Source organism: Malania oleifera, chromosome 1 (assembly GCF_029873635.1).
Source record: "Malania oleifera isolate guangnan ecotype guangnan chromosome 1, ASM2987363v1, whole genome shotgun sequence".
NCBI classification, from domain to species: domain Eukaryota; kingdom Viridiplantae; phylum Streptophyta; class Magnoliopsida; order Santalales; family Ximeniaceae; genus Malania; species Malania oleifera.
In genome coordinates, this window is record NC_080417.1 from 153,227,765 (window position 1) to 153,299,853 (window position 72,089).

General features: G+C 36.6%; 1 protein-coding gene and 1 long non-coding RNA gene across 3 annotated transcripts; both read right to left on the bottom strand.

The window, feature by feature from the left end:
- Window positions 1-17,060: 17,060 nt before the first annotated feature.
- LOC131143880 (uncharacterized) lies at window positions 17,061-36,084 on the bottom strand. 2 transcript variants are annotated; one of them, XR_009133679.1, is made up of 3 exons: window positions 35,633-36,084; window positions 35,333-35,512; window positions 17,061-17,307 (listed from the first exon to the last, which is right to left on the bottom strand). It is a non-coding gene; the product is annotated as an uncharacterized LOC131143880 (long non-coding RNA). The 2 variants fall into 2 exon arrangements; XR_009133678.1 differs by lacking the exon at window positions 17,061-17,307 and adding an exon at window positions 31,232-31,423 and having other exon boundaries at window positions 35,633-35,992.
- Window positions 36,085-48,440: 12,356 nt separating this feature from the next.
- LOC131152255 (serine acetyltransferase 1, chloroplastic-like) lies at window positions 48,441-50,778 on the bottom strand. The gene has a single exon (XM_058104026.1). The coding sequence runs from the start codon at window positions 50,437-50,439 to the stop codon at window positions 49,240-49,242; it is 1,200 nt and encodes a 399-aa protein (XP_057960009.1). The 5' UTR covers window positions 50,440-50,778; the 3' UTR covers window positions 48,441-49,239.
- Between the last annotated feature and the right edge of the window lie 21,311 nt (window positions 50,779-72,089).

A 72,089-nucleotide genomic window follows, 5' to 3' on the forward strand; every position in this document is an offset into this window, starting at 1 on the left:
CTTCGAAGTGGATAAGTCAAATCCTCGCGCCATAAAATGTGTTTTTTGAGCTTCTCATATGCTCAAAGGAATATCAAAACTTCTCATACACTCAGAGGGATATCATTTTGATATCATTGTTACAGTGCTAGGCTGCATCATTTTTGTTTCTTTGATGACGTTACCTTCTTTAAAGTCAACACATTATTATTCTACGTCCTTGCACACTTCGAACCTTGTTGAGTCCTTTCCCTCTGCCTAACCTTCCTAATTCTAACTTATTAATTCTGCCTAGTCATCTACTTGCATCTTCATCTAGTTTGAGTCCTTCTCTTTGCCTCAATCATCCTAATTTGCCAGTGTATACACGATGATGACTTAAGAGAGGAGAGCCTCCTCCAACATTTCCTACTATTCCTTTGCCTAATCTTCCCATTTACAAAAGATGTTTATCTTCCATTGTTGTCTAGAAACACAAACACACTAACACGCAACATCCAATCTCTAATTTCATTGTCTTGCTCTTCCAAAATCAATTTATGAAGCCTTAACCTGTTTTGGATAGAGGATTGCAATGGTTGAAGAAACGCAAGCATTATTGGATAATGATACGTGGGAATTAGTGCATATTCCTCTTAATAAGCCTGTGGTCAGTTGTCACAAGGTATATACCATGAAATTCAATTTTGATGGTTTTGTGTCTTGTTTGAAGGCCCACCTTCTTGCTACAGAACATACTATGTTATATCACTTGGATTATTCACACACATTCTCTTTGGTCATTAAACTTTCCTGAGTTCATTAGTTCATTTCCTTAGCCACCACGTGTCACTGGTCTTTGCATCAGTGAGAAGTGAAAAATGCCTTCCTATATATTGAGCTTGAGGAGGAGATCTATATAAAGTAACCTCTGAAGACTATTGCTCAGTCGGAGTCAGGCTTACTGTGTTAGATAAAGAAATCATTGTATGGTATAAAGCATGCTCCTAGAGCATGGTTTGGCTGATTCAATGCTATAGTACTTGATTTTCAATGGTGTATGATAGATCACTCTATCCTTATCATCATATTGCATCCAATAGGATTTTGCTCATTGTCTATGCGAATGATATTGTGATTACTAATGATGACATTAGGGCTTAAAGCATTTTGTTACAAAAAGAACTTTGTTTGTGACTGCTGTTGGAATCCAAACCTAATACACCCATGGATGTTAACAAGTAGTTAGTGCCAAATGTGGGTAACTTGTTTTGATAATCTTGCCAATACTGAAGACTTGTTAGGAAGTTGAAGGATCTCATAGTTTCTTAACCGATATATCTTCCGAAACAAGTGTAGTGAGCCATTTTCTTGAATTTCTATATAAATCATTGGAATGTAGTGATTCGCATCATGAGATACATCAAGATACACCTAGGAGAGGTATCTTATATCAAAATCAAAGTCACAGTTATATGCTAAAGGAGATAGTTGCAGACGAGATTGGGTCACTCATCCACAATTAGGTATTGTATTTTTTATAGTAACTTGGTATCCTGGAAGAGTGAAAAACAAACTATGGTGGCTAGTGCAAGTGCTCAGTCAGAACAGCAAAGTGCTGCATAGGGTGATTCTAGTTCTTTACTAAACAACCGCAAATGTTATGTGGTTCAAGTGATCGTAGTAGTAGACACAAACAAGGCAAAGGTACTCCAAGCAAGGGCACTTATTGTGGATGGAATAATCATACTATTGAGCAGTGTTGGGATCTTCACAGCAGACCTTCACATGTTGCCAATGCAACCACCACTGACTCTTCACCTTTGGGATCGAGTGGGGGGCAACGTACTATATCTATGTCAAAGGAAGAGTATTCCAAGTTCCAGCAGTATCAAGCGTCACAACAAGCTTCACTTCCCGCAATCTCTCTTGCCCAAATAGGTAATCACACAATATGCCTATTATCGCAACATCCCGGAGAAGAATCTGGAATAGTGAGAAATAATAATATTAAAGGTTCAATGAAGTCACCACTAACCTGTTATTTTCCTAGGTGTGGTTGATTCACCTATTACTACTTGTTGATTGGTCTCTAAACTAATCCTAAGCCAAGGAACCAATAGTCTCAATCTGCATTTAGCATAATTGGGATCGGATTTTTAATTATAAGAGAGGAAGGTATTAGCACTTCCTACACATCCGTTCTATGAACGGTACCTAATTAACCATGAATTATCCCTAAACTAAATCCATTGGTCTTTAATTAATTCCTTAAAAAGCAAATAAATATTAAAACTTAAAAAAAAATGTGAAAAAAGGTGTGATTTAGGAATGTCTAATAAGCTCTCCAAATGAGGGGATTTTATTATATAAACCCTCCTTAAAACTAATATAGGTGAGGTCTGAAATACCTCTTTACCCTTTGTTTAATCATTGGAACGTACATACATAAAATAGAATATATACAAATATTTAAATATGAAATAATTAAACAAATTCATCAAAATCAATAATAATTAGAACATTCTCAAATTATTTCAAAATTTTTTCAAGACTTTTTCTGAATTTTTTTAGCATTTTCCTACAATTTTCTGGGATTTTTTTTTCTAAATTTCGTTTTATTTTTTTATTTTTCTATTTTTTTATAATTTGAGTTAAAAATAACTCAAATAATTTTTATTTTATTTTTTAAAACTTTTCTTTATTTTTTTACAATTTTTCCTAATTTTTTAAAATTTAAAAATTTAAAAATAATTTTTAAATAGAAAATAGAACCAAACAGCTCAAAATAGGTCAGACCGATTCAATCAGTTTGAATTGGGTCAATAGATTGATCCAAGTCAAACTGGGTTGACTCGATTCAGGAGCACAGCTGCCACGTGTCAACCGATGACGGCAACACATGGCGCAAGTATTTTTTTTTTTTTTTTCTTTTCTTATTTTTTTGAAATTATTACAACAGGGTTACGTCATCGTGACGTCATCTGCCACGTGGCAGGCTACGACAAGCGATGGGCTTTTGACGCAAATTGCTAACGTGGCAACAATCTGGCCACCCAGAGAAAACGGACATTAAACGGCCAAGATCACGCCACATCACCTCCCAAACGAGCAGTCCTGGTTGTGCCACGTGTCACTTTTCGCACAATGACACTTGCCCTATTATGTTTTTATTTTTCTTTCTTTTTTCCTCTATTCTTCTCCCGAACCTTCTCCACCTTCTCTCTCTCGCAGACCTTCGAGATAACTAAAACAACTTGGAAGCTACTACTCATATTTGAGAACTACTGCCACATGCCCTTAAGATAGCCAAAACAACTTGGAAGCGACTACTCGGATTTGGGAACTACTATCACATGCTTCTGAGATAACCAAAACAACTTGAAAACAGACTACTTGGATTTGGGAACTAATGTCACATGCCTCCGAAAATAGCCAAAACAACTTGGGAACGACTACTCAGATTTGGGAACTAATGTAGCACGCCTCTGAGGTAGCCAAAATATCTCAACTTTGAGTGACTACTTGGATTTGGGAACTAAGTCACGTGCCTCCGAAGTAGACAACACAACTTAGAAGTGATTACTTAGATTTAGGAACTAGTGTCCTAAGTATCCGAAGTAAACAGAACAACTTGTAAGGAACTACTTGAATTTGGGAACTAATGCCCTCATATCCTAAGTAGAAAGCAAACCATTCCAATTTACAGAAGACAATGAATTGAAGATGTGAGAAGTGAAAAGAAAACTATTCAAAAAATTTATGAAAGAAATTTGTATGATATGAACATTATGCTGCATGAAGTGAAGACACATCCTAACTCTACTCATGCAATGATTACAAAATGCATGTGGATTGCTTCCTATCACTATTGATGCTATGCATGCAATGCATGAGAATGTACAAATTTCCTTTTAAAGTATGCTCATCAACCAATGCCTATCCAATCAACAGACAAGATTTTGAAACCAATCTTTGCCATATCTCAATTTGGCTCATCATTTTTAAAATTCCAATCCGTGGAGAAGAAAGTTCATGTTCTGCCAATGATACCCCTATTCAAGAAACTATGATATTGAGTAGAAAATACCACTCGCGTTGCCTAGTATGAGTTCCTTAGGATTTTGTCTTTTCACAACTTGGCATGTCATCTACCCTAGGCTACTTGTGACCAAGTCATTCAACTTGACATGTTTATCTCAAGAATGTTCATTAACCAATGCTTCACTGAATTTTCCTGACAATGACACCCCCTTAAGGATTGCACTTTTAATGATTAAATCATTTTGAAGTTAAATGAATAAGTATGCAATCAGATAACACAATCTCGTTAAGGATATAAATGAAATGTGTTGTGTAAAAGCACTCAAACAATGCACAGCGGAATAACAATTTGTGTGAAGGATCAAACATAAACAATGCAACAATCTAAATGATGAATATAGAGAATAATTCCACAACCACAGCAATTAAAGAAACAAATAACAAGATCAATGACACCATGAATTACGTGGTTCGACAAAGCCTATATCCACAGGAGCAAACGGCAAGAATTCACTATCTCCTTGTCCAAATTACATGAACAATAGATGAATCCTCTCAAGAATACTCTCAATCAACCATTTGGTACCCTTGGCACACAAAAGCACACCATGGCACAAAGGCACACCATATACAACATATTCTGCGTATATATAAGCCTCCTCAGAAGTTTTCCCCTGAAAGCCAACCAAAAATAACATCCAGATTATTCAAAATTCAAAATCTGCACAGACTGCTCCAAGCCAAACCGTCAACGGTATCAGACAAAATGGAGATACCAAGAGCTTGCACTTTGAAAATCAGCCAAACCGTCCACTATTTTCCTAAAAACGTCAATGGTTTCCCTCTACTTTACTACACCTTAATTTCTTTCATGTTTTTCCTTAGTATGTGAGACACAATTCACAATAAACTCCACCTTAACGAACATACGCCCCTTAGGAGAAACTGAAAAACATGAACCCGCTGCTCCACTTTGAACTTTAGGACGTTAGGTTGGGACCGCCTCCCGTCTAGCCAATGGAGACAAACACCAAGTCCAAGCAACGCAGCTTGAACTTGCCGATGACAACTTTGGCTTCTACCATCAACCTCAATACAGCTGTAGATGCAACACCCGAAGACCTCACCCTAGGCTTCCAACAAGGCCTTCCCACAACAATAAATACAAATGTTGCTGCAAGCCATCTATCACCAAAGCCCCTTGCATAGTCTTCAACAAATGTCACAACTGACGGTCCACTCTGTTACCTACTGAAACACCCCATTACATCATCATGAGAGACCTTTGACATATCCCGAACATCATAACCTGTCCTTGGGTACTAAGCGGTAGACATTCCATATAGATTCTCCACAAAACCCCTTTGAGACGGCAAACGAAGTCTCCCTGCAGTTCCGTCCACAAAGCTACCCTGAGATAACACCAATCTTTTTGTAGCCTTCTCCACAAAGCCACCCAGAGATAACACCAATCTCCCTACAACTCTATCCATGCGAATCAGCAAACAAAGACCCATCTTGGTCATACCCTACACATTCATGTCAAAACCTTTCAATGGAGTTCCCAACTGATAAGCCTCAGTCAAAGCCTTCTCAGCCAATAACATGTCATTCACACACAACAGATACATCACTCCCTTGCCTACTATCACCCTCTTCGTAATTGGAAGCCTCACCAACTCACACATATGGTACGTATGCAATACTTCCATTTCCTCTACCATAGCACTCATCCACCTATTTTTCCCTTTGCCATGCATTGCAACTTGAAAAATAGTAGGAACCTTGCTACTGATAGTAATGAATGCATAAAACTCCAAAATGTCAAATTTATACCTGAGTGGTGGTCTGATAGTGCACATTGGGCCTACCATAATCCTGCTGGTCTCCCGAGCTGAAACTCCCCGCAATATGAACAATATCATCTCTGCCCTGAGTCTGTAGCTCCACTTGCATCACATGTCCATCCATACCGTGATACTGTTGACTCGAGATAAAACTTCCTGCATTTCTGTCTTGAGTATCTAACTCCACCTAAATAACATGTTTGTTGCTGCCACTGTTTTCTGGCATTTGCTTCTCTTCCTTTACCTAAGTACGCTGCCCCATGGTTTTATCACCAAAAATCATGTCCTCAATGACCCCTTTGTTTGCCATAGGATCACCCAGCTTACACTCACCATTCTTTTGCCCCAGAAAGATGTATTGTCTAGACATAACACCAAGCCTAGATCCTCCATCACTAGAATAGTGCACCAGTGGACATCCACCCACGACTGCGTAGTCTATCGCAAAACCTTCCCACAATTCACCTGCTACTTTCCCATCTAGGGATACCTTTAACGATCAGTCACACGAGAAACACGTCATACTCACTAACTTCACCAAGAAGTACCCTGCAAGCCCTACATATAACCTGCCCTACTCACCAAACTTCTTGAACAAAATCAGCATACTCAGTCTCAATGTTTGACCTAAGGATCTCTCTTATGGTTTGGTTCTCCACCTCAACCACAAGTTAAACCTAAGAAACACATCAACTTGTGCCACGTGAGATGAACTACGACCTTTCGTGCTAAACCCACGAAAAACATATGTATGCCCTGTGATGCTATTCTCACCAGTCTCCAAACATCTGAATACATGTAGTCACTCATATGCTCTAACCACATATGTCACAAAATATCTGACTCGGATTCTACAGCTACAGCTCCATATACAACCATAACACCCTGCAGTGCATAGATATTTCCTACTACCTTTTCTCATTTCATCACTATCAAGTCGCCTTCACACACTTTCATTTCTCCACTTTCGGACTTGTAACTGTATCTGTTACAGTCTAAAGTACCCAATGAAACAACATTCTTCCTTAGACCCGGTACATGCCTTACATCACATACGGTTCTTACAATACCATCATATATTTTGATTTTGACATTTCCAATACCCAGTATTTTGCATGAAATATCATTTCCCATCAAAATACAACCAGCATTAACTGACTTGTAGGTGCCAAACCATTTTCTAGGATAAGAGCATCCGATATCTAGGATCCAAGAATCATTCATGAGGCACTCCAAACCCAATGAAATACATAGCATATCCCTATCACTGCATTTTGAATTTTCCTCCACTACACTTGCAGATTTTGACGAACCCTTAGACATATATCGACTTTTCAGTTTTCGCCAAACTAATGCCGAAGAATCCTCATCCATGACGTGATACAACACGTCATCAGCCAAACATAGACGGATGGTTGATAGTGTCATTGCCCCCAATTTATTCCAACTTGCTTGATCCATACCATTCGATTGAATTCTGTATAAGATCTTCCTATGCCTTGCTACACCAAAAGATCCTTCACCCTTCTCTGCCACAAACCGAAATTCTCGACTCAACAAACTTGACAACGTCAAATCTCGCAATGACAAGAACAATGACACTAGGAATTAGGTGGTTTGACAAAGTCTACACCCACGGGAGCAAACGGCAAGAATTCACTATCTCTGTACTGACCTGTTGCCAATAAATTTTTCGGCCTCATATGAGAATGGAAAACTAGAGCATTTTCTGCATCGATGGATGAAGAATAGTGAAAATAATAATTTTTGGTTGGTCATTGTCCAAATTACATGAACAACACATGAATCCTCTCAAGAACACTTTCAATCAACCATTTGGTACCCTTGGCACATAAAAGGCACAAAAGCACACCAAGGGTACCCTTCCCTCTATCTTATGATTCCTCTATTCCTGCCAACTACGACATCTTTGGAAGAAACATGGTTCTAAAAGTGTTAACTATTACCTAGCCTCCAACTTAACCGTTTTCTTTTCTTTCTTTTTTCTAGTCTTTATCAAAGGTTGGCACCACCCTTTCAAGTTTTGAAATCCCAAATCAATTAGGCTTTCACTGTAAATTTGATGCCCAATTCCATTAATACCTTTTTTTTTTTTAGCTTATTTTCTGAAGATCATCCTGGCCTTTCACCCTCAATTGTGATCAATGTTTTTTTAGGTGTTTTGATCAATATTCCATCCTCAAGGTGGACCTTCAGACATGGACGAAACGTAGGTTAAGGATATAGGTTCCCAGAATAATAGGACATTTATGCCCCGAATAGTGCAAAAAGTTGACCGAACTTATTCATCTAAACAAACTACCTACATACCTTATTAGAATCAGGTCATAACGTAGTTTAAGCTCTAGTGAGCATGACAATTCATTTGACATGCCGGTACATACCAATCAGGTCAGGACTTTCTTTTCGGATCGTAATGTAGGCTGAGGGTATGGGCTAAAGAAGAAAAAGATTTAATAAGGCTCAAAGTCATCAATTTTATTAGGATAACATTAGTCAAGGATCACCTATGAAGTATGCCCCTGATCATTTTTCCTTATTGTTTTTTCTTTTTGTTGTATTTCCCTTCTTTTACTATATCTTTTATTTTTCCTTTTAAGAAGGGATCTTGGTTCTCCTTTTTATTTGGAATTCTCTTGAGGTTTTATGTTAATCTTCTTGAAATTGCCCCAGTGTAGGGGGTAATCCTCTGACGAGGTATTCAAAAAATAATTTTTTATAGGCTCAACAGGGCCAGCAAGAATTTTTTTTTTTTTTTTTTTTTGGTAGCAAAAAGATGGCCTGCCATCCTTTTGGTGGTAATCACTGCGTCAAATGAATTGTCAAACACTAGGGGTCCCAAGCACAAGGTTAATTTTTTTGACAAACTGACTTTAAGAAAAATAGGTTAAAAATTAAGGCACAAATAGGTTACCAAGTGGTAAATCAATGCTTTGCTTGGTTCTTTTGGGTATATTGGTCGGCCAAAGATGACCACCCATCATTTGATCAAAATATAGTCATTACACCCATAAGACACTAACCACAATTAAAAATAAAAAGGCAAGAAAACTTGTTCATTGATCTCATCAAAAAGGCACACACGTTAGCAAACAAAATATTAAAAAAAAAAAAAAAAAAACCTTGTTCATTGATCTCATTAAAAAGGCACACATGTCACCTAGCAAAATATTTTTTTTACAACATCTGAGTTGATAGAGTAAGTTGTATCCATCTATATCGGCTAACAATAGAGTTCGTCCTGATAAGACACTTAATAGTTTAAAAGTTATTTCCCATGGGATCCTTATGGGTTGTCAAAATCTTCTTCCGAACTAGTTCATCTTCTTAAATTATCAAGGACGCACTATTGGAGTAGGCTTCCTACTAAACACCAATGAGGAGGTCTTTTTTTTTTACTTTCTCCATTTTTTTCCACTTTTCATTTTTTTCTCTTTTATTATGGTTTTTTTTTTTTTTTTTTGGCCCCATTGACCGGATCCTCAAAGACGAATTATCAGCTCCATGTCTTCCGTACTAGTAAAACCATTTTCCGTATCCCTGCATGAAACAAAAAATTTGGAAAAAGGTAACAAGCAAAGGATAAAATAATAAGATGAGACTCAAATGCATTTTATTTCATTTAAATCAAAATAATTTATGGGATGTTGTCCTCTTATTGACAAGAGTGAAGGAATTCATAAACATCCCTAGGATTTCATTGATTTTATCACCATTGGGTACTCAAGCACATGTCATTTATTTAATTCAGTTTTTCACCATCACTTCTCTATTGGATTGATCCATCACCGAAGTTGACAACCAGCCAACCTAACATGGAATTCTACTAAGTGAACATCTTTTCCTTCCTATCCTTACTGCTTTCCCCTTATTGTGATCCACCATGGTTAGGCAATGGATTACTATACACATTAGGATTCTCATAGAAAGACAACCGCCCTACGTCCCTCAAACCTTGCACCTTGAATTTAAAAGGCCAACACTTTTCAATTGAGTGGCCTGGCACCCCAGCATGATATTCACATTGAGAATTTGGGTCATACCATTTTGGGTAAGGGGGTTGTACTAGCACTCCTGGTATTGGGCCAACTAGTTGACTTTTCATTAATTGCGGGAACAATTCTGCGTAAATCATTGGGATAGGCTGAATTTCTATTCTCTTTGTCTCCCTTTTGGAAATCTTCTTTCTGAGGCTTGAACATTCTACTGTCATCTAACATTACTTCCTCTATAAAGGTGATCTTGTATTGCTTGTACCTCCCCATCTTTCTTTTTGTCCATTCCTTTCTTCACAACCCCTTGCCCAGTACAAGAGTTGTCAATCCTTCCCATTTTAAATGCTCCTTCAATTTTTTCTCCGGTGGTTACCAAATCTGCAAAACTCTAGGAAGTACTTCCAATAAGATGACTAAAGTATGGGTCTTTGAGAGTGTTGACAAAAAAGGAAATTGCCTCTTTATCCTCAACTGGAGGATGCACTTGTGCTACCATTTCTCTCCATCAATAAACATATTCTTTGAATAACTCGTTCGGCCTCTTTTCTATATTTTGTAAAGTCAGCCTACCTGGAGCCATTTCAATTACATGTCTATACTATGCAATGAAGGCATGAGCTAAATCCTTCCAAGTGCGAATCCTTGCACGGTCTAACTGGATATACCATCTCATGGCTGCTCCAGTCAAACTATCCTGCAAAAAATGGATAAGCAGCTTGTCATCATTAAAATAAGCAGCCATCTTTTGGCAATACATTTTCAAATGAATGACCGAACATCTCGACAAGCTAAATTTTTCAAAATCTAGAACTTTAAATTTTGACTGTAAAACTAAAACCACATTAGGCACCAGACACAAATCAAATGCATCCACTGATCCAAACACATTTGTACCCTCTACAGCTCGTAGGCGCTCCTTTAACACCTCATATGTACAATTCACCTCGAGGCTAGGGTCATGTTCATTAGATGTTTCCCTAGCTATTCCCCTTTCTTCAATATCATATATTATGATTTGCTTGTGTATTCCCAGTTGATTGAAACCCTGGGACTAATGTCATTGGAATGAATTTATACGATCTTGGTCCCGAGCATATTGTCACATTCACTGATTATGATTAAGGATGTCCACTGAGTGGTGTGAACCCTGGTAGAAATAAAGGATCATCTTTAATTGCAAATTCTAGAGGTTGCACAATTTTCCCCTTACTCATAGTATTAAGCATCTCCATCAACTTATTCATTTGATCCTTAATCTCACGAACATACTAACTAACGTCCTCGTGGCATGCGGTTTTCCAAATGCTCTCCCATGATTCTAACCTTTCGTCTAGTTTATAAGGATGTAGGGATATTGCCTTATTCTGCTCAATGTTGGAACCCCGAAATTTTAATCAAACTCAGTTATATTTTTGACTCTACCACTTTGACACATTGATTTTGCAGGCAATTAAAATGTGAGCAAGGATCCATTGACAATGCTTATGTATGCATGCAATAAAAAGCATGAATGCTTATGCAATGCAACCTAAAACAAACACTTTGCCAAAATTCTTAGAAAAACCCCATCACTCCATTTTTTTTAAAATCAGGTCTAAAGAAAATACAAAGACAAATTCAAAAAGAAAGCTTACTCTTTTTATTTTTCGTTTTTCTTTTTCAATTTTTCCAACGAATTTTAGTACAACAAAAAATAAAAAAAACAAAAAAACAAACACATGTATAATCTTCGCAGTTTCAAAATCGAACTATCCTCCCAACTTGTAGGTACATTTCTTTCCTTTACTAGCACTTAAGAATTATCCCATACACTTCATCTGCTAAGCATTTAATTCAGCTCCTCACGAATCCTTTTTCACCTAAGAGAAATTTTTCTTGCAGCCCTTCCTTTTCTCATAGCCATACTGTTTCTTTGTACTTCCATTCCTGTCTGAAACTGAGGCGAGACCTGGCAACCGAAGGTTGAAGAATGGGAACTCCTGAGTACACAATCGTTGGAAATATGTAAGTATTAATTCGATAGACGTACCAACTTGACCAGATTGCTCATCAACTCCTTCAATCACATCAATTCTTTCAATCCAACTACTTTTTTGATGACTTTGCCAGACTCCAAAATACTGTTAAACCTCTATTTCTTCTTCAATGTATACCATTAGTAAGTTGTCCATGGGGTGATTTGGGGCTAATTTGAAATTTTGGCAAAATAGTGTGCATGCCTAAATGAATGCAACAAAATGCGGTAAGATATTTAATAATACAAAGATATTTAATAGTACTAAATTTACAACAAAAGGGACTCAAAATAAGATAAAACAAAAGAACGAACAAAGTATGTGGAGAAGGATGAAGCTCCTATCCCAACTCGAGTGGAATTATTGCTTACAGGTTTACTCTGAGGCTCTATCTAAAGAAAGGAAACTAAAGCCAGATATGTGTGGTTCAAGCTCTATTCCCTTTCAACAATAGGTTCCTAGAATGTCCCTTATACTTACCCAATGGGCTTGGATAAAGTACAAACTAAATGTAGTGATTCACACGCTCCCGAAGACCTTTTTCTCATAGAAGCTAACACTACTACACCTATATCTATTCATAAAAAAGGTAAAGTCGGGTTACAAGGCTCATGAAAGTGTGTGTGCTCACATAAATTTAAAAGTCTATCCCCTTATTCCAACACATCATCACACCTTGTACATACTTATCCATTCATCTACAACATACATATAATATACATAAGTAAAATATTCACAAGTACACAACAATTATTCATATTTACAGGTAAAATATCATGGAGTAATCAAAATGACCATTAAATTCATATTTGGGATAATTCATAATTAATTAATGGTTCGACTCTCTAAGTCCCCAGTGGAGTCCTCAAGCTATCGCAACATCCTGGAGAATGATCCAAAATGGCAAGGAATAATAATATGGTTCAATGGAGTCGCCACTAACCTGTTATTTTTCAAAGTATGGTTAGTTCACCTAATTACTACTTGTTGATTGATTTCTAGACTAACCCTAAGCCAAGGAACCAGTAGTCTCAGTCTGCATTTATCAGAGTTGGATCGAAAGTTTAGTTATGCGATGCGAGGGAAATGTACTAGCACCCCCTACACACCCGTTCTACGAACGGTATCTAATTAACAATATATTATCCCTAAACTGAATCCATCTTTAATTAACTCCTTAAAAAGCAAATAAATATTAAAACTTCAAAAGAAAATGTGAAATAAGTTGGAATTTAAGAATGTCTAATAAGGCCTCCAAAGAAGGGGACTTTATTAAATCAATCCCCTTAGTAATATATGTGAGGTTTGAAATACCTCTTTACCCATTGTTTAATCATTGGAACACACACACATAAAATAGAATATATACAAATATTTAAACATGAAATAACTAAATGAATTCAAAAAAAATCAAAAAAAAAATATTCAGAACATTCCTAAATTATTTCAAATTTTTTCAAGAATTTTTCTAAATTTTTTTAGCACTTTCTTGCAATTTTCTGGGATTTTTTTTAAAAAAAATCTCATTTATTTTTTTTCTATTATTTGAGTCAAAAATAACTCAAATAATTTATATTTTATTTTTCTAATTTTTTAACAATTTTTTCCTAATTTTTTACTATTTTTCCTAATTTCTAAAAAACAAAACAATGAAGAAAATTTTAATAAAAAAATTAACCAAATGGTTCGGAATGGGTTGGACTAGTTCAATCGATTTGAACCAAGTCAACTCATTGACCCGAGTCAAACCAGACTGACCCAGTTCAATCGGTTTGAACCGAGTCAACATATTGACCTAGTTCAAACCAGGTTGACCCAGTTAAGGAACACGGCTACCATGTGTCAGTCGATCGTGGTAACATGTGGCGCAAGTATTTTTATTATTATTTTTTTCATTTTGAATTTATTGCTGCAGGGTGACACCATGCCACATGACAAGCTACAATGGGCGCTGAGTTTTTGAGGCGGATTGCTAGTGTAGCAACGATCCGATCATAAAAAATTTTAAAAAAACACACACACACACACACAAGCCAAGATTGCGCCACGTCACTCCCCAGATGATGGGTTCTGGTCGCGCCACGTGTCACCATCTGCACATTGACACGTGTCCCATAATGTTTTTTTAAAACCATATATAAAAACCTTTTTTCCTTTTTCTTTATTTTTAACTTTGCTCTTCTCCCGAACCTTCTCCACCTTCTCTCTCGTTTCTCTCTCTCACAAACCTCTCTCTCTTTTTATTTTACTCTTCTCCTCACTAATCTTTCTCATCTCTCTTCAATCTCACCTTCTTAGCTCACAAATCTCTCTCTCTTCATCTCCGGACCCATGCCTCTTTCTCTTTGTCTTTATCTCCGGAGCTGTGTTTCACATATCTCTCTCTTTTCCATTTTCGATCATTTTCTTCTTTTCGATTTCCCCATTTTTCACTCTCTTTTCATTTTCAGAGTCAACCAATGGAAGAAGCAAAAAAAGGCAAATTGATCGCTATTTTCCCAACCTAAATTCGGATCCTTAGGGAAACCCTTTCCTTATTTTATCCGTTTAATTTCTTCCATTTTTCTAAGAAAAAAACAAAGGTAGACCCACCCATTTTTTACTAACTAAGCTAGGGCGGGATTTGGTAACACTTAATTAATAACTAGTTGGGTTTAAACTAGTTGGGCAAGGATGAAGTTGGGCTAAGCCAGACCCAAATGGGGCCTCGAGCTCTAGATTAATTAATTGGGCTCTTTGGGTTTCAAGTCAAATGGGCTCAAGTTAACAGATCAACGAATCCAGGTCAAAGTTGACCTAGATCCTGGGTCTTCGGGTCCATGGTTTCATGGGTATAATTAACTCAGGTCCCCAAGTCAAATCAAGGGGTACTCAGATTTGGACTTTTCTTCTAGATCCAATTCCCAGGTCTACTTAGGGAGCTTCAGAGAAATTTTTGGGTTTATTGAGCTTTGTTTGACTATTTGTTCAAACTAAAACTCAAATTACAAAATCTTGACTTTGAAATTAAACAATTTAAAACATGCCAAAAAATGTGACAAAAATTAAACTAATTAATTTAATTAAGAATTTAAGAACCAATCTTTGTTTCAAAATTCTCCAATTTGCCAACTTGCTTTTCCTTCGCCCGAACCCTTCTAAATTCCACTGCCAAGCTTTCCCCACTTTCTGCCATTCAAGCCTTTTAGTCTTCAATCTTTCTTCTCCTCCTCACTCTCAATCACTCAAATTTTCCTCACAATTCTCTCTCCAATTTTTTCTATGAGTAATTTCTCTCTTCAATTGCGCCCCGCCCGCCCCCTCCCCCCCCCCCCCCCCCCCCACACCATAACTCTCTAAATCTCTCAATTTATAGGCTAAGGAAAGAACCCTGATTTAAATTTGATTGACCAATTAGTTTTAAATTGATCAATCAAACTTAAAACTAAATTGTTAATTAAATTGATTAATCAATTTTAAATTGTTCAATCAACTTTCAAAACCAATTAGTTTTTAATTCTGATTTCCTAACTAAAATTCTCGTGTATGTGTGTGCATGTGCAATCATGGAGAAGCTAGCCCACTGGATCCCTTTTTAAATTTTCCATTTAGTTTACTTTTTTTTTTATTTTCCATGTAAACAAATTTTTTATTTCCATGTATTCATTTTTTTTCATGTATTTTTCAATTTTCACTGTATTGGACACCTATGTACAAATTCAAAATTGGACTAGGAAAACACCCCAATGGGCACTGAAATTAAACCTTAAAATCCAAATTTTGTTCTATAAGTCTAGAACAAAATAGGGTGTCTACACCTGTCATCCAAGACTTCTCGTCCTAGTCCTTGGATCATAAACTCCGCTACTACTAATCATATCACAAGTATACTTAGTTTTTTCTCCACTCTTCAATATCTTGCAAATTTACCTCGTGTTACTCTTGTTGATGAATCCACTACTACAGTTAAGGGAATTGGGACTTTAAATCTCACTTCCTCAATTTCTCTTCCTTCTATTTTATATATTCCCAAATTTCCTTCCAATATTATGTGTGTAGCAAAATTACTAAATCCATGAATTGTCCAGTGACATTCTTCCCTAATTATGTGGTTGGTCAGGATTTAAAGACAAGGAAGATGATTGGCGGAGGGCATGAAGCTAGTGGACTTTATCACTATCTCCATTCACTGTCTGCACTGCTACTACCACACATTTCCAAATTCATTGTCACCTGGGTCATCCTTCATTGAAAAAGTTAAAATGTTTTATTCCTAGTTTGAATTCTATGTCTAGCCTCAATTGTGAGTTTTGTCAGTTGGGAAAGTACCATCGTGTTTCTTTTGCTTCCCGAGTCAATAAACGGGCTGCAAACCCTTTTATGTTAGTTCATTCAAATGTCTAGGATCCTAGTAGGGTCATGTCCAAGTTAGATTTCTGGTACTTTGTAACCTTTGTGGATGTTTATTCAAGAATGACTTGATCATATTTAACAAAAGATCATTCTGGAATTATTTCATGTATTTTGTGCCTTTTGTTATGAAATAAAGACTCAATTTGGTTTGCCAATTTGAATACTTTGAAGTGATAATACTAAAAAGTTTTCAAGTGCACAATTCACTACTTAAATGACTCAATTTGGTATTGTTGATCAATTATCTTGTGCCCACACTCCTCAACAAAATGGGGTTGTAGAGCTAAAAAATAAACATCTTCTTGAAATCACTCGCACCTTAGTTGATCAAATACATGTACCTAAAGTGTTTTGGAGTAATGCTGTACTTACTGCTTGTTATCTAATCGACAGTATGTCATCCTCTGTTCTTAGTGGTAAAATTCCCTGCTCCATTCTCTTTCCTAATTCACCTTTATTTTCTCTTCCACCTCATATATTTCGGTGTGTGTCCTCTGTTCATCAACTAACTCCTAGGGTGGATAAGTTCGACTCATGATACAAAATGTGTCTTTCTGGGCTACTCATATACTCAAAAGGGATATCATTGTTATAGTCCTTTGCAGCATCGCTTCTTTGTTTCTGCTAATGTTACCTTCTTTAAGTCTATACCTTACTACACCCAGTGTAACGACCTACCTAATTTCCATATATATATATATATATATATATATTTCCCCATAATATTATAAAACCAATATAACACATCCAGCAGATCATGATCAACCAAAACTCGTGGATACTAGGGATACATCAGAGATATAATACGGAAGCCTAAGCAACAGGAAACATAAAATCATATACATCTCTACGTATTATCTAACACAATACCAGAGTTACTATATTCATTATATACATCTCAAAACAGTCAAAAACCAGTCCTAGGGTTGTTTCTCACAAAACCATCCAACCCTACCAAGATACATACCCTTCAGAAAGGGCAGACTAGCTGTAACTATCTCAGCGGAGCTTTATCTGTTCTCCTATCAGGGGCTCCTGAAATGATCATATAATGAAGAGTGAGACACCTCTCAGTAAGTGAAATAAACTAATACCAGTGTGTGGCAACATAAGTTTTCCGTGTTATACACAAAAGCATATATAAGCATATCTAGTAAATATGTTTGTATCATTTTTGGGAAAAACATGAATAATCATAACATGGCAGAACATAATAGATTTTCATAACATAATTCATCTCATATAATAATAATAATAATAATAATAATAATACGAAAGCAACCCTGGTAGCTTAGCTGGTCGTTGTCATGTATTAACCCCACATAACTGGATTGTGTGGCCCGAAGGCGGGACCTGACAATGGTTGGCCGACCATTGTCAAGTCAAAAGTACAGTTTATAAGTCCGATGAATCTGCCAGACCTGGTCTGTGCACTAGAGGCGTCCACACTTCTTAAAACCACATTGACTATCCGTCCTCACGCTACTCCATACAGCAGCGTTAACACAATATCATGATGATCATGAACACATAACAGCGGTACCATGCAAGTGCTAGCCTAAACCAAACCAACCAGGTTCTGATAACATATAACATATAATCAAATTGTGATACACGGATATTTCATAATATTAATTGTCAAATCAATATCATCACATCATTTTGCATATATATATACATCATGAAAATCATCGGCCCGTATGCCAGCATTTCATATTTTTACCATAGCTCGGCCCATACGCCGGCAAATCATATCCATAGCTCGACTCGTACGCCGAAAAATCATATACATAGCTCGGCCCATATGCCGGCAAAACATATCCATAGTTCGACCCGTACGCCAGCAAAACATATCCATAACTCGGCCCATACGCCGACAAAACATATCCATAGCTCAACCCATACGCCGGAAAAACATATAAAACTCTCGGCATGTATGCCGGTTTTTCACTATAAAAATTCATAATATTATCATGTTCCTAGAAAACAGTAATTCATCATAAAATTTACTCATGCCACACAAAATGGGTATTATGTATATCCAAAACATATCATCATTTTTAGCAGTATTTCCCAACATAATACTCATATATATATTTATATACATATATTTTCCTGAAATCAAATGCTATACAATTTTATTTATAATTTTCATAAAACAACTAGTTTAGTTTATCCCTTTACCTGATTCCTAAAAAGCCTCTAAGAAAATCAGTCCTGCACCCGCAGGGTTCCCCGTTCAACACCCTGAAAATGATATTCTCCAGAACTAAACTTCAGTATTTCTACGCGTACTACGCTTTTTACAACTTTCAATAAGTCAAATATTGAATAGAAAGTCTTACCCTAAATCTGGGATGGATTCTGAACCAGCCCCACCAACGATCCACTCCTGCAGATATGCGGAGAACTTCCCCAAGAGTGTCGTGGTGGCTTCAGATCGTCGAACCGGCAGGAGATCGACCCAATATCTTAAAGAGAAGTAAGGAGAACCAAAGGGAGGAAGAGAGAGAAGTTCTGCAGCAAAAATCAGCCAAGAAATGGCATTTAGGGCTACTTATACACTGGCCTTCGTCGACGAGCCACCTCACCTTATCGACGAGGTCAAGAAGACAATTCGTCAACGAACTCTTCCCTCGTCGACGAAATTCAGAGATGCCAAAAACATCTTCTCGATATTTTCTCGTCGACATAATATTTCCTCGTCGACGAGCACCTCATGCTCTCTTGTCAATGAACCCCCTGAATTCATCGATGAGGCCCTATTTTCCTTTTTCCCTTTCCCCCTTTTTTAATACTTAAATATTATATATTCCCTGGGTCACTACATTCTCCCCTTCTTATAAAATTTCGTCCTCAAAATTTACAATTCGTGTAACTCATTATCCCTTAAAAAAAAAGTGTCTACTTATCTTATTACTTACTCTCACTTATGGCGGAGGAATACCGTGGTTACATTCCGAGTTCTGGGAGATTACATACAAAAGAAAATTCTCCCAAAACTTAAATGTTACTAACTATTACATGTACCTGCAAAAGAAATATTACATAACTACTTAAGCTTCTTGAAATAATTGCGGATACTTCTGCTTTATCTGCTCCTCGGATTCCCAAGAAACCTTTTCCACTGCATGATTCCTCCACAAAACTTTTTTCCAGAGGAATCTCTTTGTTACGTAACTCATGCACTTTCCTATCCAGAATCTGTATTGGTACCTCCTCATACACCAGTGAATCACTGAACTCTAACTCACCATAGCTGATAATATGAGAAGGGTTTGGGACGTACTTCCTCAACATGGAAACATGGAAATGTGGAATACGTCGTGCATCCTGGATAATACAAGTGGCAAAGCTAACCTATAGGCAACCGGCCCCACTTTATCTAGAATCTCAAATGGACCGATAAACCTAGGGCTAAGTTTACCTTTCCTCCCGAATCTCATAACTCCTTTCAACGGAACTATCTTCAAAAATACATGATCACCGATGTCAAACTCCAATTTCCTGCAGCAAGTATCGGCGTAACTTTTCTGTCAGCTTTGAACTGCACTGATTTTGTCTTTGATAAACCAAACCTTATCACGTGCTTGCTGAACAAGCTCCGGTCCCACAACTCGCCGCTCACCCAGTTCATCCCAAAATAAAGGAGAACGACATCTCCTGCCATACAATGCTTCAAACAGTGCCATGTCAATGCCGGTCTGATAACTGTTATTATACGCAAACTCCACCAGTGGCATAAACTGAGTCCAACTATCCCCAAAATCTAATACGCACGCTCGGAGCATATCCTCTAATATCTGTATCGTCCTCTTAGTCTACCCATCTGACTAAGGATGGAATGCCGTACTAAACGATAACTGAGACCCTAGAGCTTCCTGCAAGCTCCCCCAAAAATGTGATGTAAACTGTGGGTCTCAATTTGACACAATATACTGACACCCCATGTAAATGAACTATCTCCTGAATGTAAATCTCCGCCAACCTGTTGAGGAAGTAGCTGATCTTGATAGGTAAAAAGTGGACAGTCTTAGTCAAGCAGTCAACAATTACCCAAATGGCATTCTGGCCGTGCCATGCCGTTGGCAATCCTGACACAAAATCCATAGATATATATGATCTCACTTCCATTCTGGGATAAATAACGGCTACAACTGCCCTGCCGGCCTCCGGTGCTCAACTTTTACCTGCTGGCACGTCAAAGATTGGGCTACATATTCAGCAATCTCTTTCTTCATACCACTCCACCAGTATGACTCTCGCAGATCCCTATACATCTTCTGTCACGCCCCAAACCCGGAAATGGGACCCAGGGGTGAAAATATAATCTAATTTGTCTCTGTATCTAACAAATCATCCAAAGATACAGTACAATGAATAAGGGTCCAACCCCGTGGGGTTCTCAGGCACCCTATACACATTCATACACAAACAGAATATACGCAGCGAAAAAAGGTCATTCTATACATAATCTGTACCATACCAGAGTCTATACACACACAGAGTCAAGGCTCCATCATACAACGTACAATCGGGTGCCCAACATATCTCAAAACGGCAACCCGTGAAACAAAAATCCTAGCATTTACCCAAGCGCTACCCGCAGTACACCGGTCACTACGCTCCCAACACAAGGATGCTAGTTCCAATTACTCGAAAGACCTAAAAAATATGTATGTACAGCAGGGGTGAGACACCTCTCAGTAAGGAAGACTACAGGTTATATCGGTGTGTGGCATTCAAGTGTTATCATGACACACAACACATACACAGTTAAAATGCAGTTCCAGTACTAATTTCACAACAGTGCATACACGCACGCACACATGATCAAGCAATCCTGGTGTCATAACACCCTTCGGCCCAAAGCCGGTATGCGATATCCGACGCTGGCCGTAGCCGACCCGCGATGCAAGGCGCCACAGGCACATGACTAGTCCCCGACTCCTATGGCATCTCACCAGCGCAAACTGGTGGATCCACATCCTTCGGTGTTCAGCCGGTAAGGCTCACGCCCTTGGATATAGAGTCGGATACTCTTGCCAAACATGGCCTAGCGATTTCATACGCCCACAAATATAGAGCCGGACACTCTTAGTACCTGGAACAACTCAAAACCCAGTTCCAATTGCATTCCACAAAACGCTACTATGCATGCTCATATAACCAAGCATATCATACCCATTTGGTAATCTAAAATCATGGTTTTTTAAACATATACAGTTTAAATAAAGTCAAGGCACGGTCATCCCTATTACACAGTATAAATCAGCATATACATACGGTTTTCAACAAAACTAGGGATGCAACCCAATATCTCCTTTTTCCCAAAACTATAATCATGAAAAACTCATAGTTTTACCTGTTAGTTCCCTCCAAATGAGTAACCAAAACGCACACAGGACCATGGACCACAGTTCACTGAGTCCGATTTCAAAAATAACCGACATAACCGAATCCCCTTACCTTTCCCCAAATGACAAATCCCGAACTCCAAGGTCCCTAAACAGCGAACCGAGTTCCAAAACCTACATACCACAATACAAAATATGCTCACAAACCTATTCTCTACACAACTACCAGATCAGATTTGAAAACCGAGTCTTACCTCAATTCCGAGCCAAAACCCGAAGATACCTGAATCAACAATCTGATCCGTAGAACTTGTAGAGAATCCTCCCTGATCCTTGCAGAAACATCGGATCAACGATTCCCGCTACACACGGCGAAGAAATCTAGAGAGATGGAGAGTAGGTTGAGTTTTCTTAGCTGAGAAGTAATGAAAATATCTATTTATAACTAAATTTGAGTTTTCTTAGCTGATAAGTAATGAAAATATCTATTTATAACCCTTTGACCTGGCCACTCGTCGACGAGACTCTGCACTTCATCACCGAGAACTGCAAAGACTTCGTCGACTAACTCTAGCTTTGTCAACGAAGCTTGCTTAATTACCAATTTACCTCTCTCTTAATTAATTAATTCTCGTGGTTTCGCCACAATACCTTCACTAACGGTTTTTCTTTAGTACGAAACTTCTGAACTTACGGTCCAAAACTTAAACAAGTATCTCCTCATACGCTAAAGTATCCCCAATCTCCACATCCTCGTAGCTAATAACATGTAAAGGATCCAACACGTACCTTCTCAACATGGATACATGAAACACGTCATGGATCCTCGAGAGTGTTGGGGGTAGTGCAATCCTGTAGACTACCGAGCCCACTCGCTCAAGAATCTCGAATGATCCGATGTACCTCGGGCTCAGCTTGCCCTTCTATTTATAACCCTTTGACCCGGCCACTCCTAGTCGACGAGACTCTACACTTCGTCGCTGAGAACTATAAAGACTTCGTCGACGAACTCTGACTTTGTCAACGAAGTTTGCTTAATTACCAATTTACCCCTCTCTTAATTAATTAATTCCCTAATCACAGTTCAGGTTCTTACAATTTCGTACTTCTAGGGTGAACCGTATACAAAGATTTGTGGGCCTCCTCTAAAATAGTCTTCCTGATCTCAGTATCAGCGGGAACGCATAATCTGGAACGAAACCGTAAAGCTTCGTCATCTACAATACTGAATTCCTCCCCCTAACCACTCTGCACTCTGTCCATCACCTCTACTAATTCTGGGTCTTTCTAAGCAGCTTTAATTCATTCCTACAAAATAGGTTGCACTACTAAACTGGCGATACATACCTGAGATTCACTTCTAACTAATTCGATGCCAAGTCTCTCCAGATCTATCATAATCGGATACTAGATCTCCATAGCCGCCAACACTGATTCCCTAGATTTCCTACTCAATGCATCAACTACCACGTTAGCCTTCCCTGGGTGATAACTGATAGTGCAGTCAAAATACTTAATAAGCTCCAACCACCTTCTCTGCCTCATATTCAGTTCCCTTTAAACTCTTGTGGTCGGAAAAAATCTCACACCGCTCACCATATAGGTAATGCCTCCAAATCTTCAATGCGTGTACCACTATGACCAATTCAAGATCATGAGTAGGATAGTTCTTCTCATACTCTTTCAACTGTCTGGAAGCATATGCCACCACCCTGCCATGCTGCATTAATACACAGTCAAGTCCTTTCAAGGACACACCACTGTAAAAAACATAACCCTCACCCCCTGACAGGATGATCAGTACTGGTGTTGTAACTAGCATATGCTTCAATTCCTAAAAACTCTGCTCACAGCTGTCGTCCCACTCAAATCTGACATTCTTCCTAGTTGGTCGTGTCAGAGACCCTGATAATGCTGAGAATCCCTCAACGAAACGACGGTAATATCCAGCTAACCCCAAGAAACTCCTAATCTCATAGACGTTCCTCGGTCTAGCCCAATTCATTACCGCCTCAATCTTATTGGAATCCACAAAAATATCATCTCCAGATATAACATGCCCCAAAAACACGACTTTCTCAAGCCAGAAATCACATTTACTGAACTTAGCATACAACTTATTTTCTCGTAGCGACTGCAAAACCTGTCTCAAGTGTGTCTCATGTTCCTCATAACTTCTCAAATAGACTAGTACATCATCAATAAAAACAACAACAAACTGATCTAAATATGGATGAAAGATCTTATTCATCAAATTCATAAATATTGCAGGAGCATTCGTCAGAGCAAACAGCATAACAAGAAACTCGTAATGCCCATACCTGATCTTGAAGGCCGTCTTCAAGACATCTTCTGCTTTCACTTTCACTTTCACTTGATGGTAGCCAAATCTAAGGTCAATCTTCGAATACACCCGTGTATCCTGAAGCTGGTCAAACAAATCATCTATACGGGGTAGAGGATACTTATTCTTGATTGTTACCTTATTAATCTCCCTATAATCAATACACATCCTCATAGTCCCATCTTTTTTCTTTACAAATAGAACTAGAGCTCCCCACGGAGATACACTAAGTCGTATAAAGCCCTTATCAACCAAATCCTTTAGCTGATTCTTCAATTCTTCCAACTCTACTAGCGCCATACGATAAGATACTTTAGAAATCGGCGTTATACCTGGAAGTAGATCTATCAAAAAATCCACCTCACGATCACACGGCAAGCCTGGTAATTCATCTGGAAAAACGTCTATAAACTCTTTTACTACAGGCGTGCTAACAAATTTCAATTCATTTTCTAACATCTCCTTCACAAAAGCCACAAACCCTTGACAACCGCTCAACAATAGTCTCCTCACCTGAACAACTGAAACTAATTGGGGTGAAGATTGCACTTGCGACCCTACGAACTTGAATTCTGCCCTTTCTAGAGGTCTGAATATCACTTCTCGTGCATGATAGTCTATGCTGGCAAAATTAGCTGCTAGCCAATCCATACCAAATATTACATCGAACCCATGCATGTCTAGCACTATTAAATCAGCAGACAGGATTTTCCCTGAATTTCAACTGAACAACCCCGGAGTACCCTACTACACCTTACTGCTGACCTGATTGGTCTAGATACCATCAGCTCAACATCTAATGACTGTGTGTCTGCCCCACATAATTAAACGCATCCCGAAAACACAAACAAGTATGTGAATCCTGAATCAAACAATGTAATAACTTTAAAAGAAAGCATTTTAACCATACCTGTCACCACGTAACCGGTTGTCTCAACATCACACGGCATCAGAGCGAACACTCTGGCTGGAGCCATATTCCTCTTTTAGCCCCCACGTAGCGCTTGGTAGCCTCCCCAGTACGGTCTAGGAGCAGGAGCTGCATCTGGTGGCGTAGAGCAGTCTTGCACCATATGCCCCAATCTACCGTAGCGATAGCAAACGACTCCACCTACTCGACACTCTCCCCAATGTCTCCTTCCACAAGCCTGACAAACAGGAGGACCCTGCACTGCCTGCACCTCGCATCCTGCAGTCTCCGGCCTCCGTCCTCTGCCATAGTTTCCTCCCCTCCATTGATTCTGTCTAGGACCCTTCTGGTAGCTCGAAAATGTAGATCTTTTCCTATGTCCCTACTCCTCTGCATCCAAATGCTCACTAACCTCTGCCAAGGCTGCTCTATCAACTAACTCAGCAAAATCCTCAATCCACAGCACTACCACCTATTTAAATATGCTTCGCCTCATACCTCTTTCAAACTGTCTCGCCTTCTTCACCTCATCAGGGACAATATCTGGAGCAAAGCGAGAGAGCTCTATAAAACGCGCCGCATACTGCTGGACTGATAATTGTTCCTACTTCAGACTCAGGAACTCTTCCACCTTAGCCTCCCTGATAGTAGCTGGAAAATATATATCGAAGAACAATTCCTTAAACCAATCCCAAGTCATGGCTATCGGTGTAGTCCTCTACTGCTCTAGAAGTCTCACAGCAGTCCACCACCTCTCGGCCTCTCCTGTCAGTTTATAGGTGGCGAAGAGGACCCTCTATTCTTCTGTATACTATAGCACCGTCAAAACTTTCTCGGTCTCCTGCATCCAATTCTCTGTGGCAGCAGGATCGACCCCTTCTGAGAATGTTAGAGGATTCATCTTCATAAACTTCTCTATAGTGCACCCATACCCCGCAGATGGACCACCCTGTTCCCTGGAACTCCTAGCGATCTCAGCCATAACCTGCTGAGCCATGCTACATAATATTGCGTCAGAGTCTATCCCGCCTACACTCGAGGGCCATGCCCCATCACTGCCACTCGCATGGGCACTACCTCCTCCTAGATCCATCCTGAAACAAACATAACTTATAAATCTTATCCTTATAATTTATCCACTTAACTTAGCCTATTATCTCAACACTCTCAGCTTATTTCTAACCCCAGTCCTACATTCTAAAAACAAAACCCAACAATAGTTTACTATGGTTTTCCTGAAATCGTCACCCCCGAAAAAACACAAAAACCATCACAGAAGTCCTGCCTCTAGACTATAGAACAAAACCTCTAATCATTTTCCTATACTCTGGTATCGTTTCTACTGCATTCTAAAGTTTACAGAACCTAGCAACCTAGGTTCTGACACCAAACTATAACGACCTGCTTAATTTCCATATATATATATTTTTTTTCCCATAATATAATAAAACCAGTATAACACATCCAGCAGATCATGATCAACCTGAACCTGTGGGTACCAGGGATACATTAGAGATATAATATGGAAGCCTAAGCAGCAGGAAACATAAAATCATATATATCTCCACATATTATCTAACACAATACAAGAGTTACTATATTCATTATATACATCTCAAAACAGTCAAAAATCAGTCCTAGGGTTGTTTCCCACAAGACCATCCAACCCTACCAAAATACATACCCTTCAGAAAGGGCAGACTAGCTATAACTATGTCAGCGGAGCTTTATCCGCTCTCCTATAAGGGGCTCCTGAAATGATCATATAATTAGGGGTGAGACACCTCTCAGTAAGGGAAATAAACTAATACCAGTGTGTGGCAACATAAGTTTTCCGTGTTATATATAAAAGCATATATAAGCATATCTAGTAAATATGTCTATATCATTTCTAGGAAAAACATGTATAATCACAACATCGCAGAACATAATGGATTTTCAGAGCATAATTCATCTCATATAATAATAATAACAATAATACAAAAGCAACCCTGGTAAGTTAGCTAGCTATTGTCATGTATTACCTTCACATGACTGGATTGTGTGGCCCAAAGGCGAGACCTGACAATGGTTAGCCGACCACTGCCAAATCAAAAGTACAGTCTGTAAGTCCGATGGGTCTGCCAGACCTGGTCCGTACATCAGGGGCGTCTACACTTCTTAAAACCACATTGACTATCCATCCTCATGCTACTCCGTACAGCAGTGTTAACTCAATATCATGATGATCATGAACACATAGCAGCGACACCATGCAAGTGCTAACCTAAATCAAGCCAACCAGGTTCTAATAACATATAGCATATAATCAAATTGTGATACACGGATATTTCATACTATTAATTGTCAAATCAATATCATCACATCATTTTGCATATATATATATATACATTATGAAAATCATCGGCCTATACGCCAGCATTTCATATTTTTACCATAACTTGGCCTGTACGCCGGCAAAGCATATCCATAGTTCGGCCCGTACACCGGCAAATCATATCCATAACTTGGCCCGTACGCCGAAAAAACATATCCATAGCTCGGCCCGTACGTTGGCAAAACATATCCATAGCTCGGCCCATACACCGGCAAAACATATAAAACTCTCGGCCCGTACGCCGGTTTTCCATTATAAAAATCCATAATATTATCATGTTCCCAAAAACCAAATAATTCATCATAAAATCTACTCATACCACACAAAATGGGTATTATGTATATCCAGAACATATCATCATTTTTAGCAGTATTTCCCAACATAATACTCATATATATTTATATACATATATTTTCCTGAAATCAAATGCTATACAATTTTACTTATAATTTTCATAAAACAACTAGTTTAGTTTATCCCCTTACCTGATTCTTGAAAAACCCCTAAGAAAACCAGTCGTACACCCGCAAGGTTCCCCGTTCAACACCCTGAAAATGATATTCCCCAAAACTAAACTTCAGTATTTCTACGCGTACTACGCTTTCTACAACTGTCAAGAAATCAAATATTGAGTCGAAAGTCTTACCCTAAATCTAGGATGGATTCCGAACTAACCCCACCAACGATCCACTCTGGCAAATATGTGGAGAACTTCCCCAGGAGTGTCGTGGTGGCTTCAGATCGTCGAACCGGCAGGAGATCGGCCCAATATCTTAGAGAGAAGTAAAAAGAACCGAAGGGAGGAAGAGAGAGAAGTTCTGCAGCAAAAAGCAGCCAAGAAATGGCGTTTAAGGCTACTTATACACTGGCCTTCATCGACGAGCCACGTCACCTCGTCAACGATCTCAAGAAGACAATTCGTCAACGAACTCTTCCCTCGTCGACGAAATTCAGAGATGCCCAAAACATCCTCTCGGTATTTTCTCGTTGACGAAATGCTTCCTCGTCGACGAGCCCCTCATGCTCTCTCGTCGACGAACCCCTTGAATTCGTCGATGAGGCCCTATTTTCCTTTTTCCCTTTCCCCCTTCTTTTATTATTTAAATATTATATATTCCCTAGGTCACTACACCCAGTCATTAAGAACTTCAGAGCTTAATGAGTCTCTTCATTGCCCAATCAATCATTTGAGTCTCCATGTAGTTCAAATCCTTCTCATCATCTTGATCATCCTAATTTGCAGGTGTATTCACGACGGCGGCTCCAAGGAAGAGAGTCCCCTCTAGCTTCAACTACCACGCCTTTGGTTTCCTTATACCTCCCATGATGTTGATCCTCCTATTATTGTTCGAAAAGGTAAATGTGCATGTACTTAACACCCCATTTCCAACTATGTTTCTTATGACTCCTTATCACCCTTCTATTATTGTTTTGTTACTGCTTTATCATCTAGTCCCTTCCTAAATTTATTTAGGAAGCTTTAACCCATTTTGGGTGGAGGGATGCTATGGTTGAATAGATGAACACTTTACATGACAATGGTACTTGGGACTTGATACCTCTCCCTCCTAAAAAGTCTATGATTGGTTGTCTCTAGGTTTACACTGTGAAATTCAACCCTTATGGTTCTGTGACTCGTCTAAAGGCCCGTCTTGTTGCTAAAAGATACATTATGGTTTGGATTATTCTGATATTTTTTTTCTCCAATTGTCAAACTTACATCAACATGTTTATCCATCTCCTTGGCAAGTATTTGTCATTGGCCTCTGCATCACCTAGATGTGAGAAATGCCTTCTTGCATGGTGACCTTGAGGAGGAGGTTTATATGGAGCAACCATCTGGGTTTGTTGCTCAGGGTGAGTCAGACTTAGTGTGTCAGCTCAAGAAGGCTTTATATGGTTTAAAACAATCTCCAAAAGCATAGTTTGGTCATTTTAGTGTTGTGGTACTTGAATTTGGTCTTCGACGGTGTGCTATGGATCATTATGTGTTTTATCATCATACTTCATCGGGTAGGATCCTTCTTATTGTTATGTGGATGATACTATTATTACAGGTGATGATGATAAAGGTATTCAGAGTCTCAAACTTTTTCCACAAACTAAGTTTCAAACCAAATATTATGGATCACTGAAATACTTCTTGGGTATAGAAGTATTTAGATATCGTATTGAAACTGTTGTATCACAGAGAAAGTATGCTCTTGATTTGTTGGATGAAACTGGCTTGTTAGGATCTAAACTGGTTGATACACTCATGGATCCTAACAATAAGTTAATGTCGGATAGGGGTTATTTGCTACCTAATCTTGGACAATACTAGAGACTTGTTGAAAAATTGAATTATCTCATAGTTACTCAACCGGATATATCTTTTGCAACAAGTGTTGTGAGTCAATTCCTAGATTCTCCGAGGGCAAGTCATTGGGACACAGTAATTCGCATCTTGAGATATCTCAAAGGTGCACCTGTGAGAGATCTTTTATATAGTGATCACGGTCACACTCATATCCATGGATATACAAATGTAGATTGGGTTAGATCGCCTTCTGATCAGAGATCCACAGCGGGGTATTGTATCTTGGTTGGTGGTAATTAGGTTTCTTAGAAGAGTAAGAAACAAGTTGTGATGACAAGGTCAAGTGTTGAATCAGAATATAGAGTTATGGCTCACACGGCTTGTGAACTCGTCGGGTTGAAGAACATGCTAAAAGAATTGGGTTTTTCGCATTCTCAACCTATGAAATTGATGTATGATAATCAAGCTGCTCTTCGTATTGCCTCCAACCTGATCTTTCATAAGCATACAAAGCACATTGAAGTTGATTGCCACTTTGTTCGGGAGAAACTTGCACAGAAGCTCATTATAACCGCATATGTGAAGTTGGACATGCAACTTGCTTATTTGTTTACCAAAACGCTGGAAGGTGCTCGTGTTAAATTCATTTGTAACAAGCTAGGAGCATATGACATTTATGCTCCAGATTGAACGGGAATGTTAAAGGTTATATATGTTTTTAAGTATTATTATTATTGAATGTATTAGTATGTCAATTAGTGAAAGTTAGTAAGGATATTATTGTCATTAGAATGTATTTAATTTGTATTATAAATAGAGGAAGAGACCTATCATCAAGTTAGTTCATTCATTTTAATCAAATCTTAACAATTATAACTAGAGGGAGAGATCTATAATTGTGATTAAGTCTTCCAATTTACCCAATATTTCATCATCAACTTAGCTAAGGCATGCAAAAATCAAAAGCTATCCCACTTCACTCTTTTCTAAACCCAGAAAAATTTCCAATTAATGATTAATGTTGGATCATCGTATTCAGCTCTAAAAAACACACCATGCATGTTGGATATGCTTATATGCGCAATTTCACACCATGCATGTTGAAAGTTAAAAGTTAAAACAAAGCACTTTTGCTTTTTTAAATGAATAAAAACACTCCAACATGCCATAAGTGTGATTGGATTAGCCCTAGAGGTCACTATGTGGGTCTCCACCAAAATTCAAAAAGGAAAAGGGGTTTATGCCACTGGATGCCACCTCCAGCCCTACTGACATCTGCCCTTGCATAGCATCTACCATTGTATATCTATGTCCTCCATGTATCCTCTCATTACTTTTATTTTATTTTCAATTGTATATATGTCCTCCATGTATCCACTTAGTTTCATGAAGGTGGATTATGTTCATTTTTCTTCTAACCATTGTGTCAACTATCTCCAAGCTTCTATCGGTAATCATCTTTATATCCCAACTTGTTAATCTAACCCTAGTCTCCTGAACTTCTTTATCCAACAACGTCAAAAATGCGGGAACCCTTGCCTATTTGACGATATATATACTAGGTGTACATGAAGGGACTTGTGGAATAGCCCTAAGATCCGGCTGTAGTGCAAACAGATAAGCAAGAAAAAATCTAATCATGCAAACCCTAATTACATAATTAGGAGTATACCTACGAGATCTGTCTGGTTTGATCCCGAATCTGCAAGTACGAAAACGAGCTGTTGAAGACGACCAGGAATCTTCTACTGTATTCCTTGAACACGCCTTACTCCTGAGAGACTGGGCTCGTAAGCGGCTGCTAGGGTTTTCTTCTCTCACGAAAAATGTCTGCCTCTGTGAGTGTTTGCTTGTCTCTCCCTAACTGCTGAATGGAGCACGTGTATATAAGCTACAGCAGGGACCTCTAGGCAAATATGACTAGGGCTTCCCACATAATTAAGAATTCATAATCCGACCCGAATTCATCCTTAATTAAATTAATTATAATACATACCACTAAAGAATTATAATTGCACTCCTTGTCATATTTGAAATTAAATTTCGAGCTCCTATTATTAAATGTTTATTTATTTCCCCGCGTAAAGATTACAAATACCCGTCTATTAAATTAAATTACTGACGATTTAATTAATTGACATATTAATTCCCTGAGACCTTCCGCTTAACTTATTTGATGTGTTGGATTCAAAATTCACCTGCAGGGTTTGACACAATCAAAACTTATAAGTTTTATCAATGGGGTATCATCAATCTAGATACCGGGATGTGGATTTTATCAATAATTAATGTTCACCATACACATAATGTCATCACCCAACTCACTGAGTTTTTTGACCCATAAAAAATCTCACTCTTCTATGAATCAAAGTAATAAACACTATATGCACGTGTCCAATAATCATATCAGGATTAAGAGCATAAGCACTCATAATAACCATGAGGTATTAATTGTTTTATATAGTCAGTATAAAAACAATTACCCCAAGACGATCATGTTCAATACACACAATGTGTACTAGCACAAGGAGTTGGAACTATAAAATTCTCAATAGTCAAGACAGACTTATTAAAACCTTGTGCTACAGTCCTACCAATGGTGTGTCCAATTTCATTTAAGACTATGAACAATAAAATTATATTCTATAAAAACTGATGATCTTATCTTTTGTGTATAAGTCGTATTCTACACACTAGATCACCTACTATATAGAATAAAAGACACACATGCATAATCATTAAATAAATAATGTCAAGCAAACATTGCTCACAAATATACTCATTAAAATGGAATAACTGAAGTTATTAATAAATATTAAAACCGATTACATAAAGCATGTCTTTCAGTATAAATCCCTAACAGTACAGTCTTACATCGGATGTGTACTAAGGAGATCTTGGCTTTATAAGGATGGTTCAACCTCCAACTATGTGAAACACCTTCTTTAGGACAGAACTATGAGACTAGCGAACCAAAACAAGCAATACCTTATTGAAGTTGGACCTGAGACCATTACATTAAGTATCAAAGCCACCCTACAGGTACTATTATGTGGGTGGATCCAACACAATGGTGTGGACTACTTCGATGAGAGTGTTGGAGTTTGGATGAAAGAGCATGTTTTGGTCACAAAATGGATGTATACTAGAGATCTTAGGTTTATAAGGATGGTTCAGCTCCAACTATGTAAAGTGCCTTATAAAAAATAAAAAATAAAAAATCATAAGCCTAGTGAGTCAACATGGGCAATACCTCACCAAAATTGGGCCCAAGACCATTACTTTGCATGTTGACACAACGCATTCATTCAAGGCAACAACTTAGCCAATCCTTGCCAATTTTTCGCTAACCCCCCAGGTGGTATAGGTGCAACACAAGGCTCATAGGGGACACCCCAACAAATAATCAACAGCGATTCATATTATATAGATTTAACAAGTTTTAAGCTCATCGTTAGCTACCTAATGCAACCTTTTATACACACCTACACTCAATAATGCCCTAAATTCCCAGCAAACTTAGCTTAAGCATGCTCAACCATCCACGTGACGCTTCCTTAGGCCACTTGGAGTTTACTCACTTACTCCGTGCACATGCACACACAATAACCCCCTTTTTATTCCCTTGACTTCAATACACACACTAGAATCCCAATTACATTTGCCCTCAAATGAGACACCCCTCCATGAGTTGGCACTTGCCCATTTGGCCACAAGGTCACTCGCACCCCCACCCACATACACTTGCATACACAACATCACAAACCTAGATTCTCTCGCACGCTAAACACTTGTGCACTCACCCACACCCTACCACTCCCTTCTTATCCCAACAAGCCTTATTTTTCATTTGGAAATTCCCCCTATTTTGTCAAGCCCTAATTGTTAGGAATATACGAACAAATTCCCGAAACCTGTGAGAAACAAATAGAGAAAGAATAACGCCAAAGAAAAAATTCAATCACACGCACAAGACAATATTTACGTGGTTCGGCAATTTTGCCTACGTCCACGGAGTTGCAGGGATTTCAATATTATCAGAAAGAAAACACAGAGAGTGCGGCGATACAATTCTCTCGCTCTCGCTCTCTCTCGCGAATACAACCACACAAACCCTAATCACCCGAAAGCACCCTTTTTATATGTTGCACCTAAGGTTCCGTTCCGAATGGGCTCCAAAAATTTTCCCCGGGGCCGTTGCCCCCAGACCCCCACGAGTACGGCTTGTACCACTCACGGCCCAAGCCGCAGCACTCATGGACTAAGCCTTAGGATAGAAATCTCTAATTAAACAGAGGTCGGGTCATCATCCAAATTAAGACACAACTAGGCTCCACAAAAGCCCAACACTAATTGGGCCACGTGATCATTCCCCTTCAACCTCCTTGATCTTTCCTTTTTATGTTGAACCACAAAATCCCTTTTACTTAGGTGCCAACTCCCTCCCACTAGCTTCTTTTAATTGCCATATTGTCTCCTTTGAGAGAGGAACTAAAAATTGGAAGAGAAGAAGAGAGGAAGACTCCCTCCCGCTCTCCATGCATGTTCCTTCATGTTACTAAAGATTAGCCATACCTTTCCTCTATGTTAGCCGCCTTGAGGTATAATTTCTCACTCCTATCACTTTAATTTCACACTCTAGGCTAATTATATTGCAATTTGACCGAACGAGAAGGTGAAATTCCTCCAATTAAGCCATAAGAAAATAATTGCAAACTTAAAAGTGCTTTCCAGGGCTCAAGATAATGGCATCTAATGGGGATAGAAAAATACAACATGGTCAAGTTAAAATGTCAAGGGGCATTCGTACTTATATGAAGTTTAAGGATCACCTAGCATTAAGGAGGGTGGATACAACCAACAAAGAGTGCTAATGGGAAGTAATGAAGGGGTGTAACCTAAACAATTTTATTAAAGAGACTAATTAGGTCCAACTACCTCTCGTGCCTAAGCCCAATGTTGGCCTCTGACAAAAAAATAATTATCTTGGGCATATGCTTGAATGTTTAAAAGGAGGCCAATACGTCCGTAACTTTCTAAAATAAACTGCGCTCATTTGAAACTATATTCAATCATGAGTTAGCTAAAATTCAACTTTAATTGATCGGGCAATAATCAATGATAAATTATTCGGTTAGATTGTCACACATGTCACATTTCATACAATTAATTATATTCTTAAATTTTAAGTAATTTTTATTAATGATCAATAATTTAAGTAAAATTCTTCTAGAATCATCCAAAATCTACGAATATAATTCATTGTCTAAAATGTGACATGAATGGACACAAACTTAATAATTTATCAAAATTAAACCAACTAAGACTTTCCAAAAAAAATAAATAAACTAAGGACAATAAAATTAATTTTTCTTGTCACAATATATTTAAAAATAATTTGGAAAGTAAAATGGAAAGTGGAAAGACATGGATTCTGAGGAGTTTCTTTTGAATTAGAAAAGAGCCAATAAGCATAATTGACATTGATTTTTAAAGCAACTGTACTTCTATTTATTTATTTTTCCTGGGGTCTACCTAGTTTTGCTACGGGTACGGGGATTCACATGCAGCAACCAATCCTAGGTGGGAGTAGAAAAAGGAGGGAGGGTCCATTTTAAGTACACCATTATGAACTTCTAATCTACGGAGAGAACCCTCCTTTTTCATAGTTTATTATTTTTGACTTTCAAATATTTATCAACCTATATTCCATCCATAAAAATAATGTTCTTTCCCTTTATATTTGAAACACGCTGAATAATTCATTAATTACCTTCTAAAGATACTCCAGAGGTTTCCGTTTCCTGACTGAAAAATTGTAACCCACTACATGATACTGTTGTCACTTCATTACAATCCCTTCTCTCCCCTTGAGTTAGCCATCGCAGTAATTTCAATTAAACCGAATTCCTTTCCAGCTTTCTTTTTCTTTGCCAATCTTCGCAGCCGGGACCTGCAAATTTTAACCAACAATAACAATACCCATTTCATTTTCACCTTACTCCACACCTTGCAAACCAAAATCCGTGCAGAAAACAAATAAGTGGTAGATACAAAACGTCGAACACCTTACCTGCAGAAACAAAAGAAGCTGTATCTGGCATCTGGCACCTGCTTTCCTGAGCAATGCGCATGGCCGCTTGCGGAAGGCAACCCTCACTTTCTCTCTGCCACGTACCCGCAATGCTTCTGAAGTTGGAATCCAGTTTTTACTCCATCGCGCATTCCCACCTTAGCATTGATTCCAAGAAACACAGATGGCGGCAAGTTCTGTCTTCGTCTTTGTCCTATAACGCCGAGACAAATCCAAACGAGGTCATCTAACATTATCACGCTAGAGAAAATTATCAAAAAGTAGCTGGCCGATCCCAAGATCACCGCAACAACGTGTCGTCGGGCGTGTTCTTCGGAACCAACGTGTCTCCGGGCATGCTCTTCGCTCAATCGAGCTACTTATAAAATCATTTTTGGGTGGTGACAGGCCCTTCTTAAGTAATTAGTTTGCTTAATTTTATCCTATAATCTGAAATTTTGTTTTGATGAGCTTTTTTTATGTTTTTTACTAAATTCTTTATGAAAGCCTCTCCAAAGCAATGTGTTAGGGAATGACAATGTAATGGGAAAAAGGGGGAGAGAAATACTACTATAATTGTATTCTTCGAGGATTTAGAATGAATATATGATTATTTGTGTTAATGTTTGTATGGTCTCTTGAATTTGAATAATACAAATAGTCCTTTTCATTATGGTGTTTTATTGTCTTGGATTGTGATATACCTGATTGTTGTAACCTTATTTCGTGTATATAAATATATTGCTCGTGTGATATCATATTGTTCCTTATTTCTCTTGAGTATTGAGACTCACCTGATGCTCGTGCTTACAGGTTTGAACGGGTGAAATTTGGCTAACTCGTCAGGGGGGAGCTCTCAACGAGTGCCTTATGACCCATACTTGAGTTTCATTTTGGGGGTCCGTGGCAGTTGGTATCAGAGCACAGTGTGTGCGAACACCATAAATGGTAACATGAGAAACTTGTAACCTTGAGGAACTTGATAATTTCTTCTTTGATGTGGAGCACTACTTCATGTGCTCACGAGTGGATCTAGAAGTGGACTGGGTAAATGTGACAACTGTATACCTGGTTGGGGATGCCAAATTGTGGTGGATAACTAAATGAAATGATATTCAGCACAACAAGTGTGTCATTGACACTTGGGAGGAGCTGAAACAGGCATTGAAGACCTCATTCTACCCAGAAAATGTATAGTACATAACACGGTGCAAAGTAATGAAATTGCAATAGACCGGCTCAATAAGGAGTTATGTATGAGAATATTAGGCCTTGATGTTGGACATCATAAACATGACCGAGTCAGATAAACTATTTCATTTTCTTCAGGGTTTGAAGACATGGCCGAAGAATGAACTACGCTGGCAAGGTGCTAGTGATCTCTCTTCCGCCCTCGCTGCTAATGAATGGTTTGATGATTTTTCAGACAATTCTAGGAATCAAAATTTTCCCACTTATGCCAATAATGATCTCAGACCCAATAAAGTGTATAAGCCCACAAATGAAGGAAGGGATAGGGAGATAGATAGTTCTTGGAAAGATAAATGAGCGCCCATGAATAGGGAGTGGAGGGGCGGACGAACAGGTGGTGGGGAGCGTTGGTTGCCGGTCTCATGTTTCCTTTGCATAGGAGCACATCGTGTAGCGGAGTGCTTTGAACGAAAGGCTTTGAATGCTCTAAAGGCCCTTCAAGGGGAAACTGAAACCTCGACAGCAACTCTAGAAGAACAATAAAATATAGTGGGAGCATTGAGATTTTTTAGGGCATTAGAGAGCCAAGTAGTTACCAATAAGTCGCAGGAGAAGGGCTTAATATATGTTGATCTACTTTTGAATGGGAAGAAAATCAAAGTCATTATTGATACAGGGGTCACCCATAATTTCATTGTTGATTCATAAGTTCAACGATTAGAGTTACAAGTAGATAAGGATGTGGGGAAGTTGAAAGCAGTGAATTCTCAAGCGTTAACCACGGTGGAAGTGGCACCTAAAGTAGCCTGCCAAATGGGGTCATGGTCTGGAACAATTGATTTCACCATGGCACCCCTCGATGACTTTGATGTGGTATTGGGGATAGATTTTCCTAAATGTTGATCACAGCTGCAGATTGTCTTGTGATAATGGAAGATACACCTTGTGTAGTTCCCGCAGCCTACAACAATTTCGATGAGAGGAAGTTGCTTTCAGCCCTCCAATTCAAGAAGGGAGTAGAAAGGGGAGAACCTTCTTTCGTGGTTTCGCCGATAGTTTCAGAAAATGAAGAAACAGGCGAATATCCAATTGAAATTAAGGAAGTTCTAGAAGAGTTTAAAGAGGTAATCCCATAACAGCTACCCAAGGTTTTACCACCTCAACGACATATTGACCACGAAATTGAGCTTTTGTCGGGGTAAAACCGCCAACACGTGCTCCTTATCGAATGGCGCCACCTGAGTTAGCTGAACTTAGAAGGCAACTAAATGATCTAATTGCAGCAGGATTCATCGACCCATCAAAAGCACTTTTGGGACCCTAGTGTTATTCCAGAATAAACAAGATGAAAGTTTGCATTTGTGTGTAGATTATCGAGTTCTTAATAAGGTGACATTTCGCAACAAGTATCCCATTCCATTGATTGTCGATATTTTTGACCAGTTAAGTACAGCTAAATATTTTACTAAACTGAACTTTAGATCGGGATATCATCGAGTGTGCATTGTAGAGGGAGATGAACCTAAGATCACTTGTGTCACTCGATATGGAGTATTTGAATTCCTTGTCATGCCTTTTTGGCTAACAAATGCACCTGCTACCTTTTGTTCTTTAATGAATCAAGTTTTTCGGGACTACCTTAATCAATTTGTGGTCGTTTACTTTGATGACATAATGGTTTTCAACGCATCCTTGGCAAAACATAAAGATCACCTTCAGAAGATTTTTCAAAAACTCCGAGAAAGTCAATTATATGTAAAAGGGGAGAAGTGCGCTTTCGCTAAAAAACGTATTAAATTCTTGGGACATATCATTAAAAATGGCCAAACACGAATGGATTCAGCTAAAGTACAAACGATCAATGAATGGCGAACACCTACATCTATTAGAGAACTTCGATCCTTCTTGGGGCTAGCCAACTACTATCGAAAGTTTATAGAAGGGTACTCTAGAAGAGTTATATCGTTAACAAAATTACTGAGGAAGGGGGTACCATGGGGGTGGTCAAAAGAGTGTCAATTAGCATTTATTAAATTAAAGGAAAAGATTGTAGGAGATCCTGTGCTAATCCTTCCTTATGTGACAAAGTCATTTTAAGTACAAGCATACGCCTCAGACTTTGCTTTAGGGGGAGTTCTTTTGCAGGAATGACATCCAGTTGCTTTTGCAAGTAGAAAATTAATAGGTGCCGAACGAAACTATACAACATAAGAAAAGGAGCTTCTCGTTGTGGTACACTATCTCCGAGTGTGGAGACACTATCTCTTGGGGTCCAAATTTGTGGTAAAAACCAATAATGTGGTAGTTACTCACTTCTTGTCACAACCAAGACTAACTTCAATACAAGCATGTTGGCAGGAGAAGCTAGTTGAATTTAATTTTGATTTTGAATACAAAGCAGGGAAGACGAATTGAAGTATATAAATTTTAATTGTACTAATCTATTCTTTTGAGAGTGTCATTGTACACCAAATTGTTTCTTGTTTCTTTTGTAGTTTTTTACCATTCAAGGTTGGTTGAATAGTTGTAACCAAGCATAGGCTATCGCTTTGAGAGGGGGCTTCACCCTAAAGGAGGGATTGTAACGGTTTGTTCTACCTGCAAAGGAACGTTATAGTGGAATCCTTAGGTGGTATTACCTAAGGCGATGACGTAGGCTGGGTATAAGCCGAATCTTGTAAAAAACTTGGTCTCACTCTTTTTCCCTAAACTCTCTTTAATTTTTTGCACATACATAACTGTGTGGTTGTTAATCTAAAATGTATAAATTTTGTGTGGATTAAATATTAAATAAACCAAAAATTAATTTTACTTTGAGATTGCAGAATTCAAACAAGAGTACGTTGGTTGATCAATACTTTTTACGGAAACCATAAGGGAGTACGTTGATTGATTAACATACAATACTCATTAATTGAAAGTTTATTTAAAATCTGGATTTTGGAAGAGTGTTGGAATTTTCAATTACGCTTCACTAAAACAAAACTTTTATCAAACTCTACTTTAAGTTACTAGACCACTGAATCTTGGAAGCTTTGTTGAATTTATTATTTAGTGTGAATCTTGTTTTGGTTATCTTGTTAAGAGGATTGAATTATTCAAAAGTTGAAAGCATTACATTGTGAATCATTGATTTGTATTGATTGAATTAAAATCTTTGGTTGGGTGTTAATAGACATTGCTACAAGATCAATTTACTCATTCTTAAAGTTTTAAAAGTGAATATTAATTTTTAGTTGATATTGTAATTCAAATCATCCTTGTTTGAATACTTAACTTACAATAAGTTGTGAATTTATAAAAAGAGTTAAAAGAAACTTTTAAAACCCAATTCACCTCTCTATTGGGACTACACTTTAGTTTTCAATATGTCTGACCTTTTTAATGCTACTAGTAGAAGAAAATAGGATCTTACCTGTTTTCTTTTTCATATGATTGTCATCCTATGCATTTTGAGTGAAAGTAGAAGTCTACTATGTTTGCTAACTTTCCCTCTTTAGTTATGAGGAAAGAGAATGTTGTATGCTTATATAGACGAGCAACAAGTAATATTTTTATTTTAAATTTTCATAATTTAGTTAGCTCATTATTATCGTGAATTAGAGGAACTATGGTGTTGTCGGGAAAAATTAAGATATTAGTGACTATCTATTTATATTATATAATTTATAATGGAAAAGATACACTTATAATAATAAGCATAACATTATAAATGGCCCCTTTAAACTTTTTATAATAACACTTATATTCCTATACTATGAAAGAGAATTATGGTGTAGGGACCTGGACCTGGAAAATAAAAAATAAAAAATAAAATAAAAGAGAAATAAGGAAAAAGAAAAGAAAAAGAGGAAATCGGTTTGGTAGGACCCAAAACTTTCAACAGTTTCACTAAGCTCAGGAAAAACCGTCAACGACTTCAAACAACCGAGAGTAGTGAATTGCCAAATCGTCGACGGTTTTAGGAACCCCAAGAAAACCGTTGACAATTTTCCTCGAGGCAAGCTTAAGTAGTAAGCAATGTATTTTAATTTTACAACTAAACATTTTCCTCTCTCTCTAAATTAGGTTTTTGAGACTCTCTCTCTCTCTTCTCTCACTCTCTCACATGGCTCTCTCTCTCACTAAGATCTCTCGGAATCCGTCAACAGTCCCCAGTCATTTTTCTCTCCTTTTTGGCTTACCAACTCACTTTCGTCGGTGAGTTCGGAAAGCTAGGGTTTTCGTTCCGGAACGTAATCGGCTTATTTTTTAGGAACAGGTAAGGGGATTAAGTTATGTAAGGTCTTTTATCGAAATTAAACCGATTAAACTGTTCGTAGGTATGTATTTTCATGGTGTCAATGGATATTTCAAAATCCAACCGTTCAAAAATTGATTTTATAAATATGGGTATATCTTACAATATTTTGAATGGGATGAACGATGGAAAGCTTGGTTTTCATCATACGAACTAAAGTTATGGGGTATTTTTTCAGTCGTTTATTTGATTATGTTTTAATATTAAAATTGTGTGGCATGAGAATAATCTATATGGTTTATTGTATAACTGAACCTGAGTATGGTTGTGAGAATATATCGTGAAATTGTGATCTATATTGGTTTATGGAAAAATACGGGGTTTTGATATGATGGCTTAATGCCGGGTTTTGAGTTGACGACTGTATGTTGGGGAGTTGATATGATGGTTGTAGGCGGGGTTTTGATATGATGGCAGGTTTTATATGAATGACAAGAATGAGTATATATTGCATTTTTTAGTACTTAAATTGCAAGATATGGTTTAAGAACCCTGAGGACTAGTTGTATTGAGAGTACAGTACCATTACGAGTGAGTTATTTGGCTAGGAGCAACCACACTGTAGTGGAAGTGTAGGTGGTTTTAGCCGGTTGGCCTGCGAAGTATTATTGTACCTTCCTTGGGGTCCGAACTAGAAAGTGATAAGGCAATCGGACCTACAGTTGAGCTTGCAAATGCTTGCAAACGTACTTGCAGATGATTACTTTGACTTTGTTTGGATTGATCACTCAAGCTAAGTCCAGCCTTCGGGCAGCACAACCCGTCATGTGGGTTAATCATGTCGTTTGTCCTAGGGGGTGTTTTCTACGCATATATGTGAATTTATGTAAATAGTATTATCTATTAATCGAACTGATTTATACTATGAGAATGAATGTGTATTTCCAACTGTATATATGTGAGTAAAATTTACAAATGCTATTTTGGTTAAAGGGAGAAATGGATGTTTTTCTGCTTTTACTAAAACTCATGTGGGCCACACCCTAATATTAACTTAATCCGTCTTATTGAAAGGTGTCTCACCCCAATGATTATTTGACTTTTCAGGAGATATCAGGGATCGTGCTTAGCAGGCTAAAAGGGGTTGAGTTTAGTTGTCTACTTTATGTATGTGGTTTGTATGGACGAAATTAGTTTCTGTCTTCTATTTTGGGTTTGTAATATGGGTATTTAGAGATTTCTATGTATAATGGTAGACTAGAACTCTAGTAATGTATTTGAGGATATTTAAATTATTTTCATTGATTTTATATGAGGATTATGATATCAGGAATACAGATATTACTAAAGTAGCACCTCGGGCCTCATGTGACGGGTCGGGGCACTACATATGGAGCTAATGGCCATTAATTAAAATAATAAAAAATAAAAATACTTTAACACTATTTTATTTTAACATCATTATATCTATTTTGCTAGCCACTTTTGAATGACCATAATCAAACAATAGTAGGATTGTCAAACTTCAGAGGTTTTCTTAGATTTTATGCACGACATTTAAATTTTATAAACTATAAAATATAATAATTTAATTATTTTTTTGGGCAACACAATTTAATTTCATAATATATATATATATATATATATATATATATGTCACGTGAATACAATACGTAAAAATTAGAATATATAAAATATGCTATTTTATTTATATATACTACTACATAAGCATTGTGGTTATAGTATATTTTTATTTTCTAAAATTAATTGTTTAATTTTTAAAATTTTTATGTCTTTTTTATTCATATAATTCAATTATTTTGTTATTGTTTTTAACATGTTATTTATTTGTTTTTTGTTTTTTTTTGGTTGTCCAAGCCCAAAATAAATTTTCTCTTTTTTTTCCATATGGGTATTTTATCATACTCACACATTGAAACTTATTAATGATAATATTTTTTGGCTTATTAGGCTACTATTTATTAAATTTAATTATTCTTTCTTAATGGAAGGAATTTTTTTTATCACTATGAAGATAATTTAAGAAATGTAAATGTTATTTTTTAATGAACTTAACAAAATTTAATATAATTTTATAAATTGAATACAAATATAAGTTAAGGATGTCGCAAAAAAGATAAATGAATTCCCTCATGCAGAGGCCCACATGTCTTGGCCCAATTTCTAAGGCCCGTGATGGTGTGAAGGGCCCACAGATTGATGCATATGAGAGGACCTCATATGGAGACAGATTTTAGGGTCCAAAGCATTGGGAGGGCATGGATGGGCTGGGCCTAGACATGCTTAACTGGCATGCTTGGGCCGGTTCAAGATAGTTTCGGGCTGGGTATATAGAGATCAAATTTTTTGATTTCGTAGGACGTAAAATCGAATCGAGTTGGATTAGATCGAACTTCATTGACAACCGATGATCAGACCCACCAAATTTGTCGGTTCAACAATGATGAAAACCGAACCAACCAAAGTTTTTGCTGGTTTTTCCTCTTTATATGAAAATTTAGTCCACTGATAATTCTTGGTATTAGTTTTTTTTTTTGATCTTTTTTTTAATAAAAAAACTTGATTTTTGCCTCATTTGGTTTTCTCATAAGCAAAACTAAATTCCATCCTAAAAATTTGAGTACTACAAACTTTGATGCTCTGATTACTTATCTTTCGACAAGCAACCCAATTTTATTCAAGATTTATCTAATATAAGTGTGTATATTCACTCTGTAAGGACTCGAACCCGAATGGGTTCGTATATATAAATTTTTCAGCGGACGTAGATAAATCTAAATTATTTTTATTATCAGAGTACTAATTAGTTTTGTTACAAATATATGTCTCAACTATCAAAATGCAAAATTCTAAAATTCTAAAATGTACAAACATATTATAAATTGTATTACGCTAATTTTTTTTTATTCTACTCTACTTTTTCTACTCCCGCCCATGCACTTGTTACTCAAGATTTCTAGTATGCTCCTCAAAATGATCTGAAATGTAAAATAATGATTGAGGTGAGACGATGCTCAGTAAGTAAATAAGATTATTATTAGTGTGTGACTAAAATGAGCTTTCAAAATATTTTAATTTTGTAAAATAATATTTAATATTATAACTTTAAAACTACTTTAAAAAAAAAAAGGAAAATTTAAAAATTTATGTATAAAACTTTTACTATCATTTATAGTAGTAAAATTTTATAATCATATATTATAACTGTTAAACTGAACTTTTTAACTTTTAAAATTATAACTATAATACTCAATCATGTATATATATGAATATACTTTTCCTTTACTAAATCATTATTTAGGTACAAAAATGCCCTCATTTACATAAACATATAAATTTCTTTCAATTCATCAATAGCTCTATATATGTAATTAAATATATACATACACTTGTAAAAATCATCCTTAGATCTATTAATCGTAAGTCATGTTTACTCCCATGAATGAGTTGTGTGGTCCGAAAACTTGATTTAACTAGCTGGTCGGTCAAACTAAATTAACGTACATCATCATTAAGTGAAATTTTCCCTATTAAACCCTAGTCCGACCTAAGTGTGCACTCAGAAGAAATCCACTACCATATAAAACCACTTTATAAAAAGTGTGGGTGTACTCTGATCCGTTTAAATTTTAAGTTGCGGTATCGAATATCTGTAATTTTGAACTTTTTTTACCATAGGGGGTTTTAAAATTATATAATTTGTACAATTAAAATAATATCATAAAAATCTTATTTTTACTCATATTTTTGTGAAATACGCAACGTAAAAAAATCAACTCATGTAATCTTTACTTATATTTTCGTAAAATATGCAACGTATAAATAAACTCATGTCACACAATTTTCGTGTTAAAAATATTTTGTTAAATAAAAATTAATGATGTAAAATACCCGAAGGGTTTAAAACATTTCTTAACTCAAAAATAAATACAAGTATATTAAAGATAAAATTAGTATAATTAAATATGCGTAAAAATAAACTCAAGAGAATTTTATGAAATTAACAAACATAATCGAAATTTACTTACAAATAAACTTGGGTATGAATTTTAAATAAAAATCTAACATAATCCAATTTACTTACATTTTTCTTTACTTCGTGCTACGAACACAATGAATATCTCAAAAAAATGAGACCGGAAAAAGTGGGTGAGTGAGAATTTTAATTATAGTAAAAATTTTCCCTTCACCGCTAATTCTTTCACTCATTAATCATTCTCTTACTTTGTAAATTTTTTATGAAAAATGAAGGTTGAGAGCTTTCTATTTATAGGAAAATTTTGGGCAGGAAAATTGAATTTGTAAAAGTGTAAGGAGAGCGGTGAAATTATAATTTTTTTAAATTAAGGAATAGGCAAGGGATGAGTTAGGTATGAGTTGAGTATGAGATAGGGATGGAGGCCATGTGGAAGTATTTGCCACCACTCCCATTTAATAAATTTTTAATTAATTACTTAATTAATTAAGTAATTAATTATTTTTTTAATTTTTTAAAATTATTATTATTATTATTTTTAAGCCATGTTTTAGTATTATTTTTTTAAAGAATTAAATTCGAATTTCGAAAACTCATGTGGGCCTCACATGGTCTTGTTGGTCCCACACAACTGCGAGACCCAAGTGGGTCTTACGTAACTCCAATAGTCTTCACACGGTTTTATGAACCCTACATAGTTTCGGGACTCATGTAGATCTCACACGACTTCGGAACTCATGTGGGTCCCACACAACTTCAAGACTCAAGTGAGTCTTACGTAATTCTAATAATTCTCATACGATTTTATGAATCTCACACAGCTTTGGGACTCATGTGAACCCCACATAATCTTATGAGTCCATCATAAGATACCATTATTATTATTATTATTATTATTATTATGTATTTCTATAAATTATGTCTATCAAAACATTATTTTATGCATATGTACTTATTTACGTGTGTTGGTAGCGACTAAGCCGCAATGGTCTCTCAGCACTAGCTAAGATAAGGTATTTCTTAGGCATCAAACATGGAATTAAGGATCCTACAGAAAAACACTTCTATATTGATATTAATTTAATGATAATTTTTATTATTTTATTATTATAATTATACTTTAATTGTATATATATTTTTGGGTCATCACACACTCAAATCATCTTTAATCACCATTATAACTTGCCTAGAGAATTCATATAAAAGTAATTTTACCTAGTAATGGCAATTATAACGTATATTTATTATAAATATCTCAGTTATAGAACACTCTTATAATTCTATGAATCATAAATGAATAACCCATTTAGAATTAAAAATTAAATGTGTATATCCACTTAATTTAATAATTATGTTACATTTATATTATTACATAATTATTTACGTATGTAGTTGATTCGGTTCGGTTATTCGAACCAATTAATATGTGTATATGTAATTGATCATAAATAATTCAATTTAAATATGCACATAACTATGTATTTCTTACTATAATTCAGAGGTCTATATACGTAACTTTGTAATTATAGATAATTATTATTATGTACATACATAATTATATTTATAGATAATTTGGTTCTATAGGATGTAGAACCAAATACTATGTATAAACATAATTGGTTAAGCTCAAATATAAATATAATTATGTATGTACATAATAATAATAATATTGATTCATTTCAGATATAAACATAATTATGTATGTACGTAATAATAATATTGATTACACCTTTTTCTTGAAATTATAACTACAAATATATATATATATATATATATATATGTAATTAAATTATGTAACTATTGATTGCTTGGTTTGAATTTGTACATAGTTATGGTATTGACGCATCTCCTTTCAAACTAAACTACTTATTATATAATTAAATATGCACATAATTATGTATTTCTTACTATAATTCAAATATCTATATACGTAATTACATAATTTCGTGAATGCTAAGAGCCAGGTTTGAGCATGCATACAATTAATGGTATTGATTAGGGGTATAAGTGAATCAAATCTACTTGCAAGTTACTCTGACTCGACTTACTCTATGACTCAACTTGACTCGTTTCTATTTGAACTTGAGCTACTTGAGTAGCTTAACGAGTCGAGTCCAAGTTTTTTTGTTTTTTCCCTATTGACCCGAGATTTTAAAATCACCAAAATCCAACTTCATTATCTTGAGACGAAAAAAAGGGCAACGCTGGCCCAGCCCCTCGCGTCTCCATATCTTCTCGAACTTACTTCTTCAATTATTATCGCATGCTCTATCTACTTTCAGCAACATCTTTTTACCTTCTAAAGAGCAATTACATGTTGGGTGTACGTTCCAACTAGTCGTTGTTGAATATTCCACTTGTAAAGTTTATCCCACATTAGAAAAGTGAGTATTTGATGAATGCTTACATACATGGTGTAGTTTAAGATCCAATGGGTTTAAACTTTTGAGTTAAGTTGGTACTCACCTATGTGTATCAAGCATACCTTTGAGCACCTTCGGTGCTAACAAATGGTATCACAGCCGACCGTTCATAACTTTGGGTGTGGCAGTGTGTGATCGAGGTTAAGAAGGATTATCTAAACTACAAGTAGGATTGGAAGCTGTTCATGTATCAAGCACACTTTGGATTCCTCTTGTGCTAACAGTCATTTCAAAGGCTAGTCCAAATGAAGAGGTAGGTTATGGACGGTGCAACTTTCTTCTTTTCTGGTCCATGAAAATCTGCTCGTCTAGACTGTACAGTGGAGGACAATCCTTTTATCCACCTCATACACTTTCTTGTTCATTTTAACAATTTAAACTTAGACATACAATATGAAAACATACAAGTTGAACAGTTGGAATGTCCCGGGGCAGTCTAATATTTTAGAAAGCATTTATCATGATCAAGCTTATCGACGCCTGTATTTGAACTTGGAATTAAAGTCTTTAGCAGTAATCTCCAGCAAAACCGCGACAAAAAACATCCAAGACGTCGCAAAACCTTCTTTGCTTTCTTACTGCAGGTGCTTGTAACTACATAACAATTTTTATAAACATTCATTTACAAAATTGTAACTGCTGATCATTATTCAAAGGATTCCTTTCTTTTTTTCCAATTCTTTTTGTTTCTAAATATTGTCTTTAGATCATAATATTAAACAAGACGGTGCTTTTTTCTTCAAAACAGATATATGAATGGCTGCCATAGCATCTTAGTGAAAAAAACAGTAAACAAACAAAGCACAGGTAGAGTGACCAAAGCACATTCTGAAAAACAATTTGAAAAGAAAAGGCAACAATGAAAAGAGGGGGCCAAATCATAACAAACACATCTATTGCAAACAATGGCACATGGTGGCACTCCCCACCATATTTTTCATTCAAGCAATACACGAGTGCAACTCAAAAACAAGAGCTTGTTTCGCTTGTATTATATAAGCTGAAAGGGCTTCATTTGCCAATGAGGGAACTTCCATCCTCCCTTAAAATACAGACGAAAGGGTCCAATCCTAACAAGAGCAGAAAGGTCTATGCACCATATTTCCCATTTAAGCAAAACATGAATTCAACTCAAAACAAGAGCTTGTTTGGCTCGTATTATATAAGCTAAAAGAGCTTCAATTTTGCAATTAGAGAACTTCCATTCTCCCTTGAAATTCAGACAAGAAACTCCAATCCTAACAAGAGCTGAAAGGTCTCTTCTTCTGCACCATATGGCATGTATTATATAAGCTGGAAGGTCTGCGCATCATATTTCCCATTCAAGCAAAACGTGTACACATCTCAAAACAAGAGCTTGTTTGGGTATGACATAAGCTTAAAGGGATTCAATTTTCCAATGGCAGAACTTCCATTCTCCCTTAAAATACAGACAAGAGCTCCATTCCTAATAATCTGCTAAAAAATTAAGAGGGACGATAATGATCTCAATTTCTCTCTTAAAAGTACAAATAACCAGCCCTAATTCTAATCATCATCATCATCATCATCATCTTCATCATCATCATCATCATCATCCTCCTCATCAACAACAACAACAACAATCGACCGAAAATCCAGCAAGACGGGTCCATTATATGAATCCTATTCTCAGAATTCTGCTCAATCAAAGAAAAGAAACCCATACCAACCTCATTCCAATTGGAATTAACTAGTGAAATTTTGAAAGGAAACAGAAATGTTAGTACTATCCTACCTAGATAACATAATCAGACCACTCAGATATGTGTGATGTGTGGTCCATGGTAAAGCTGGGCGTCTTGTCAAGCTTAATTGGGTTTTCCTTCCCTCCCACCAACCTCGCGGGGTTCCCAACCGCAGTGGTCTTGGGCGGCACTTCCTTCAAAACCACAGAACCAGCTCCAATCTTAGCCCCTTCCCCGATCCTCACATTCCCCAAAACACAAGCGCCTGCCCCTATCAACACCCCATCTCCAATCTTCGGGTGCCTGTCCCCTGAAGTCTTCCCTGTCCCTCCTAATGTCACGTTGTGCAAAATTGACACATTGTCTCCCACCACCGCCGTCTCTCCGATCACCACTCCGGTGGCGTGGTCGAACAATATCCCCCGCCCGATCCTCGCTCCGGGATGGATGTCCATTGCAAACGACTCGGACACTCTGTTCTGAATCAACAGAGCCAGGACTTTTCTCCCCTGCGACCACAGCTTGTGAGCGATCCTGTGAGCTTGGCATGCAAGAAACCCCTTGAAATTCAAGAAGCAGTGCACGTGGCTCACGCAGGCGGCGTCTCGCTCTTTGACTGCTCTCAGATCGTCCTTCACGGCTCTGATTATTTCCGGGTCTGATGATAGCACGTTCACGAAGAGATCGAACAAGGTGCTACTGGGCAGGCTCGAATTGCTGAGTTTCATCGAGAGATGATTCGAAAGCGCGGTTTCTAGCGACCTGTGAGACAAGATGGAATCGAAATAGAAACTCGAGAGAAAGGGTTCGAGCTCGACGTCATATTTGGCTTCGTCTTGCATTTTGAGCCACAAATCGTCGTCGTCTTCGTCCTGATCGGGGTGATCCAGGTTCGGGCGGGTGTGTATCGTTTTCGTGCGATTCTGGGAAATGGGTACGCAGGAAACGAGGTCGGACAAAGTGGGTCGGCAGAATTTGGCGTAGTTGTAGACATGGTCGTCGACCTGGGACCTGTTTGGGTCGCGAGAAAGTTGTTTTTGCTGGGCAGGTTCGGTTCTGGAAGTGTGAATGCAAGCGGCCATGGATTTGGGTCTAGGAAGCTTGTGGTGTTTGGGAATTACCGGAGATCTGAGTGGGGTAGTGGACATAGAAGGGAGATTTTTGTGGAGACGAGTGAGGTGGTGTGCGGTTAAGCCGAGTTGTGGGTTATATAAGAGAGGCATGGATCGGGCCAAGGCCATAACTTTCATGGAATAAGATGAGATTTTCTCGGGAGAATCTACAAAAAAGGAGGGGGCGTGGGGGGGTGGGGGGGAGTGGAAAGGATAAGAAACTATGGAATTGGGATTGTTGTTGTATTCCGTTTGTAAGGGCAGGTGTTAAGGGCAGACTGGATTTAAAGGGCACCCTCGCAGGCCTTTCAATTACACTGCATCTCCACGCCACGCGTCGCGAGACGGAAATATGCTGGTTGGGAAGGAAATTTATGTTTGGGTTTGTCATAATTTTCTCGGGAAAATTTGTTGGAGCAAAGCTAGGAAAAGTTCCAGTGTGACGTCTTTCCAAAATTTTGACCCCTTTCCCTCCCTCATTACAAAATTTGAACCCATACTTTTAATATAAATACATATTTCATGCTCAAACTATTCACCCTAAACAATTATAATCACATTGACTTATAATCAAGTGAAAAATTCAGAGTGAGATTGGTCATAACTAATGCAATCACAATCACAGTGATAGTTATAATCAAAACAATTATCAAATAATGATCTCTCAATTTATTAATTTATTTACTATTCAAGTTTTTTATTTTAAATGTAAATCTACAAAAGGATTTTTTAAAATAATACAAGATAAAATTGCATACCGAAATGTGTTCCTACTTTTTTGTATAATAGTAAAAAAAAAAAAATCACAAAACTAACAAAGAACTTAAAGATTTAAAAAGTATCAAAATTAACTTTTTATTTTTATTTAGTATGAATGTCGCACAAAGACTATATCATACCCGGTCAAAAAAATTGTCAAATAATTAATAATGCAAACATAAATTCTTTTAAAAAAATGTTAAATGTAAAGGAATGCATCTCAATTCTCATTAAAATTTATAATTTATTCTTAGAGCTCAAAAACTTTAAATGAAAAATTGATTAAATTAATTTTTTTTTCAAGAAATACATGTGAATGAACAATACCAAAAAAATTCCTTCGAAAACATTGCCCATGTCTCAAAAAAATTTCCACAAACTTCTTTTTGTTAAGAATGATTTGGGTTATCATACATGACAAAATGGTTCATATTCTTTTTTCTTTATCTTTTATCATTTTGAATAATGGATAAGAAAGAGGAAAAAAGAAACTTATAAGGGAGAAATTAACTTTTACTTCCGTTAAAATATTCATTTACATTTATTTTGGGGACTTTTTTATGATCGAAAACTTAAGGTGGTTGGGCACTTGCCTCCTCACTAGATTTGGGGTAATTTAATTATATCTCCCATAATTATATTGAATAATCCAAGAGTATTCTTGTGAAAAATCAAACCCGGGACCTCTTGTAATCACTTTGTCATCCTTACCGCTAGATTGCATCTGTGACAGATATTATTTTTAGTATTATCATAAATAATATTTATAGGATTCTCTTTAAGGAAAAATCCTAACTTTATCTTTTTTAAGTGTGCATTATTAGTGACACAATTTATTATTAGATATGACTTACTATTTAATTTCATGTAGGAGGTTAGATTTCGTCTTAAAAGATTGATTGTTAGATAAAATATTGACATGCCTTATAAGCTTCAATAACTTTGCTATCCCATTTTATAAGACATTCTTGTTAATTATCCTCTCTCCTAAATTAATAATCATGGACTATATATTTTATAAAACTAAAAAATATTGATATTTTTTAAAAAATAAATTAAGGGAAGACTTCTTAACTTTTAGAACCATATTTTATACTTAATATTATAAATTATAAATAAAAAATGTAGAAACCCGAACCCGAAAAATAAAAGAAAATAAATAAGGAAGAGAAAAATAAAGGAAAAGAAAGGAAAAAAAAGGAAATTGATTTGGTAGGACCCGAATCGTCGACAATTTTATAGAGCTTGGGAAAATCGTCGCCAGTTTCAGTCAACAAGGGAGGGTTAACTGCCAAACCATCGACGATTTTGTGAGGGCTGGGAAAACCATCGACGGTTTTCCTGCGGGTAAGCTTACTTAAGTAGTAAGCAAGGTATTTTTAAAACATAACAAACATCTCTCTCTCTCTCTCTCTCTCAAATTAGATTTTAGACTCTCTCTACTCTCACTCTCTCGTGGCTCTCTCTCTCCCGTAGGCTCACCCGGAGCCCATGTAACGACCCAGAAAATATTCATATTCAAATATTAAAGAGAGAGAAAAATAGAAATAGGAACATAAAGAGGCAGTAGACTTCGTCGCGAACGCGTTGGAGATAATAATAATATCAAGGAATTGTTAGAACTCGTCGACGAATACAGGGCTTCGTCAACGAGTGCATAAGGAAACTCGTTGACGAATACAGGGCCTTGTCGACAAGTACATAAGGAAATTCGTCGACGAATACAGGGCATCGTTGACGAGAAAATACCGAGAGGGGTTATGGAGCTGTCTGAATTTCGTCGACGAATTTATTGAAAGACTCGTCGATGAGGTGACGTGTCTCGTCGACAAGGTGACGTGTCTCGTCAACGAATCTAGCAGTATAAATATCTAAAAACCGAGATTTTATCCATTTACCAGCGCCTCGCTATCTCTCCTCTCTCTTTCTCTCTACGACTTTCTTTCCCTTCTCTCTACGATTCGGGCCCCACCAGTCACCGGATCGACGATCCAAAGCTATCACAACACTCATGGCGGAATTCTCTACAAGTCTGCCAGAGCGGATCGTCAGGAAAACGAAGTTGGATTTCATCCCAAATCCAGGGTAAGGTCTTTTTTTTAGTTTTTTATTACCTGGAAGTTATAGGAAATGATGTAGGCTAAGAAATACTGATGTTTTGTTATGGGGGATTGTATTTTCAGGATGTTGAGTTAGGAATCCTGCGGGTATAGAGTCAAAATTTTTAAGGGGCTTTCTAAAATTAAAGTAAGGGAAATATGCTATGCTAGGAGTTTTAATAAAGTTAACAGCGATTTTATACATGTATGTTTATGCTAGTTTATTATACAGTTTTATCAAATATAAGTTTAAATGATTGTGTGGCCTAAGTGATTTCCATGAGATGAAGGAATTTGCATAACTTTTATAATGTATCATACTATACTGATTACACAGTTGTTGACAGTATATGTAGTTTATATAGTTTTTCCAGGATATGAGATTATACAGAATATACAGATATATATATATATATATATATATATATATTCACAATGATTAAATAGAGAATGTACATGCATATACAGTTTTTATATGAATAGTTTCATAAAATAGATATATACATATATACATACACATGTTTACAGTTACTCAGATCAGTATTTATATTACAACTTTACACAGAACAGTAATACAGAGTTAGAGCATGTCATGTTTCCTATTACCATAACAAATAGAGTATATAGACATAAATACATATATATAGAGGTGGCATCAAGATGCTATAGATGCAGTATACAGTTTTACAGTATATATACAGTACATAAAAATAGCATTATGGTAATTTTGGAACATGACGAAAACAGTAAAAGAATATATATATGTATATAGTATCAGATCCCTGTAGAAAGATTATAGACAGACACTGTACAGATACAATTTACAGAGCACAGTATCGTTGCTATATTCAGATAGAGTGCAACCACACATCTCATATAGTGTGTGGGTACCGTCTAACTGTGCTCGGAGAGGATGCAGCTCCCCAGTACGCTGGGTAGAGGGGGCCAGTTAGACGAGGTAGTAGCCAGCCCCGCGCCTAGGAGAGGATGCAGTTTGGCTGGGATGAGGTAGTGTAGAGTATATTGACTTATCTGGAGGGCCGACCAGATAGAGTCCCGCCTATGGGCCGCACAACCCTGTCATGAGGGGTCAAATCATGACGTATAGAGTCCTAGGGATAAAAGCACAGTTATATATATGTTTATAGTTTTACAGTATACGATAAGTATAGTATGATATTATCAGTATGAAAAGTAGAAAATACAAACGATACAGTATATTTTAAATTGAGAAAGAAAGATATGCTTTACAGATTATTTATTGCATTACAGTTTAGTTGCTATTTTTAAGTATTCTTAACTTAGCTGCTACACACTAGTAATAGCATATTTCCACTTACTGAGCGTCAACTCACCCCATTATTTTTATCATTTTTCAGGTGAGCCAGCTAAGCGAGCAGATCAAGCTCGCGAATAGAAAATAGTTAGTTCACCCTGGTTATAGGGTGAGTTTTTGTCAGAGTTGTATATTTTTAAGTAGACGATGCTGGAAGGGTGTTTTTGTGTGACCATGGTTTGCATATATATAGAATTCTGGTATTGCATAGTAAATATGTAAATGGTTGCATGATATGTGTTTCCGTTGCTTAGGTATAAAAAAAAAAATGGTATGAATTTTGAGGTCGTTACAGCCCATGCTCGGTCTTCGATCACTTTCCTCTCTTTTCTCGACCGGTTTGTTTTTGGCGGCGGGATCGAAAAGTTAGGATTTTTTATTTTTCAAATAGAATCAGTTTTTTTTTCAGGAACAGGTAAGGGGATTAAGTTAAGTCAGGCTTTTATTAAATTTGAACTGATTAAAATGTGTTATATGTATGTATATAATTGATTTCAAAGGTTATTTCGAAAACTGAACGTTCAAAATGGACATTATAAATATAGGATATATGACACGGTATTTTGAAAAAAAAATGAATGGTGGAAAGTTTGGTTTTATCATACGAACTTCATATACTGTGTTTCTTAGTTGTTTAAATGACTATGTTCAAATACGAAAATCATGTGGTAGGTGAATAATCGGTATGGTTTATTGTATAACCGAATTTGGGTATGGTTGTGAAAATACTAAACTGTTTGTGATACTAGAATTGCATTTGCAAAATATTGGGATTTGATATGACGGCCAGGGGCTGAGTTTTATTTAATGGCTGTGAGCCATGCTATATTTAACAGCTGAGGGCCGAGTTTTATTTGACGGTTGGGGTCCGGATTTTATTAAATGACAGGTTTTATAAGAAATGAGTTTATACAACAGTTTTTATTACTTAAATTGCATGATATGGTTTAAGAACCCTGAGGACCAGTTGTAACGACCCGAATTTAAAATGGAAATTTGAGTAATAAGAGAGGGGGAAAATAGAAACAGAAACAGAAAGAGGCCGTAGACTTTGTCGACGACATTGCATTTTGGAAGGAAAAGAAAAGGGAATGGAAATAAAATAAAATAAAGAAGGAAGCTGCCAAGCTTCGTCGACAAACACAGGGTTTCGTCGACGAGAAAATGCCAAAAGGGGTTTCTGAGCTAACTGAATTTCGTCGACGAAGAGTGGATTTCGTCGACGAAATTTGTGAAGAACTCATCGACAAAGGTTGAGCTCGTCGACCAGTTCAGCTATATATATATATATGAAAAATCCGATTTTTATTCATTTTTCACTCTCCTCTCTCTCTCTCTCTCCTTTTCGGTTCTCTCACTCTCTCTCTTCGATTTTGGGCTGATTTTATGCCGGATCGAAGATATGAGGCTACCACGACGCTTCTGGTGAAGTTCCCTACAAGTTTGTCGGAGCAGATCTTTGAGGAAACAAAGTTGGAAATCATCCTTGGGTTGAGGTAAGACTTTTTAAGTCAAATTAGACTTTGAGGTAGTTATAGAAATTGATGTACTTATGAAAATATGGATGTTTAATACTGAGAGTTTTGAGTTTCAGGATATTGAATAGAAAATCCTACGGGGGTCAGGCTAGGATTTTAGACGGGCTTTCTCAGTAGTCAGATAAGGGAGTAAATTAAAGTAGTTTTTTTCCATGCAAACTATTATTGATTATGAGTAGATTTATTTACAGAAAAACATATGATATATTCGTTTATTATGAATGAAATGTACAATTGGGAAAATACTGCTATGATACTTAAAAAGTATATGTATGTATGAGATGTTAGAAAATCATGATATTAAAATATGAAGTATGACATTTAGTAGAGCATGTATGGCATGAATATTATTTTACGTAAAATGAGATATGATATGAATGCTTTTACGAGTAAAATACATTTTTATGTATTTTGGTAAGATGGGTTATGTTATATTGAGTTGATGAATATATGATAAATGAGTTATTTTCAAATGTAAATACTTGAAATGTATTTGGAACGAGGCCATATTTATGCTATCGGCATGAGGCCGTATTGATATTATTGGCGTGAGGCCATATTTACTATGATTTTGGCACGAGGCCCTGCGTATGATTTCGGCGCGAGGTTGTATCTATGTTTTCGGCATGAGGCCGTAATGATGTTATATATGATCATGTATTATATGTTATCACAACCAGGATGTTAGTTTAGTTCAAACTAGGAACTTAGTACCGTAGCTATGGGTAGATCAGATTTGGAACGAGGTCGTATTAGTGCTAACCATTCCATGAGGGGATGGGAGATGGATAGTCGATGTGGCTTTCAATAGAGTGTGGACGTCCACCAGGCAGTCCAGACCAGGGTGTGGTGGGTCCATCGTACTTACAAACATATTTGATTCGGCAGTGGTCGGCCAGCCATTGTTGGGTCCCGACTTCGGGCTGCACAACCCGTCATGGGAGGTAATACATGACATTAGCTAGCTATTCATCTTGGGTTGATTTTCAGTATTACGAGTTATAACAGATGTTTATGTATGTGATGATTTATTAATGAATATGAAAATACATGATTATCCAGTATGATATTATGATTGTTTCTAGAGTTATAAAATGTACTGTATATGTATAAGCACTTAAAATATTCATGTTGCCACACAGCTGTATTTAGTTTACTTTTCCTTACTGAGAAGTGTCTCACCCCCAACATTATTAAATTTTTCAGGAGGCCCAGAGAGACCGGCGGGTCAAGGCCACCGTTGAGTTAGTGAGATTACCCGTGAGAAGGGTAAGATTTTGTACTAGGGTTAAAGTTATTTTGTGTGACCCTAGAGATATTTTGATGTATATGGATATGCACAGAAGAACAGTATATTGATGTTAATAGAAAGTTTTGGTATTATGTTTTATGGATGGACGTATGGATTTTTATGTTTACTGTTGTTAGGTTTTCCGCTGTGTATGACAGGTGTCCCCGTTACCCACAAGTTCGGGTTGACCATTTATTTATTATGTTGTATTTTATTGAGGGACGTTACACCAGTTGTATTATGAGCACGGTACCGTTACTAGGGAATTACTATTTGGCCATGTACACCCACATTATGCTGAAAGGTGTAGGGTGGTTTCAATTGATTGGCCTACTTAGAGGTTGTACCTTCCCTAGGGTTCGGACCAAGAAGTGGTAAGGCAATCGGACTTGCAACTAGATTGTGGATGCCTGCAGACGTATTTAGTAGATGGTTATTTTGACTTTGTTTGGGTTGATCCCCTAGGGCTTAGTCCAACCTTCGGGCCGCACAACCCATTATGGGGGTTAAGTATGTCTTTAGTCCCAAGGAGTGTCTTTTACGCATATAAGCTAATTTATATAAATGATGTTATTATGTATTGAAATGGTTTATACTGAGGAAATAAATGCATATTTTTCAATTGTAAAGGTGTGAGTACTTGTATGTGAATTAAAATGCATGAATGTTTATGATTGTAGAAATCCAAACCTGGAAAATAAAAGAAAATAAATATAAATGATAGAAATAAAGGAAAACAAAAGAAAAAGAAGGAAATTGGTTTGGCAGGACCCAAACCGCTGACGGTTTTTTGAAGCTTGGGAAAACCATCGCCGGTTTCAGTCAGTAGGGTCGGGTCAACTGTAACAACCTGAAGAATAATGTCATTTAAATAATAAAGAGAGGGGGAAATGGAAACTGGAACAAAAGGAGGTAGCAAACTTCGTCGACGAACGCAAAGCGTTCGTTGACGACATTGCATTTTGGATATAATAACCCCAGAATTTTTTCCAAGCACTCGTCGACGAACATAGGGGTTTCGTCGACGAGGGTTCTTCAAGATCTCGTGTCCTGTCTGCACCTCGCGTCCTCTCGTCTCCTGTCTCCACCCTCTACTATGATTACCTCTCCTCCACTGACCCAACCTGTGACCCTATTGGTAGCTCGTAGATGCAGATCTCTTCCTCTGTCCCTGCTCATCCACATCAAGACGCTCACCAATATCAGCCAAGGCCACCCTTTCGACCAACTCAGCAAAATCTGCGCATCCACTACGTGCTTGAATATACTCCGCCTCAAGCCTCTCTCAAACCGTCTCGCCTTTTTTACCTCATCAGGGATAATGTATGGGGCAAAACGAGAGAACTCGATAAAACGTGATGCATATTGTTGGACGAATAACTGTCCCTGCTTCAGACTCAGGAACTCTTCGACCTTAGCCTCCCTCACAGTAGCTGGAAAATACTTGTCAAAGAATATATTTTAAATCGGTCCCATGTCATAGCTATCGGAGTCACCCTTTGCTGCTCCAATAGTCTCACCGTAGTCCACCACCTCTTAGCCTCTCCTGTCAATTTATAAGTGGCAAAAAGGACCCTCTGTTCCTCAATACACTGCAATACAGTCAATATTTTCTCGGTCTCCTACATCCAGTTCTCAGTGGCTACAAGATCAACTCCGCCTGAGAACACTGGAGGATTCATCTTCGTGAACTTCTCTATGGTGCACCCTTGGCCTGCAGATGGACCACTCTGCTCCCTCGAACTCCTAGCGATCTCAGCCATAACCTGCTGAGCCACGCTACGTAATACCGCATCAGAGTCGGTCCCAGCTGCACTTGATGGTCTTGCTTCATCACTGCCACTCGCATGGGCACTATTTCCTTCAAAATCCATCCTCGAAAATAGCAGTTGCAATTCAGTAATCTTATCCGCATAATGTACCCACCTATCCTCACCACTTATCTCAACATTTCTAACTCATTTCTAATCCCTAGTCCTACATTTTAGGAACACAACCCGATAATAACTTACTATGGTTTTCCTGAAATCGTTACCATAGGAAAAACACAGAAACTACAACGAAAGTCTTGCTTCTAGACTGTAGAACAAAACCTCAAATCATTTCCTAAACTCTGGTAGTCTCTACTGCACTCTAAAGTCTACAGAACCTAAGAACCTAGGCTCTGATACCAAGCTGTCATGACCTACTCAATACCACACATCTCACATTCCAGCTCAGCAGATCACAATCCACCTAGACCCGTGGGTACCAGGGATACATCAGAACATACAGCAGAAACTTACGCAGCAAAAAATGTATAATCATATACATACCATCATATCATACATCACAATGTATATTACAACACCAGAGTTACTATAACCACTGTATCCTAGTATATACATCCCAAAAATCATATCTAGGGACATTTTCCACAAAATCCAATTGTCTCTACAAAAAGAATCTTACCCTTCAAAAAGGGCAAATATCCAGCACTAGGTCAGCGGGGCTTTTCCCGCTCACCTATCAGGGGCTCCTGAAAAGTTTGTAAAATTTAGGGGTGAGACACCTCTCAGTAAGGGAAATAAACTAATACTAGTGTGTGGCAATATGAGTATTCTGTGATCAACAAATATCATACATAACATATTCAGTGTTGTTTATCAAATCTGGGAAAACTTATATATAAATCAAAACATGGCAGAACATACTGCATTTTCATAACATATCTCATCTCATAATAATTATAACATAAAACAATCCTGGTAAGTTAGCTGACTGTTGTCATGTATTATCCCCACATGACTGGGTTGTGTGGCCCGAAAGCAGGACCTGACAATGGTTGGCCGACCACTGCCATGTCAAACAGTAGTTTGTAGGTCCGATGGGTCTACCCAGACTGGTCCGTTTACTAGGGGCAATAACAACACACTTCTTGAAAATAACCACATCGACCATCTAATCTCACACCACTCCGTACGGCGGCGTTAACACAGATATCATGATCATGAGGACCATGGACACATAGCAACGGTATCGTGCAAGTGCTAGCCTAAATCAAGCAAACCAGGTTCTAATATCATATACATATACTAAAAATCATGATACATGGATATCTCATGTCAATAATTATCAAATCAATCATATCATTTTTCACATATACATATTCATGAAAATCATCAGCCCGTACGCCGGAATTGCACATTTTATCATAGCTCGGCTCATACGCCGGCAAATCACATAGTACAGCTCGTACGCTGGCAAATCACATAGCTCGGCTCGTACGCCGGTAAATCACATAACATAGCCCGTACGCTGGCAAATCTCATCAACATAGCACGGCTCGTATACCGAAAAATCACATATACATATAAAAATAACTCGGCCCGTACACCGATTTTCCCATCATAAAAACTCGTGCCATAATCACATTCCCAAAAAACAGTTTTTCATACATTTTATACTCATGCCACACAAACGGATTTTCATATATTCAATCATACGATCATTTTCACAGTATTTTGCAAATATAAAACATATATATAAATATATATACATTTTCCCCAAATCAGATGCTATATACATATATATATATACATACATACATTTTCTCAAAACAAAACTAACTTAGTTTACCCCTTTACCTGATTCCTGAAATGCCCCTAAGAAAATTTTCCCTACACTTGCAGGGTTCTCAAGTCAACACCCTAAAAATGAAAACTCGCAGTATTAAACTTTAATATTTCAACGCGTATAACACTTTTCTCAACTGTCACAACTTCAAATTTTGTTTAAAAAATCTTACCTCAACTTAGGGATGATTTCCAAATTGCTTTCTCCAACGATCCGCTCCGGCAGATTTGCAGAGAACTTCGCCAAGAGCGTCGTGGTGGCTTTGATTTGTCGATTCGGCGTAAAACTGGCCCGAAATCGAAGAGAGAGAGAGAGAGTCGTAGGAGAGAGAGAGGAGAGAGAGAGAACACACCAAAAAATCAAAGTAAGCTTCCTGGAGAAGCTTGCACAATTTTATATATATATATATATATATATATATATATATATTAATATCCTATTAACTTGCTAATTAAAACAAAACTTCTTGGAGAAGCTCGTACACTTTATATATATATATATATATATGTAGTAACCGGGAAAAAATAAAATTTTAAAAAGAATAATAATAATAAAATAATAAAATAAAATTAATTAATTAAATTAACAAATAAAATGAATAGTATGTAAGGAACAAATATATATATATATATATATATAAATATTAAAGCATATATATATATATATATGTGTGTGTGTGTGTGTGTGTGTGTGTGTGTATATAAAGTAGGAAAGCTTCTTCAAGAAGCTTTAATTTAATTAAGGTTTACTATTATATATATATATAAACTAACACAAGCTTCTTTAAGAAGCTTTGAAAGTCAAATCCAAATTGAATTGGATTTTGGTGGGCATGAGTGCACTCTCTCTCTTCTCTTTTCACTCTCTCTCTCTCTCTCTCCTCTCTCTCTCTCCTACGACTCTCTCTCTTTTCGATTCCGGGCTAGTTTTACGCTGGATCGACAAACCGAAGCCACCACGACGCTCCTGGCGAAGTTCTCTACAAGTTTGCCAGAGCGGATCGTCAGGGAAACGAAGTTGGATTTCATCCCAAATCCAAGGTAAGACTTTATATTCAATATTTGGATTTTTGACAGTTGAAAAAAGTGATATATGCGTAAAAATACTGAACTTTAATACTGAAAATTTTCAGTTCCAGGGTGTTGATTAGGAACGTTGGGAATCATCCTTAAGTTGAGGTAAGACTTTTTAAGTCGAATTTGACTTAGTGGTAGTTATAGAAAATGTTGTACGTACGAAAATACTAAACTTTAATTCTGCGAGTTTTCATTTTCAGGATGTTGAGTTAAGAACCTTGTGGGTACGGGGAAGATTTTCTTAGGAGCTTTTCAGGAATCAGGTAAGGGGATAAACTAAGCTAGTTTTGTTTTGAGAAAATGTATGTATATATATATATAGCATCTGGTTTCAGGAAAAATAAATATATTTATATATATGATTTATATTTGGAAAAATACTGTTTAAATGATGATATGTTGAATACGTAGAAAATTTGTTTAGTGTGGCATGAGTATAAAAATGTTGTAAAATACCGTTTTTTTTGGAATGGGGACAATATGGATTTCTATGATGGAAAATCGGCGTACGGGCCAAGATATCTTTATATGTATATGTGATTTTCCGGCGTATGAGTCGTGCTATGTAGTTGAGATTTACCGACGTACGGGCCGTGCTATGTGATTTGCCAGCGTACGGGCTGTGCTATGTGATTTGCCGGCGTACGGGCCGTGCTATGTGATTTGCTAGCGTACGGGCTGTGCTATGTGATTTGCCAGCATACGGGCCGTGCTATGTGGTTTGCCAGCATACGGGCTGTGCTATGTGATTTGCCGATGTACGGGCCGTGCTATGTTAAACTGTGTAATACCGGCGTACGGGCCGATGATTTTCGTGATACACATATATATATGTGAAATGATATGATTGATATGAAAATAAATGATATGAGATATTTATGTTATCACGGTTTTAGTATATGTATATGATATCAGAACCTGGTTGGCTTGGTGTAGGCTAGCACTTGCACGGTACCGTTGCTATGTGTCCATGGTCCTCGTGATCATGATATCTGTGTTAACGCCGCTGTACGGAGTGGTGTGAGATTGGATGGTCGATGTGGTTATTTTCAAGAAGTGTGCTGTTATCGCCCCTGGTGTACGGACCAGTCTGGGTAGACCCATCAGACCTACAGACTACTGTTTGACTTGGCAGTGGTCGGCCAACCATTATCAGGTCCAGCCTTCGGGCCACACAACCCAGTCATGTGGGGGTAATACATGACAAGAGCCAGCTAACCTACTAGGATTGTTTTATGTTATTATTATTATGATGTGAGATGAGAAATGTTTATGAAAATGCAGTATGTTCTGCCATGTTTTGATTTATATATAAGTTTTCCCAGATTTGATAAATTGTATTGAATATGTTATGTATGGTATATGTAGAACACAGAATACTCATGTTGCCACACACTAGTATAAGTTTATTTCCCTTACTAAGAGGTGTCTCACCCCTAAATCTTATACATTTTTCAGGAGCCCCCGATAGGAGAGCGGGAAAAGCCCCGCTGATCTAGATCAGTTGTTTGCCCTCTTTGGAAGGGTAAGTTTTTGGTAGGGACAGTTAGGTTTTGTGGGGATTGTCCCTAAATTTCATTTTTGAGATGTATATACTGTGAGATAGTAATTGTAGTGACTCTGGTATGTGCTATGCACATTATGATGAGATGTATATGATTTCATACTTTCTGCTGCGTAGGCTTCTATTGTATGTTTTATTATACCCCTGGTGCCCATGGGCCCAGGTGGATTGTGAGCTGCTGAGTTGGAATGTATGATGTGATGATAATTTATTTATATAAAAAAAAAATATATGTGAAAAAGGAGCAGGTCGTTACAATATATATATATATATATATATATTCCCTATCATACTATTCATTTTACTTGTTAATTTAATTAATTTATTTTATTTTATTATTTTATTATTATTATTTTAAAATTTTATTTTTCCCGGTTACTACATAAAATCTTTGATAACATTATAAAAATTCCTAGCATAGCATATTTCTCTTACCTTAGCTCTGAAAAGCCCTTACTAAATTATGACCATATACCCACAAAGTTCTCCACTCAACACCTTGAAAATCAAATCCCTTTGAACAAAACATCAGTATTTCTTCGTGTATTGTATTTCTTATAATTGAGGGAAAGACAAATACTGAATAAAATGCCTTAACCTGAGATTGGGACGAGATCCAAACCAACTCCACCAACGATCAGCTCCAGCAGACTTGCAGAGAACTTCACTAGGAGCATCGTGGTGTCTTTAGATCGTTGATCCGGCATAAAACGGGTCCGAAATAGAGAAGGGGAGGGAGTCGTAGGAGAGAGAGAGAGAGAGAGAGAGAGAGAGAGAGAGAGAGAAAGAGAGAGAGAGAGAGAGAAGGGTTCTGCACTGATTTTTCATAAAAAATCCAGGTTTTCACTAATTATAAAGTTGGATTCGTCGACGAGACACATCACCTCATCGACGAGTTCTTCAATAATTTTGTCGACGAACCCCCTCCCTCATTAACGAATTTCAATCTATCCCAAAAACCCTTCTCGGTATTTTCTCGTTGACGAGTCATAGCTTCGTCGACGAGGTTCCCTTGTGCACTTGTCGAAGAATCCCCTGTGTTCGTTGACGAGGCCCTAAGTAAGAATTTCGGGTTATTATCTCTAAAATGCAATGTCGTCGACGAAACCTACTGCCTCCTTCTGTTTGTTTTTCCATTTCCCTCTCTCTTATTATTTAAATACCATTATTTTTCGGGTCATTACATTTAAGTTATGTTTGAAGTCCCTAGATATGTAATAGGGTTTTATGGACTGAGTTGGTTTTTGGCATTGTATTATAGTTTGTAATTTGGATATGTGGAGTCCTTTGTGTATAAGGATAGTTTAGAATTCTGGTAATATTTTGGATAATGTATCTTTTATTTTCGTTGCTTTTGTATGACGAATATGGTATCAGGTACACGAATGTCACTAAAGTAGCACCCTGGGCCACACATAGCGGGTCAGGGCGTTACAATGGCGAAGCAAACTCTTCATCGAAGGGCTTACTGAGAAAGACGAGTACCCTGATATGTATCAGTTGTAGCCATATCAGGTTACATAACGTATTAGAGCAGAGGGGAGTTACATGTACGGGCGTGTAATCTCTCTTATCCTTGGGAACTTTCGCTTATAAATAATTGTGTGTGTGTGTGTGTGTAAGTATGGTCTGAGAATGATTTTATAACTGTGATTAATTAACAACTGATGATATTTTGTATACACTAAAACTCATGTTGGTCACATACTGATATTAACTTAATCTTTCTTACTGAGAAGTGTCTCACCCTAATATACAAATCATCTTTTCAGGACCATCTCGAGATCAAGCTTAGCGAGTTTCGGGGCAGGGTGATAGCTAGTTTTTGTGAGTGTTTATAAGAACTCTAATGTGATTAAGTTATGTTAGATATCCCGGATATGTATGATGGTTGTATGGACTTAGTTGGTTTTTGTATGATATTATGGGTTGTAATATGAATATTTGGAGACTTTTGTGTATAAAAGTAGTTTAGAATTCTAGTAATGTATTTTGGGAGATTGTATCATTTATTTCTGTTGCATTTATATAATGAATATGGTATCAGGTACACAGACGTCACTAAAGTAGTACCACGGGCCCCACGTGACGGGTCAAAGTATTACAAAAAATCAATCAAAATATCCTAATAAAATAAAAAGTATAATTATATTTTTTTTAAAAGGGTAAAAGATATTTTACCTCTCTTAGGTTTGATAAAAAAAATAGGAACCTCCTTGAAGGTTTCAAAATTTTCATGCACATTTTTTGAAATTTCAAAAATATTACAGACGTCCCTTCAAATTTGTAAAAAAAAAAAAAAAAAAAATCACAAATCTTCTAACAAAAAAAATTATAAAATATAAGAAGAAATTTATGTTTTTTTGACAAATCTCAAGTGAAGCTAGTGTTTTTCGGTCAAAACACAAAGGAACTTAGTCTCTTCTTCTATATCTCTGATATTATAAAAGAGATTTTTCCTTTGTTGTCATTTTTCAAAAATGTCAGATTTGTTTTTATAACTACCAATGATTATTTCAAAATACTCTTTTAACTGCTTGCAACTATCCTAAAATATCTTTATAATTATGTTAAATTTATTGTTATAATTATTAATAATTATTCCAAAATACTCCATTCGCTATCCAGAACTATCCCAAGATACCCTTATAATTATATCAAATTTATCTTTATAATTATTCTAAAATTCCCTTATAACTATATATAACTATCATAAATTAAAATGCCCTTATACATTTAATTATTTATTATTTTTTAAATAAATTTAAATTTTTTTGAAAAATAAAAAATTGTAAAGCATGCATATAATGTGTACCTATGACTATTCTATACTACTATAAAGGGGATTTCCCTGTTTGATGTCATCTTTCAAAAATATCAAATTTATCTCTATAACTACTAATGATTACTCAAAAACACTCATTTAATTACTTACAACTCCCCCAAAATACCCTTATAATAATGTCAAAATTATCCCTATAACTACTCATAATTATTTCAAAATATCCTTATAACTATCTATAATTATCTTAAAATGTTCTCAAACAATTTAATTTTTTATTATTTTATTTATAATTTCTTAAAAGTTTTAAAAATGTAAAAAGTTGTAAAGCACGCACATAATGCTTGGCCATAGCTAGTTACTATAAAGGGAATTCCGTTATTTGGTGTCAATTTTCAAAAATGTCAAATTTTTCTTATTCAAAAATACTCTTTTAACTACTCACAACTCTTCCAAAATATCCTCATAATCATGTCAAATTTACTCGTATAACTACTCATAATTATTTCAAACGATTCCTATAACTATTTTCAAAAATGTTTATAAACTTATTTAATTTTTTAATATTTTATTTATAATTTTTTAAAATTTTGAAAAATAGAGTGGCCATGGCTTGTTCATTTTTAAAATGTTAAAATTTAAGATTCGTATTATAAAAAGATTGGCTTAGCTTTTAAATAAAAATTGAGTTTTTTAACTTCAATATATTTTTTTTAAATAGAATATAGCAAGTTTTAAAATTGAGCTAGTTTTCAATAAAATTTGAATTTTGAACCATATTGAAATACCAAATATACCCTCCTTAACATTCATAATGTAGTGGGGTAAAATGAGTTAATTAATAGGAAGAGCAATTGAGATACAAAGAAAGAGACTTCGGTATAATATATATGGACCGCCTTTTATGGTCTGTACAATCGATCTCCACCTCTTATTAAAGAAAAAGCAGTACCCGAATGTCCCCACGAGCATGACGCGGTGGAAAGGCATCGGCATGCAAGAAGGAGAATTGGGGATTCAATTTTAGGCAGATAGACTCATGTAACCAGCGGTACCTGTGGATGGTGAAAGTTTACTCTATGAGCTAGCGGGCTATGGATGGTGAGAGTTCTTTGTGAGCCAGCAGGGACCATAGATGGTAATGTAGATGTGTCACGGGCGTCGTGTAACGACCCGAATTTAAAATGGAAATTTGGGTAATAAAGAGAGAGAGAGGGAAATAGAGACAGAACCAAAAGGAGGTCGTAGACTTCGTCGACGAAATTGCATTTGGGGAATAAAATAATTTTTAAGAGATTGCCTGAATTCATCGACGAACACAAGGTTTCGTCGTCGAAGGCTTTAAGAATTTCGTCAACGAGAAAATACCGAGAGGGGTTCTGAGGCAACCTGAATTTCATCGACGAATACAGGATCTCGTCGACAAAATTTATGAAGAACTTGTCGACGAATTCTGCTATCTATATATATGAAAAATCCGATTTTTTAAACGTCATATGAAGCTTCCTCTCCACTCTCTCTCTCTCCTCTTCGGCTCTCTCACTATCTCTCTTCGATTTTGGGCTAGCTTTACGTCGGATCAAAGATTTGAGGCTACCATGACATTCCTAGCGAAGTTCTCTACAAGTTTGCCGGAGCGGATCGTTGGGAAAGTAAAGTTGGAAATCATCCATAAGTTGAGGTAAGACTTTTTAAGCCCAATTAGACTTTATGGTAGTTATAGAAATTGACGTACGCATGAAAATATTGATGTTTAATACTGGGAGTTTTGAGTTTCAAGGTATTGATCAGGAAGTCATACGGGGGTTAACCTAGGATATTTTGGGGGCTATCTCAGTAGTCAGGTAAGAGAATAAACTAAAGTAATTATTTTTCACTCAATTTATTATTGATTATGAGTAAATTTATTTCCAGAAAAGCAAATATTATACTTGTATATTATAGATGAAATGTATGTTTGGAAAATACTGCTATTATGATTAAAATATATAAGTATGTACGAGATGCCGGAAATGATGATTTTTAGAATATGACGCATGACTTTAAACAACATATGTGTGGCATGAACATTATTTTATGTGAAGTGAATCAAGATATGATTGATTTTATGAGCAAGCATGTTTCCAGGTGTTTTGAAAAGATGAGTTATGTTATACTGAGTTTGACGAATATATGAAAAATGAGTTATTTTCAGAATGTAAATACCTGAAACGTATTTATGTTATTGGCGCGAGGCCATGCATTTATATTATCGGCACGAGGCCGTATTTACGTTTTGGCGCAAGGCCATGTATTTATGATTTCAGCACAAGACCGTATCTATGTTTTCACCACGAGACCGTAATGATGTTATGTATGTTCATGTATTATATGTTATTACAATCAAGATGTTAATTTAGTTCAGTTCAGGGCTCGGTATTATAGCTTTATTGTAGATCAGATATCTACGTTAGATTAGTGCTAACCATCCCACGAGGGGATGAGAGATGGATAGTCGATGTGACTTTTAGTAGAGTGTAGACGTCCACCTGGCAGTCCGGACTAGAGTGTGGTGGGCCCATCTTACTTACAGACATATTTGATTCGGCAGTGGTCGGCCAGCCATTGTCTAGTCCTACCTTCGGGCTGCACAACCCGTCATGGGGGGTAATACATGACATTGCTAGCTATTCATCTTAGGTAAATTTTCAGTATTACAGTTATAATAGATGCTTATGTATGTTATGATTTATTAGTAAATATGAAAGTACATGATTATCCAGTATGATGTTATGATTATTTTCCAGAGTCATGAAATGTACTGTATATGTATAAGCACTTTAAATGTTCATGTTGCCACACAACTGTATTTAATTTATTTTCCCTTACTGAGAAGTGTCTCACCCTAAATCTTAATTAACTTTTTAGGAAACCCATAGAAACCGGCGGGTCAAGGCCGTTGTTGAGTAAGTGGAGCTTCCCTACTAGAAGGGTAAGCGTTGAACTAGGACTAAGAGATTTTTGTTGTAAGGTCCTAGTGACATTTTTGACTTTTTGAAAGATTGTAAATAAATACAGTATTTCGGGAATGTAAATAACTCTGGTATTATGTTTTATGATTGGATGTTGAAATTTTATGTTTACTACTGTTAAGTTTCCGCTGTATTTGACAGATATCTTTGTTACCCACGGGTACGGATTGACCATTTTATATATTAGGTGATATTTTATGTTTAGAAATTGAGGGACGTTACACGTTGGGTTGGCCGAACGTCCAATTGATATACAGAAGTCGTGTCCGTATTCGAACTTTATCCTAATTAGCGAGACTTGGGGATGGATGATGCTATTTCGTAGGTTTGGTTAGGATTGTTGGTGGCCGAAGTTCCTATATATAAAAAATAAAAAAATAAAAAGTGGTGCGCGGATCCACACGTAACGCAATTTGATCTCATCATGTGGCTGAGATTGCTCCATCAATGCCGATTGCATCTCATCGGTTTGTCCCGATTCTGGCCCACCGCGCTGGACGCAGTCACGTGCACGCATTCGCCAGTTGGTCGGCTGTGAACACGTGGCACTATGGAGAAGCGAGTACAGTACTCTGGACGACGAGGGAGTGAAGCTTCTAAAAATGTGTTTTGAGGTGAGTTGTTAGAATGACGGGCGGTGTGACGTTTGATATGAGGCTAGGGGACGCGTGGGTTTTCGTGATGCGAAAGGAGGCGGTCGCCGTTACTTCCCCGGCTGCATTTGTTTTTGAGGTTTGAAATTATTTGCCGGTTCAAACTCTTCGCACGTGGCATAGAGCCATCAGCGTAGGATGGACCGCGTCTGCGCTTGACGACACACGTGCGGGCCATTCCCCATGTGTCGGAGCTTGAAATTTTTGTTATTCTTTCTGCCTAGTCTTTTCGCATACTCTTTATCTTCGTAGATTATTTAATATTAATTTTTAAAATAAAATAAAATTGTAAATTTAACTCTGAACAATAATCCAAAAAAGAATTAGTTACTAAATTTTTTTTAGTAAATGATGAATTTTTTTAAGGATGACGTGCCTAACTTTTGACGATATATTTGTCAATCTTATTGATTTTCTTTTTATTTTCTTTTCTTTTTTATTCGGGCATTAGAAGTTCACTTGGCATGAATTATATAGCAAAAAAATACTCTATTCGAAATCTATTCTCATCTCCCCAAAAAAATTATTCTATTTAAGCATAATGAGTATGAATAATAATCATAACAAAAATTAAAAAAGAAAGAAAAATAAAAATCATAGTTTATCTTAAATAATAGTGTAGACTCCCCATTTTGTTTAACCATTATACACCAAAACTTTAAAGATTTCTAAATTTGTTTCTTCTTTTTAATTTAATTTTAGGTTCTTCTTTTAGCCATTAGCTAGAAGTATCATCTAAAGTTTTCACCTAATCAAATCTCTCACTTCAACTCTCTTAGTATCATCGCCTTGAAGTGAAGTTTCATTCATAAGACTTTTGTCCAAAGTATTTGTATACATTCATACTTTGTATTACAAGAACAACACCAAAGCGAAAAGCAAAAATAATATATAAAAAAAAAAATTAGTCTTCATCCTTGAGGCCTCCTCGTATTGGGTCTCCTTCATCAGTGTTCACCAGCATACATAAAGGAGAGAAAAAAATATATAAAGATAGTTTTATTAATAATGCAAATAATTTTTTATGATTAACTAGCTGTTGATCGGCAATCAATTGATGGAAAGTTATTTTTCTCAATAAATTATGATGTTAGGGAAATTTTTTATAATTGTTAACAATTAAAAGATGTAGTGCTACTATTTTGAGAAACCAAATATTACATATCTCCATCTCACATTTCACTACTCATACTCATCTCCTCTCTGTTTAAAAGGGTATTTTATTTGAGTATAGTGAGTATAAGTAATAATCTAAAAATTAAAAAAACATAGAAAATTAAAATTTGTAATTCGCAATAGTACAATTTGCAAGTCGAAGCATAGTATCTTGTTGTCTTAAATTGATTCTATAGTCATAATAGTGTATTAGGCAATTGTGTATGTAAATATCATTATATGTAGGTAGCGAATTATTGTACATTTCTTATAGCTGAAAATCAGTTTATATGAGTGTTGTAAGAATAATAGTTGCTAATGAATTAATTTAGGAGCCTTAAATAGGGTATTTAAATCAATAAAAAACTATAAATAATAAACTAATAGTTATAGGTTTGTAAAATAAATATTGTAGTTAAAACAAAACTATTATATTTATTATAAATTAATTAATCAATTTTAAGTTAGAAAATAATTATGAAATTAAATCAATTCCTTTTCCAAATCGATGTGGAACAAACATTTTGGATTACAGTTTTTGGACCCATACCAACACCTTTCTCCTATTGTAAATTAAATTTAAAACCTACTTAAACTCTTTGTAAGCATAATTACCCTCCTAATCCAATGTAGCCTTCCAAGATTTTTATTGAGGAAGAATCAATTTTGCAAGGAAAATGAATTAAATCATCCTCAAAGCAAGCAAATGCTCACAGAAAAATTTGTTTTATGAATTTTTATTGTCAAACTTCAAAAGATCACATGTAATAAATGAATGAATACTATAAATCACGAAGTGTTATAAAATATAGGTGGATGTCTCCCATGAACCTACCCTATATATCTACATCAATCCATGTCCTTATGAATCTACTCCATATATATACACTAATTCATATCCCTATAAAC

Coding starts and splice junctions, on each gene's coding strand:
- LOC131152255 (XM_058104026.1), bottom strand. CDS start 50,439: ATGAAAGTTATGGCCTTGGCCCGATCCATGCCTCTCTTATATAACCCA.